The sequence below is a fragment of the Anolis carolinensis genome, chromosome 6, assembly GCF_035594765.1.
Source record: "Anolis carolinensis isolate JA03-04 chromosome 6, rAnoCar3.1.pri, whole genome shotgun sequence".
NCBI lineage: Eukaryota > Metazoa > Chordata > Lepidosauria > Squamata > Dactyloidae > Anolis > Anolis carolinensis.
In genome coordinates, this window is record NC_085846.1 from 110,990,336 (window position 1) to 111,043,022 (window position 52,687).

The following is a 52,687-nucleotide window of genomic DNA, read 5'->3' on the forward strand; positions in this document are numbered from 1 at the left end:
ACAACAAAACTAAACACCCCACACTCTCTGCTACATAGATACTCAAATTCCTTTGAATAGACAACTGATGATCATCGTAAACTAAACATAAATTGTTCATATTGTAACCCTTTATGTGGAGAAACTTTTAATCATGTTATCTCTTCTAAAAAGTCAAATAAGGGTGCTCTTTCCTATTTAGGAAACTGAACATATCTGTGTTGTTGAAGGCTTTCATGGCCTGAATCACTTGGGTTGCTGTGAATTTTCCGGGCTGTATGGTCATGTTCCAGAAGCATTCTCCTGACGTTTTGCTCACAACTATGGCAGGCATCCTCAGAGGTTGTGAAGTATTGGAAACTAGGCAAGTGAGGTTTATTATATAACTGTGGAAAGTTCAGGGTGGGAGAAAGAACTCCTGTCTATTGCAGGCAAGTGTGAAACAGCCAGGCTTTGAAGCTGCAAGGTTATGTTAGTGTTATTTTGGTGTAAGTGTGAAATGTTGAATCAAGTGTTTTGCTGTTGGAGTTTTGCAACTGTGTGTTCTGGCATGCTTTCCAGCAGCACGCGGGTTAATGGCAAGCCAGCTTGATTGATAGCCTGCCTGGCCAATAGGTCAAACCTTCTGGTCTCAGAAGTGCGGACAGGACATTCGTCATTCTGCTATGGAATGTGGGAGTTGCCGGCAGAAGTTGTTGGCAGACGCTTGGCAAAGCTAGGGAAAGCATGAGTCCTATGAGTGATGGACTTTGTAATTGTATATAGATGTATATAATAAAGCCTTTGAACCACTGGGATCAGCTGAATTACGACTGTGATGTCGGTTTGTCGCTGCTGCTTTAGCTGGAAGCTTAAGCAGTCTGACTGGAGAGAAGAAGGTGAGAGGACTAGACTCACCAATGAATCAGGGTGTTGCGGAGGTTAATCGAGGAACCCCGACCCCTGCCACGCGCATTCACAGGTTATTCAATGCTAATCAAGCTGGCCAATTGAAATATTCACACTTGCCTCCAACAGACAGGAATTCTTTCTCTCACCCTGGACATTCCACAGATATATAAACCTCACTTGCCTAGTTTCCAACACCTCACAACCTCTAAGGGTGCCTGCCATAAATGTGGGCGAAACGTCAGGAGAGAATGCTTCTGGAACGTGGGCAGACAGCCTGGAAAACTCACAGCAACACTAACCAGGGTTGCTTCCTGTCTAGTTCTTCCAACTTCAGTTTGTCCTACATTACATTTGTACATTATTCCACATTGCATTGGGAATATGAGTGTAACCTTCTGGGATTTGCCATCATTTGTTTTTGACAATCCATCTTCAACAAATTCCTGCATACCATACCACTATCTTCTGCATTTGTCATTTTTCCAGATTTGATTTCTATGTAGTGTTAAAAGGTTTTGCAAAAAAATTAAACTACATTTCCTGCCAGTCCAGCACCATTGTGTCTCCAGAGGACTCCTGTGTTATTAAATTAAAAGCGTCCTTGCCTGTTAATAATTAAGGACTATACATTAGAGCAGGTCTGGGCCAATTTGTTCCCTCCAGGTGTTTTGGACTTCAACTCCCACCATTCCTGACAGCCTCAGGCCCCTTCCTTTTGCCCCTCAGCCGCTTAAGCGGCTGAGGGGCAAAAGGAAGGGACCTGAGGCTGTCGGGAATGGTGGGAGTTGAAGTCCAAAACACCTGGAGGGGCCATGTTGGTTTGCTCTAGAGGATTGACAATTCAGAGTGGCACTAAACTGCACTAATTATGCAATATAGATGCACCCTCAATGTTTACATGGATATGTATGGAAAAATGCTTCAAGGGTGCATTTCCTTTTAGGCCAGTGCATTTCAAGCTTTCTCTTACAGAGGACAGGCGTTTTTGCCCTGTATGTCCAATACTGCATCTACACAGCAGACTTAAAGCGGTTCGACACCGCTTTAACAACGCCTAGCGTTCCACAGCTCGAGCCCAGAACATTTTGCCCCTGCCCACCACGTGCACGTTCGCCTCGTTCCTTCCGCAATAGAGGTCCCGCCCTCGCCCCATTCCCCACCAATCACAGAGGCGCGTCCTCTGTAACCACGCCTTAACATTTCGAGTTTTAGCCAATAGGGAACGAACTCAGGAACAATCGAATGCCAATCAAAGCTGGCCAACCAGCGCTCGCGGTTTTGGTGACGTAACAGCAGGGCGGGAGCGAAGAACAATCCAATACCAGCGTTCGTTTTTTCTTCAAAAGACAAACATCGGAGCTGGCCAACCAGCGCTCGCGTTTGTGGTGACGTAACAGTAGGGCGGGGATTAAGGGACGTAACAGCAGGGCGGGAGCGAAGAACAATCCAATACCAGCGTTCCTTTTTTCTTCAAAAGACAAACGTCGGAGCCAACCAACCAGCACTCACGCGTGTGGTGACATAACGGAAAGGCGGGAGCGGCGAAATGGTTTGAGCCAATTGGTGGAGACGAATCGATAGCGAGTGAGCCTCTCTTCGTGTTTGTGTTTTTCAAAGACACCGGGGCTGTCCAATCGGCGCTTGCGTTTCCTGTGACGTATAAGAAGGGCGGGGCCACCTTCGGAGAGTAGATGGAATGACGCAGCGAAATATCCCTCCCGCTTTTTTTTCCTAGGTGGGCGTAAAAAAATAAACCACGCCCGCTCTCGTGACGTGACCGCGGGAAAGCGAGGCCCGCGCGCGCGCCCGCCCGCAGCCCGAGGTCACGTGAGCCGAGCGGCGGCCGTTGCGTCGCCTCAGCCAGTCAGTCGGGGAGTGAGAGAGCGAGGGATCGGCACGTTGCGCGCCTTTCTCCTCCTTTTCTTCCGCTTCTGGGTCGGCGTGGTTGAAGGCCAGGCCGCGGCGGGAGAATCCCTCGGAAGGCTCTCTTTTCCCCCGCTTCTTCGCTGCTGCCGTCGAGGCCGGAGCCCTTGATGTGGTTCGGGGCCCAGCGGGGAGAAGATGCCGCCGTCCAAGTCCCGTAAGATCGCCATCCTGGGCTACAGGAGCGTCGGTGAGGCCGCCCCCGCGATTCAGAGAACACTACGATTACTATTTGGGGGAACTCGTGTCCATCTAAAACAGGCCTGGGCCAACTTGGGCCCTCCAGGTGTTTTGGACTCCCAACTCCCACAATCCCTAACAGCCGGTAGGCTGTTAGGGATTGTGGGAGTTGGAGTCCAAAACACCTGGAGGGCCCAAGTTGACCCAGGCCTGATATACAGCATATATTTCTCACCAATTTATATCCGGAGTAACCTATGCGAATAATAATTTATAATTTCAGTATAATTATTATTATATATGCACCTACAATAATTTGCAAGTTATTATTATTATTATTATTATTATACACAATTAGATTAGTATACAGCAAGCAAGATCACACGTCAGACACTTCCCAAGTGTCTAGGACTATTAGTACTATATTATTGATGCACCTATAAGAATTTATAATTTATTTGAATGTTATTATTATGAGTATTATTATCTATGCAACTGTGTAAGAATATACAGTTTATTTGATTACTATTATTATTATAAGAGAGGGTCAGTTATATACAGGGCACCCCCTCAGTGGATGCAACCTTATGATCCTGTAGTAATAATCACCATCATAATTACTATTTGGGGAGATACATGTCCTGCTCATGTACAGCATGTTTCACCAATATATAACCATTTATATTCTTGGAATCAATTTCTTAGTATTCTTATTAGGGAAAACACATGTTTTGGTCTTGAGGGTGTTTCGACATTTATATCCAGTGTAACCTACCCCATCTATACACTTAAAGCAATTTATAATTTATTTGAGTTATTATTATTATTGCAAAGGGGTTCAAAGGTTGTGTACCTTATGATCCTGTAGTAGTAACAAAATAATTACTATTTGGGGAGATATGTCTCTTGCTGTGTGGGGGAATTCATGTCCATATACAGCAGGCATGGGCCAACTTGGACTTCAACTGCCACAATTCCTAACAACCGGTTGGAGTCCAAAACACCTGGAGGGCAGACCCAAGGTGGCCCAGGCCTGATATACAGCATGTCTTTCTCACCTATTTGTATTCTTGGAATCATTTTTTCTTATGTCTTGAGGGCATTCCGACATTTATATCCAGAGTAACTTATGCACCTATATCAATGTATAACTTATTTGAAGAATAATAATAATTATTATTATTAGGGAAGACAGGTGTCTTGTTTTCAGAAGGGCCGTTGTTTGTAGCTCTGGGAAAAATTGTAATAATAACACAGTCCAATCCCAAAAAAATCTATTTTTTTAGGCCTGTCCCTGGGGTTATTTGGGGTTTCAGATCCAGAAAATTGCATGGATACCAAAATCTATATATGCTCAAATCTCATTGTCTAAAATGTCCTGGTAAAATGGTGTGTCCCTTATATAAAATCAAGACACGAGTGATTGAATCAGTAGACATAGAGAACCGAATGTGCTCCATTAAAGACATCAGTAGTAGAGACAGGGTGCAAACTGACAAAAGAAAAGGGGGGAGGCTTGCCCCAACCCTACATCTTCAGTTCAGACTTCAATTTTTTGTGCAGGGATGTCTGTATGAATGCCTGATATAATACTGTATTTTAAGATGGAATGTGTGGTTCTTATTTATTATAATTTAATTTATTCCTCGATGTAATTATATTTACTCAAATTTCGAATAATCAGTGTGGCTACTATTCCCTGTCAAAGGGTGTGTACTTTTGTGGGGGAAGAGAGGGGCATCTTGCACATGTTTCTAGATTCTTTGCAGCTCTTCAGGCTGATTTTTGCAAGAGATATGGGATTGAGTTGAGGATTTTTTTGTTCGTGCGTTTGCATTTCCCGCCGTCTCGGTGCCAATCTTGGCGTGAATATAAATCCGATTTAAAACTGGCTGCCTTTTGCTCGCCAGAGCATCGCTCTTACTACAGATGGAAGCTTATTTCTGTGGGAATCTATTCCACGTCCTTTCCCTCTCTGCCAGCAGCCTCTCCAGCAGCCTCTACTAGGATAGACAGACGTCTGTAATTGCCTCTGTGTTTTATGTGGAATGTGGAAGATGATCTGTTCTCGGTGACTTGCTACATTTAGAAAACCAGCTTCTTGTGCAATATTTTGCCATTGTTTAGTTTCTGCAATCACAGATTTGTGTTAAGTGGTCTGAAATAATGCATGCACTACTTGTAAATTATGCAACACCCTTGTTAAGGGCTAAAGGCATGTTAAGTAATATTATTGTGTTTTGCTTCCTCAAATTACACTGGCACTCCTTTTTCTAAAAAAGTCTGAATGGTTAACATCAAAATGAAGTAATTTCCCAGTTGAATTTACCTTCTTTGAATTGGGATTTGAGCTTTCACTTGATAATAAATAGGTGAAAGGTGGCTTTAAGATAATGCTGTTGAAGCATCCTGTTACATCATCTCGATAGTATGACAAATATCTAAATATAGTTAGTAAAAGCCTTTGCTCTTGTGTGCTGAAGGTACTATTTGAATTGGAACAACTATTATACATTTGTGAGGAACTGAAGTTCTATTGAAGAATACAGAAACAACAGTGATATGTTACTGAAGCCATCTTTCCTGAACTTGTCCCATGGGGAAGACAGACAGTACATTCCATTGCCTGTGCTAAATTTAGTCCTGAGTTCAGATCTCATTTAGACCTCACTGCTACATTTCAGCTCTATTTTGTCCATCCTCTTCCAACAATAGTTCTGAAATACTGTGAGAAATGCTAATGTGTGTAATATTCTGTGATCCATTGATAGTTTCACTGTGAGATGGGAAAACCCTACAAATGAACCCCTTCAAAAACTTCATATCCTCTCCTTCCTTCCCCTCCCCATTTAATTCTAGATTATGTTGTGAATCTTCCACATCTGCTGGAGATCATGTGGATTTGCTGCTAGGCTGGATATCTTTCCATACATCAACTTAAATTATCTCCTTTCATTGGAATGAAGAATCAGGTCCATTAAGCTGCTGCTTTACCTGTCATTTTATTTCACCTCTTCTCTTAAACATAGTCTATAGATCAGTTTTCACAAAAAGACTGTTTTTGGTATGTGAAACTAATCCAGCCCCCCCCCTCAACCCCCCCCCCCCCAAAAGCACAATTACTATATCTTCAAAGCATTGACTTCATAAAACATCTTAGGTTAGATAATCTCAAGATCTGTTAAAAGATAATACAAGGAGTTTGCCATTGCATATTCGGATTTTTTTTTTTGGTTGTATATAAGGAAACTAAATGAACAAAATCCTAGGCTGTAAAGTAGAAGATAATGATTTTGTCAGTAAAATGAAACTTCATTGTGACAGGGAATTGTTCATGTGTCTGGAAGATGTTCATTGTTCATTCTCTTTTAGCTCTCTTGAAATCAGGTTTAATCATGAGATGAAAGTTCTCTTATTCTGCTTTCTTGAACATTGAATATTGTCTGTTTTCTCACTGGGTGGGGTGACAAGATCTAGTTTCCCTTAGTGTAACGGCAGAACAGTAAACATAGAGTAAAAGGTGTGTGTTCTTTTATTGGTTACTGTAGAAATTTGTGCCTTGGCCGAGCAAGTAAAAAAACTCACATCTTAACATGCATTTACTTGTATTATTTTCCAGGGATAGTATCATAAATGTGATCATAAAGTTATCGCCAGCAGGTCACACATGTTTTCATTGCTTTTATTTGTAGGTAAACTCGAGCTGAGAGGCCCTCTTCTAAATCCTCAGCTAACTTAGCAACAGTGAGAATAATGGACAACTACTTAATACCAATAAAAAATAGACACCTCTGCTTTCAAAATATTTTGGTGGCATGTCAGAGCAGGTATTTTAAGATAAGACAACATGGAACCATTAAGTTTTTCTAGGGGTGGTAAATGATTTCTAGGGATGCATTGTGGTTTGTGAGGGCCACGTCTACAAGTTGACATATGGCAACCACATATATTTCATTGTGTCTCTTAGACAAGGAATACTACCAGTTTCTTTTAAAAAAGCAACAACCATTAATACCTGGTATCCAGTGGCAGTTTTTAATCCAAATACTTTGATCAGGCACCTTTAGGCTATATATAGGCTCTTTTGTAGATGTCTAAACAATGTTTAAATAGCATTTCTTTATACATAGTGTGCAAAATATAATTGTCAAGCAGTTGTACTTGGCTATACTTCCCACTGGGTATAATATTTACTTTATAGTGAAATTTTATTTGCAACCATAGATATGTTTATCAAAGATAGTTTTACCACGATGTTTGACAACTACTTTTTTGCTGGAGACATGTAGGGAATGTCTGCAAAGCCAATTTGTTGCAGGTGCCTGACCTGATAATTTGAACTTAAAGTGGAATTGAAATGATGTGCTCCTTGATTTCTCTTTTGTTCTTAAGGGCTCAAAAACCTTTAAACATTTAAACCAGTGATTCTCAACCTGTGGGTCCCCAGGTGTTTTGGCCTTCAACTCCCAGAAATCCTAACAGCTGGTAAACTGACTGGGATTTCTGGGAGTTGTAGGCCAAAACACCTGGGGATCCACAGGTTGGGAACCACTGATTTAAACAAAGGACTTAAAAATTTTTTTTGTTCTGTGGTATGTAAGAGTGATGATAAGGAGCAAGGTGAACTGGATTTTAAAGTTTGGCTATGCATACAAACAAAGTGAATGGCAGTATATAAAATATAGTGTCTATTCTAAAATTAGGTCATTTTTATCTGAAATAAGAAGTCCCAAAGTTGAGATGCCACTAGTGTTGTCTTTCCCAATAGGTTTCCTTTTTTAGTTGGATTTATCATATAACTTGGAGAGAAGAGAGTGCAAAGGCATTTATCGGAAACATAGACATTAATTTCAAAGGTTTTCATTTCATTTTCTTATCTTGTGAAACTATATATCTTAGAATAAGTTTGATTTATCTTGGTGACTCAGAATGTTTGAAAAACATGGATGTTTGGTTTATAATTTTGTAATATTGAAACATAAAGGGAAAACTATATGAGGATATGAGTAGTCAGGCAGTGTTTTCATATCAGCCCAGTGAACAGGTATTCTGATTGACATTCAGTACTTCAAACATCTCTGAACTGTTGCAGAAAAAATGGCAATAGGTCTAGGGAATATTTTGTGTATTTAATTATTATCTCATAGGTGACATCTCTCTGCCATTGTAAAGTTATGTTTAATTGAGAAGCTTGACAGCATGTTCAAGTAGTTGCCAATTTCATTCAGTATGTACTTTGGAGAGGAAGAAATTGTGAATCAGTGCAATGGAATAATAGAACTGGTTGCCATAGCAATTCTTTTTCCCTTCCCTCTCAAGTTCTAGTGGAATGCAGAGGAAGTCCAGGTGAGGTAGTGAAGTGAATGAAATCTAAAACTGACATATTTCTCTTGTGCTGTGACATCAACAGATTCTTTTGGTTTCAAAACCCCTTTATAAAGTGTTCTTATTGTGAAGGAGGCACATCTTAAAACTATTTGCATGTCTGGATCATGTTCTAATTGTCATTTATCTCAAAGGTTAAGAAAACCTGAATGAAGAATCAAAATGCAGCATATTCATTCAAAATTTCACTAACTGGACAATCGCCAGTAGTCTGTCATTGAACACAAGAATTTGTACCTACCCATTCAGGTTTTATGAGCTAATAGGGCCAAGAGGATTTAGGGAATGGAGGTAGCTTTTTAATATGAAGTTCAGGCTAGATTGACTTCAAGGCAAACATCATAGAATACTTGAAGAACAGGTTTTCCAATCATTATAAATCATTGGACAGCATGAAAATAGCAGCCCTGCAAAAAAAGAAAAAGAAAATAATAATCCTGTAACATTTGTTTATTTAGCGATGGGACTTTTGCTTGAATGTGGATCTGAAAACAGTTTGCAGCTCCGAAAGAGGCAGGCCCCTGTTGCAATTCTCTTTAAAAATATAATAAGGATGTTTTTGTAAAGGGGTTAAAATGAGCTGGATGTTTCATACTGGCATTCTGAATTAGAATTGAGAGCGAGGGGGGGGAGGGGGGAGAGGTGCTCCATGGAGGAAGGATCCATATCTTCAAATATGGATCCTTCAAGTATATCCTCATATCTTCAAATATAGAAATTAAATTGTGATTTAATAATAATAATAATAATACTGAAGCTTTATTTCTATCTTGCCCTGAGTCCCCATTGGTATAGGGCAGAATAGAAACAAAGTTTTTTTTATTAATATTCTTATTAAATCTCAGTTGAATTTCTAAGCTTTGGCATTTTTGATAATCATGAGATATAATCATTAGGGTTTTTAAAGTCTGGTTTATGCTAGTTTAGTCTTGAATGCTATGACTGAATAGGAATTATTTTTATTGTGTTAATTTTGTGAATACACTCAGAAGCATTAGACACATGGAGTGGGGGTGTCCTAAGTGTGTAGAGTAGATTTTACTAACCTGAGTAGATTCTGGAAACAAAATCACCAGATCTTTCAATAAGACAATTGAATTAGCTGTTCAGCTAAAAACAGTACTTTGCCTTTGGGAAGGGGTTACATTGAGTTCATTTGCTGCTAGTGTCCAGATCTTGCTGTTAAACAGAATGGCTGCTCCTGAATAGTAGTCTGAAATGTCATCTGTAATTAAAGCTTCAGTTTATGCTTGCCTGTCTAGTGGCAATTTTTTACTGCAGTGAGCTTGTTAGTGGCAGCAGTAAACACTAGAGGCAGTGTGCTTTCCTGTAATATCGAGCCATAGGAAGGGTTGTTTAAGGACACTGTGCTAGAATTAACTCCTCAGTTGCCTGCTTTAAACTTCTTAGTTTTTCTGCTCCTACTTTCAACAGGGCTCGCCCTTTCGGTTGGACTATAAAAATGTATATAGAATGTCGCATTTAAATAATAAATCGTTTCTCTTTATGTAAAGATCCTGACATAATTTGTAACTGTCAAATTCAACTTAGCCCTGACCTTCCAGGTTGATGTAAATAGGGTAATGTGCATTAGATCTCTTTGTAAGATTGTCTTGCAGTCATTTGTATTGTGTGTCTTTATACTTAAGAGTAAAATGAAATGAATCACTTATTCAGCACTACCTTGGATATTGTGAGCCAGATGTCTGCCTCTAATCTCTCTAGTTTAATTTATGTATTTCGTTACATAATCTCGTTTTCAAAGTAATAACCGTGATTGTTGTAACATAAAAGGAAAAGGGGGGGAGGAGAAAAAAAAAGAATCTCTGTATTCTTAGCTGACCAATATATTGCAACTTGTTCAACATGCAATTTGTGCTGCATCTCATGTGGGAATGAAAATGATGGCCATCTTTGTCCTTACATTCTGCTAGTATGTAGCAGAGCTTAATGAGCAAAGAGACTCCACTTTCCTTAGTTTAAGATTTAAAAGGAACATTAAATGGATTATTAAGGTGTTTGGATTGATATCATGACCCCAAGGGAGATGTGCTGGCCTCTTTTCCAGAAACTGCAATTTTTACAAAGATTGTTCATTAATGAAATTGTTTATTTTCTTCAGTATAAAAGGCTTCAGGCTTCCAAAAAATTCAGGCTCAGGTTTTTATAGACATATGAAGAGAGTATTTATATGTACTCATATTAATTAATTATTTCATTGTATTTATATTCTGCTTTCTCCTGAGTACCCAACACAGCTCACAACATTAATCAAAGTAAATTGTAGCTAAAACTCAATTATAATAATACAGAGACATTTAAAAAAACTTGAGAGCAACTACAAAGAACCCGTCTCTAGATTACCTTGCTGTTTGAACAGTTGAAAGAGGGCTCTCATTCATCCTAAAAGTTGAGATGAAACAGAGAAGATAAAACAGCCTTTGTGGCGAGATCCTTCAAAATAGATGGACTGATCACATTCAGACAGCTTTAACTGAAGCCTAAAATAATTTACTTATAGACGTTTACAGTTCCTATTACAGTGTTCCCTCACTACTTTGCGGTTCGCTTTTCGTGGACTCGCTGTTTCACAATTTTTAAATAAACACTAAAATAAAATTATAAATCATAAAAATTATGATTTACAGTGGTGGAGGTCTCAGTCGAGTGCGGGCGGTGGGGTGGAGAAGGAGCCCAAACGGTAACGGGAGGAGGCGGCAGCACCATGTTCCCCTGCCTCTTTCTTGCCTTCCTCTCTCCCACCCTCTCTCCCTCTTGTATTTACAACCACCATTCTCTGCCTTTCTTCCACGTGCAAAGGATGTGTACAAAGAAGGCCCTTCCCCCTTTTTAGAGGAGTTTGTGGCATACTGTATAGAAACACTGGCAATCTCTTTGAACATGCTTAGAACAACTTTTGCAATTGCAGTCAGCATACTTGGTTCATATTGTCTCCATATTTGAATCAACAAGAGGTTGAAAAATTCTACTGTGTGCTTTTGTCAAAAATTTATTTTGTCAAAACCTGTGCCTAGAACTGCTTGAGCAACCAGAGATAGCCTTAATGAAAGGCCAGAAGACTTGCACTCTGGTCTGATTACTGTTTACCTCGAACATAGCAATTTTCTCTTTATTCAAGATTTGAAGCTGGTTTACAGCATAGTCTCTTAAGAGAGCTTTACAGTATTCTTTTTGTATCTAGGTGTTAGAACAGAGTTTATCTGTTCATTTATTTCTTCCAAGATGGAATTCAAGCTTATTTAGCATACATTCAAATCAGTAACAAAGAAACAGTAAAGGGACATGGGAAACCAAATATTAACTCTGTATGACACAGAAACATTTCCTAACACTAGAAGTCTATGTTGAATTCTCTTTAGCCAGTTAGTGAAGTGTTTCTACAGAGCTGAATTCTTTCTTGCATTTTCAGCAATTATTGTCACCTGGGTAGATTAAACATAAGAAAAGGTTTTTAAAAGTGAGCTTTTGACCTTTATTTTGGCTATCCCCTTTGCAGCCCCCTTTTACTGTTGTGCTGTTGTTTCATTATTGTAAGAATCTCATGCAGCATCCCTCTCAGAAGAACAGAAAAGAAATCTAAGACATTGGGTCTGTGGAGTGATGATAAAAGATGAGTGTATTCTCCTTAATTTGGTGGTGGATTATAACTGACAGAAAGAGGTTTGCTAGAGGCAAAACTGTCTCAAGATATAAAGCTCTATGGAGTTATGGATAATCTTGTTACCTTGTCCAGTGTAGTGGCTTTCAGAGTAGAGTAATAATAGAAATATGTAAAAGAGTTGTAAAGAATTGTGCACTTAAATTAGGGAGAGTCACAGTGAGGATAAAAGGAAAATGCAAGAATACATCATTTGTCAGGAGACTGTGATGTTGAATAGTCGCTGATCAGATTACAGTATTAGTATTGTGATACATGTATCCCAAACTTGGAGTAATCAATGTATACAGTATTGTCTGTTTTTTCACTGTCAATATTCTATAAGAATTCAGCACTGAAGAGTATTTTACTACTAGCACAAGGGACAGTAACCGAATGGTATACGTTCCAATCTGCTGTTTCTCTCTCTGTGCCCTTCCACACTGCCCTTTATCCCAGGATCTGATCCCAGATTATCTGCTTTAAACTGGAATATATGAGTCCCCACTGCAAGATAGCCTAGGATCAGATTCTGGGATATAGTGGCAATGTTGGAAGGGCCCTCTACTGTCATTCCTTTGTAGGTACCTAATCTACTGCTTTAAACCTGGAAGTCAGTTTTATGCTACTGTGGATAGCTTTTTGTAAATCTTTAACAAGTGAAAAGAGAATACAAAGATTTTAAAGGTGTTTAGAATTAATTTCTGAAATTCACTACAGAGTAGAGTGGTCCACAACATTTTTTTTGGGGGGGGGATTCAATAATCTTTTGGAGAGATATTTAATGGAACGGGTTTGCTTAAGATCATGGAGGACTTAAGCAAAAAGTCCACTAAGTGTAATATTGGGATAGTTTCTATTTTGAAACATATTCTGAAACAATTTTTTCTAGTTTAGAAATATACCATATGTATGTCAGCAAAAGAAGACTGGTACCCAAATGACTGGCATTTCCTCCCCCCCCCCTTTTTTTTTTTTTTTCCTTCATGTCTGTTTTTTCCTGCTGCAAAGGAGAAGAATGGCTTGGGGAGAAATGAGAGGCCATAAAAAAATTAGACATCTAAGGAAGACTAAAACAGAAAAACAGCCACAGGGTACATTTCTTCCCCTGTTCTGCTGCCACAGCAGCCTACATAAATATGTTTCAGACTGAAAGCTATTCAGCCCTCAAAGCTATTCCATGTAGAAATATGCCATGTATTTGACCTTCTCATACTATTTGTTGATAAAACCTCTGTATTGAATCTGAGTTTATGCTTTCTGACTAATTTTAAATGGTATAGATTTCATGCCTTCTAATCTCTATGTTAACAATACATAACCCATTCCTCTTGCTCCAAATACCATGAGTGCATTCCCCAGTATATCTTGACCATGGCTACTTTCATGCCAATTTCACATAGATGACTTGTTTCCTTTCTGCTGCTGACAGCAAGGAAAGGGCAATCTGTATCAAGATTGGTGGGATGAGGAATAGAGAACGTTTTTTTCACTTCTTCCCAAGAAATCCTGGTACATATTGCTCTTTGCAGGCTGATGTGGGATGGAGAAGCAGCTCTCCACTCACAGCAAGGAAGGAAGAACACTGGAAAATGTGTGTTCACACATGCTTGTCTGCAGCTCAGGTTCTGTATCAGATTATTCCCTCTGCAGCGAGCCCTGTGCTAAATCCGTGAGTAGCTGAATCAGACTACAGGCAGATCTGCTTAGTTTATCAGGAATGCAAGTTCCTAGAATTTTAGAATTATAGTGTTGGCAGTGATCCTAACAGTCATTTAGTCTAGCCTTTGGAGTAGTGAATGTTGTGCACAGCTGGAGTGTGCTTGACAAACAGTCACCCAAGCTCTGTTTTAAAAATTCAACAGAGGAGAATTACACACTTTGCAAAGTTGCTTCCTTCACTGTTGAACAACTCCTTCTATTGTTTTGTTGAAATTAGCTCCCACCTTTTAGTTCCAGGGAGTTGAGCAGTAAATTCCAATCCAGGCTGATTCTTGATTCCCACGATTTTGAAATGCTGAAATGATGTTCAGAGTAAATTGACCACGAACACCCTTGGATTGTTGCAAATGTTCCAATGCACAGGTAGGCATGTTCTTGAGCTGCTTCTCTGATCAGTTCTTACTTCATAGCCAGTGGTTAAGGATGATGCCAACTGCAATCCAACAACATATAGAGGATAACCAGTTACCCAGTTTGCAAGAATAAATTGTATATGAACCTACATAGCTTTAGAGTTGTGACTTTTTTGTTTTGCAGATGGCAGCTTAACATGAAATGCCAGTGATCTGAGCACAGGCAGAACATGTCAAACTCTGAAGATGCAGTGTTCTTTTATTGTTCCCACTCAAAACTGAAAATAGTCAGGAACTATTGTGCTGTTATTCTGTTTGCCTCCAATGTTGCAGTATATTCCTGTGCCATTTGGTCAGCCCTGAACTATAGCTGAGCATGTTGCTTGCCTGCCCACACTTGGTTGCCAAAGGGCCTGGAAGCATGCACATTGTGTAACCCACGTCATCTTGAATGATACTCTCTTTCTTCCCTCATTCTAATCCGGTTTTCTATTTGTCAAGTAAGTAATTTAACTTGGGTTATTCAGATTATAAATATTGATTCCCTTTTCCAGTCTAGTTCTCTGTGAGGTCCATATTCTTTATCTGGTGTGATTAGCACATTTTATTCACAGATATTCGCTGACCTTGCAGCACCTACAATACAGTTGTAAACACTGGATTCTGCCTCTGACCATACTTCACACACAATCTGGATTTGCGCCAAAATAGTTTAATTTAAAATGTATATTAATGCTATCAAATCTTTTGAATGAAAAATGGATTCAATCAATTGAGGAAAGGCAGTTTCTGGAGAAAGGTTTTTATAATTGTTCCAACATGAAAATTGTGAGGTCCATCAAATGGGGCATGCAAAATTCTGCCAAAGTGGTGTCAGAAATTAGTAATGTCTTTTGAGTGTATGTGGATACTTTGAAGTAGCAGTTGCAGAAATACAGGGAGAAAGTGACAGGTAATAGCAGAAGAGGAGTTGTCTTTCTGTACCAGAACAAAAGGCTTGACCTAACAGAATTAATCTCTACCCGCTAGTGGGGACAAAAGTGTTCTGGGGCACACAAGGGTTTCCCTTTCAAATTATCTTTGCTTTGCTACTTCACATTAAAGTAGTAGTTGCAGTGATACTATATCTAGACAGTGTATCTGAGAGAGTGTATTCTGTGCTTTATTATTTTTCCACCTGTTGGCTGGTATATATATTTTTTATTAAGGAATAGAATGTCAATAAATGTAGTGTGTAGAACTTGAACAGAATACAGCACTGAATTTCTGCTGCCAGAATAGGGGAATCACCCTTTTGTTGCAGTTTGCTGTGTACCCCATAACTTGCTCAGAACGACTAGGGAACCTTCCAAAGCTCTTATTTGGGGAAGATGTCTGAAACGTGTGAAGAGAGCAAGAATGAATAAAACATTAGATTTAGGTTATTGTCTGACACAACTTGTGTATTCCCTGAGCAAACAGTTTCATATTGATTAATCATCATGGAAAAGGTAATAGGGAGTGGAAGTGTTATAATGGCATATTGGTTGTTATCTTCATTTCAGTTTAATCTTTCTTTCAGATTAACTGAAATATAAAATGCAGCTGCAGAGTGTGCACACTGGAGCCTAAAAAGGGTAAACCTGTGCCCAAACACAGTTTATGATCTTGCTTTAGAATTATGTTGCCTACTGTTGGCATACATATCAGGCAGGTGCTAGCAATGGTTTCATGAGGAGAGAATCACTGTTCACAGGAAAAAATGTATACAGTAGCTGTATCTTAAGAGTTTACGCTCGTCTAGATATCTAAAATAGTGATAGGCAGCTTATGTTTTGCCAAGCTCTAGTGTCAAAAGTTTCACCTTGTAGTAGAATAAGTTTATAATTACCTGGGTTATAGGAAAAAATTATGGTGTTTGGAAGCCCTAGTTTTCACAGACTCATAACACCTGATTACAAAAAGTTAAAACCCAGTGTTTTCACTGTCATTACATTTCAAAATAGCTCTCAGGAGTAAGTTGTCAAGCTATTTCTCAGTGGGAACTATAAAAATGGCACATGAGGTTTATTTGAGGTTATTGCCAGCTCTTCATATTAGAATGTGATATTTTTGTGCTCTCAGTCAAGCTGTAGTTGGAACAACATAAAAAGACCATACACATAAACAAAATTTCAATATAAAAAGATATTCACTTGGTATAGAAATCATTCTGACTTCAAGGAGCAGGGTGTCTATATATCCGAAGAATTTGTACCATTCCACTTAGTTCCTTTTAAGTAATTTGCTGGTTTTTCTTTCAGGTATTGAATGGTGCAGTGGTTCACTAGGAGAAAGGCCTTTCATGTAGAAAGTTCAACCCTTGATACCTTCAAACAGGACTTAAAGAGACTCCCCAAGAAGGGGAGTCTCTTTAAGCTGATTATAGCTGATTATAGATAAAAGATCTCACCCACATTCTCCCACACTGCAGTGAGATTTTTGCAGTGAGAGTCTCTGTTGGTGATAGTGAAGGATATTTGAAAGCCTAATTGTGCTGTAGAGATGTTTTAGGGAGGGGGAGGGCATGTTTACATGTCTGAATGTAGACTGAACAATCATATCCATGGGGCAAGTGCCAGAAATGGGGTGCTCTGTCCATCTGCTATAGCACAGTGCACCAGCTTGACATTTTTGATCACAATCAATTTCGCCCTTGGGTCCAAAAAAATTATTTCCAGGAAAGTCACAGCCAATGTTTATAGTACTAAGCTAGATGGATCAATAGTCTGACTGGATATAAACCCTCTTCCCGTATTCTGATTGGGCCTTTTCACTTAACATTTGTTGAAGTCATTTTAATGAGAGTAGTGTCCTGCTATCCACAGGAGGTCTGATTTGGAACATCCTTTGCCTGAGGAGCAAGTTATATGTGTATGTCTTTCTCTACAATTTAATAGAAGAGGTAAGAGTAATCTTCTCCTCAGTTTAGTTAGGAGTTTAAGGATTTGTAAGCTGTAGTATAGGTCTAGCTAGAAAAAGGAAAAGATAAATTTAAGTAAAATTTTAAACTTTGCATTCGAGCTTAAGATGTATTATACGTTTTTTTCATATTTGTGTAAAGTGAAGGAAATCACTAAGACAATCCAGTATAATAAGACTCCTGTGGAGACCATGAAACTCATATCAGTAGTTTTGTTTAATTATGCCTTGGAAGAAATTGATTTCTAGGAATTTATAGGTTCTTCAGATGATTCTATTCTGTGTTTCCCCCAGAAGTTACCATAGAGTCATCCTGAAGAACCTAACAAATTTCTAGAAAATACATATCTTAGAATTTCTAGATCCTCCGGGGTAACCTTATAGTATGCCAGGACTGGAAATCAGGTAATTTAATAGTGTTTGGTTGTATCTGTGGATTCAGGTAATTATGGTTTAGCTGGGATGTATCCCTTGTGGATATGTAGGTCTTGCTATATCTACATATTCTTGTATGGTGTAGGTATCATTATTTTTTTCTGATAAAGGTTATAGCACTTCAGTGTTAAGAGAAAGCCATACTTTTCCTTCCAGCTGTAGCTTGCATTGTAATGATCTGAGAGATGAGTGAGTAATACAAGAAATGCTGTTTGAATGTGCCTGTGATGTTCGAAGATGAGCAAGTGATGCGTTCTGTATACATCAACTCTTAGCTTGTCAAACGTGTTTCATGTTTGAAAAAAATGGTACACTCTTTTATGAGAGACTTCCTAGCATTTTTTTTTTTAAAAATCTTCTACGAAGACATCTGTCTCTCCATATTTTGACAGGAAGCTTTCAGATTGTACAATTAGTGTTTTAGTCTTTAAATGCAGAATTTTCACTAGGCATGTATTAACACAAACATTACCTATTAAGGTTTACTTTACTGTGTTTTTTCTACAGGGAAATCATCTTTGACTATTCAGTTTGTGGAAGGCCAATTTGTTGATTCATATGATCCTACCATAGAGAACAGTAAGTAACTAAAGTATTTCCACAGGCATGAAAAAAGAGCTCTTTCCTAATAACTTGCCTGTCTCATTTTTTAAAATTACATTGTTCCTCCAAAACAAGTGGGGCAGTGTAACTTCCAGGTTGGTCCCAACTTTTGGAAGTTACTCTAGTCTGTAGATGGATATTTAAAAAGAGAGCACTTTCCAAAATGTATTTGTTCCAAAATTGAGAATAACATTCTGTTGCTGCTGTCATACCAATCTCTGTCTCCCCATGCTTAGTTAACAGTGAATCCATTCAGTCTTGCATAGAGTGACTAGGACTATAAACTAGGTAGTTCCTAGATATATAAATGAGAGTAAGCTTGGAACTCTCTCTTAATATGCACTTAATATAGCTGACTTTGCAGCATTTTGAATAATTTCTTACTGCTTCCCGGAAAACAGTAAAGGTGTGGCTGTGAAATCATTGTTGTTGCAGTCAATGATTAAAGGCAAGGGAAGGAATCTTGCAGCCTTCCAAATGTTTTGGGCTGCAACTCCCAGCATTTTTAATCCTTGGCTATACTGGCCTAGGGCAGCAAGAATATATAGCTTGGTAGTATTGAAAGGTTTGAATTCATGGAAAGCGAGTGAGCTCCCTCTGTCAGCTCCAGCTCTCCATGCGGGGACATGAGAGAAGCCTCCCGAAGGATGGTAAAATATCAAACACCCAGGCGTCCGCTGGGCAACGTCCTTGCAGACAGCTCGTTCTCTCAAATCAGAAGCAGCTTGCATTTTCTCAAGTCGCTCCTGACATGAAAAAAAAAATTGGAAGGTTCATGTTTTCCACCACCCTTGCATAACTAGATGTCCTCCAGATACATAGAGTAACAGTATCATCTCCAGGGGAAAAAAGCAATGGTCATGTTGGCTTTTTATTATAGCGATTGTAGTAACCCACTCCTGAGTAGTACACGTTTGGGTAAGGCTGGTCTTGGAGCTATTTTAAAAGCATTCCAAAGATGTCACTGAAATGGAACCACTTGCAAGCATAAAAATAGTGCTTTGACCTGTTCTTTATGCATGTTAGTTCTTAAAATCACATTGGATCTAAGACTCTGTTAGGTTTAAAACTACATCTGAAAAAGTGCATTTAATTGATATACATTGTTCCCTCACTGCTTCACGGTTCACTTTTTGCTTTCTCGCTGTTTTGCGGGTTTTTAATAAACACTAAAATAATAGTATAAATCATAAAATAATATTAAAAATCCCTTATAAATCCCTCTTTCTACTTCCTGCCTAAGGAGAAGCCTAAGGAAGGGAGAGAAAAGGAGGCTGAAGCAGCTTTGTTTTCGCCTCACAAGGCAGCGGCAGGAGGCGAGGAGGGGACAGAGACGCTACTTGCAAATACACAAATATAGAGACCCTACTTCGCAGATTTTCACTTTTTGCGGGTGGTCCTGAAATGTAACACCCGCGATAAGTGAGGGAACACTGTATAAAGCTCATTGTGATTATGTACATGAGCTAACCTCAGTCTTCCTTAAAAAATAGACACTCAAAATAAATAAAATAAAATACCTGATCAGGAAGTATGTTATTTTAAAAGGATTTTAATATTTGCTATGACTATATTCATTGTAAAACAGCTTATTTTTACATGGTATGAAACAAATTAAATGCATTCAGTGGGCAGGGACTTTTTAAAAACTAAAATGCCCTTTTCTCATTTGTCTAGCATTCACAAAGCTGATTACAGTAAATGGACAAGAATATCATCTTCAAGTAGTTGATACAGCTGGGCAGGTATGTGATCTTTACAGCCTTGCTAGTCTTTCCAGTGCTAATACCTTTTAATTGATATGGTTGTACAGAAGACTTAGAGGAGGAAGCAGCAGGGTTTGAGACTTTGAGACTTTTTCAAGTGGAAATAAGTCTTAATTTGCCCTTTACAGCAGGCGTAGAATCCATCCAGACCCTGGAGGTTCATACCACCCAGTTTTTAAGATGCTCCAGGAGGTCTCAATATATTGCTCTTGCCATTTTGGGCAACCAGAAAAATACTGTGTTACTCATATTTACCTTTGGATGTTGGTTATTTTGCATTTTGGGGCCTTCCCCACTCCATAAAAGCATTTGTATTTTTGTAATTTTCCCCCAGCTCCTTGAAGGACTTGGGAGGTCATGGAGCCTCATTTGTCGTCTCAGTCGTTCAGTCGTTTTCGACTCTTCGTGACCTCATGGACCAGTCCACGCCAGAGCTCCCTGTCGGCCTCATTAGATCACCCAAAGATCTCATGCTTGGGCTGTATGTTTCCCACCCCACTATACTGTCTGGTTGCAGTTTGTGTGACATTTCTAGAGAAACAAGTAATTAATATGTTGTATTTCTTGTTAATTGCCCTAAGCATTGTGTAAGCATCATAAGCACAGAATGTAATTTTCTTCATAATAATAAAATCAACATAAAAATCATAACAAAGAGAAAAATAACAAAATCAAAATACTAGTTGAGCCCCCTTATCTGAACACCTGAAACCCTCCAGAATCCAAAACTTTTTGTTGTCAGCCAGTTTTGGATTTTTTTTTTTAAACCAGAGTATGAGGTGGGATTTCTTCAAATCTGGGGGCAGAAAGAAAAATTATGTTCTATGTGTCATTTGTGGTCCATCTTACCAGGTACTGTTGTACCTGGATTATATGCCTCTAGAAGTTGTTAGTGATAAGTTACCTTTTAAACAAAAATCTTTTTTAAAAATTACATAGCACCATTGAACATGAGTAGATGATCTAATTCATTGTTTATAGAAGCAGAAATATAGTACTATAGAAATAGTCTATTTTGTTGCGCCATATAAAACTTATAGGTAACTTTCAAGGGCACTGCATTTGAATTAAGGTTAATAGTTCTCAGTTTTCAATGTTAGCCCTCCATTATAACTGCTAATTGTAAACTGAAGAGTGAATGAGCATGCCATGCCAATATAATGTCAGTTTTCCCAGATAATGTCTTGTATTTTCAGCTGGGTCGTTTGCTGCTGTTTTAGAATTTCATATAGGAATTGTAATCCTTCAGCTATGCAAGGAATTCACAAGAACGCAAGACAGAGCCATGAAAGGATGTTGGTACATGTACATTCATGCATGGCATTTTAATAATGCAAGGATTAAACATGCTTAATCTTAACCCGGTTCTTCAAGCTTATCCATAAGCTTCTTTGGGCACAAAACATTAACATGCACCTTTTTATCTCCCAACAGGATGAATATTCAATATTTCCTCAGACTTACTCTATAGACATTAATGGCTACATTCTTGTTTACTCAGTCACATCAATAAAAAGGTATGCCTGACTTCTTCTTTTGGCTCTTCAGACTTTTCCCCTCAGATGTTGTTGGACTGCAGTTCCCACCAGCTGTAAAGATCTGGTGCTGAGGCATGATGAAACTTGAAGTTTTTATCATCCATATGCTTTGCATTCTTTCTCTAAAGCAATAGAAAATTTTAAAGCACAAACACTTTATATACTTTTTGCTTAAGGTTTAGCTATACACAAGAACTATATTGAGTTACTCATTTCTATGAGTCTCTGTATTGTTTTGTGGCATTTAGGGAGCCACAGGGCATTACTGCATATACTCCTGTATATATGTAAAAATCAACTTCAAAAACCTGGGTCAGTTTATCCATGGGTCATGGGTACTGTATCTTAGCTATTATCCTAAGAAGGAAACATCCCTTTCTCTGAGAAGAGTGGTGAAAGTTGTATAATAATAATTGCTAAAAAAAAATTATGTTTCTGCAGAGCTGTAGTATAACATGCTGTGCCTTGAGTAGAGGCTGTTATTATTGTCATTTTCAGTTGCAGTCAGTGGTGCCAGGCAGTATTGCTGTGCCATGTTGTGCACTGATGCAGACCAGTCAGATGCTTGAAAGTTAGAGCATCTGACATTGCCTTAGTTAATCTGCTGCTGTCGCACAGACATTGTGTATTCTGTGGGTATCCTTTATTTTTAAGTAGAGAAGATTTATCTAATCAAACACATATAGGCCCAATATAATTCAGGGTCAGAAAAAAGGAATTTGTTTTTTCTGTCATTTTCCATACTTATATTAATGTGTAAAAGTGAAAAGTGAATTAATGTGTAAATGTAAAAAGTGAAGCTGGACAGTTTGCTTCAGACCTGAATAGTCTACTAATTTGCTCTTAGCCTTTCCTGCCTCCTGAAAGAGAAACCTTGGCACCATCTCAAAGCAATTAAGTGATTGAGAATCTAAGGCATATTACTGTGGATAGGAGATTGCTAATGGGATCGAGAGACTTTCACCTTTAGCCCAATCACTTAGGAAGTCATCTGTGGCATTACTGACCTACAAGTGTCCAGAGACCTGTGTAAAGTGAGAGGGCAGCTTTGATCGATTTGCAGCATGCGTTTAGGGCTTGGACAGATCTCCTTACTAGTGGGCAGTGTTTGTGAACACATCCTACCAGCCAGCAGAGGGCAAGAATCTTAATAGGCTACGTAACCTTGGCTCTTGTGTTAATATTAAGGCATTCTCCTGAGCTGGAAATTTCCTTTGCTTGAGCTCCATTTTATTCACTGGGACACAATTATCACTTTCTCATATGTGTGTGCTCTTGGCTGCAGGGTGGCAGGAAAATAATTTGCTTTGTTATAAAAGGATTTAAAAATAGACTTCTTGTGTAGCAAGATGGCTAAGCGTGTTTATGGTCTTTATAAAAATATTGATGTCATATTTTTAAAAGTTTCCAAACTGGTATGCTGAAAACTTTGAACTTGTGTTTAGAAGTCTTGAGTGCAGAAAACTGCTTCCCACCTTTTTTAAAGACCCCACATACTGGGAGTCTCAAGAGTTGTGTTTTCGGGTTGCAAAAATTAGCATGCTTAGATTCCCTCGCCAAATAAGGATGTTTCCGATCTTCACCAACTTCACATTTAAGCTGTGAAAGTTGTGTCCTGTCCCATCCAACATTGAATCATAAGCTATCCATGGAATGGGGCAAATTTAGCTCATAAACCACTTTTGCCAGTATGAACCTTGCCACTGCTATCTGACTCAACCTTGTCCTGCTACTCATTTGTCACCCTGATACTTGCTGCATCCCTTATGTAGTTTCCCTGTTCTGCTTAGGGTGTAAGTTGCTAGCCCTAAAATAGGGACGGGTAGTGTTTGGTCCTTATATTATTAGGCTTCAGCTTTTCCTCCTCTGTCAGCTTAGGCTATGCTGGCTAATACACTCCAGATTCTCTAGGAATTGTGGGAATAGTTCTAATACATCAGAAGGTGTCAGATTGGAGAATGCTGTTCTACCTTGCTTTTGCCTCTGCTTTTGCAAACCTGACATAGCACACAAAAAGGAAATGAGGAAATGCAGCTTCTCCCCTGTTGCACTTATGTCCTGCCTGCCTTCTAGCTTAGGGCAAAGGCAATGAGAAGCTTTAGGAATCCCCGAGAACTTGTTGTCCAAAGGATAGAGAGAAACACTGTTTAGTCACATCCATTTATGTTGAGGTGGAAGGCAAATAAAAGAGCAACGGCTGGTGATTTCAGATATACACTACAAACTAGGTGGGTTGGGAGGAGCTGAGGCCATGAAAAGTTGAGTTGTTAGTTCTTTCTATTGTTTCAACTTTGCAATAATTGTTTGATAATTTTTAAAGATGATTGGGAGTGGGAGTTTAAAACATCGGTGTTATCAAATGCAGGAATTGCAGTGCATGTACATAGGAAATATGTTAATTTGTCAGATTTGTGCATAGGAAAAGTAAAGTATGTTCAGGCCTCTTTTTGTTAATTGTTTTTAGATCGCGCCATGATCAGTTGGAATTCTGATATTTCAGTTATGGATTGTTTTCCTTTTCAGTGCCTATCACGCCATCACAATGATGAGTTTCTAGTTTTCTCTTTTTCTGTTTACTCCTCTAAAATGAACTCCTGACCCAATTGACTGGCAATAATCTGGTTTTCAATCCTTCATGTTCAAGGTCACATGTCTGCATAAACTCTAGTGCGGTTGTGCAACTCATTGTCATGTTGATGGATATTGAGCAAGGGAATTTCCCACTGAATTATGTAACTAGTCTACATGGAAAGTCCTCTTTACCCTGACTTTGCCATTTAAATGTTTAGCCATCACATGCTTTAAAGCTCAACACTGTAATTCCTTTATTATTTATTCACACCTCTTTGTTACTAAAAAAGGAAATCCAGGCTTCAGTTTTTCATTTTCAGTTCATTATGTTAAGAAGGAAATATTTATTTTCTAACTTGAATATATAAATGTACATGAAATTATTGTGCTAAAAACTACTGGAAAGAAAATGATAATGCCACCTACAATTTCACTTCCTCACACCCGCTCCTATATTTTACTTATGGGGGAAGTAATTATATGAGTTTTGGAAAAGCTCCCATCTCCACACCACTAACACACTTAAAATGAAGGAGCCAAGGTCACAAAAGAAATACAAACAAAGGCAGATGCAAGATAGAAATATATTGATATTCAAATAGGTTCATAAAGTCACATGCAGATATAGTTACTGTAGTAGATCTAGTACTTTAATCCTGATTTGGATGGAGCAGAGTGGGCTATATGTTGAATAATTAATACTGCATTGCTTTGAATAATCCCTCAAAAACCGTACAATTTAATTCAATAGAAGTCAAAGCAGTTTTATTCTTTAGAGAAAATAAATATTTTAAAAATGTTTCCATATTGAGTCATATCTCACTGCAACTTTAACAAATGTTTTAATGTATTGGAATGGCCTCTGTTTCAGGCTGGAAAAAAATTACTGAAATATTCTAAAATTATTTAAATACTATTACAAACAAAATAATCCTTGATATATTTTCTGCCCTGTTTTTAGATAGTCCACTTTTGAGCCTTTCCTCTTCCTTCAATCGCTTGCATTCTTCCACTCTCAGTCTTTAACTTACTTTAAATTCTTCTTCACCTCCATCATTTATTTTATTTTCCACAGGTTCCTCCTTTCTTAGGTCTTCCTTACTCTTAGGTTCTCATTTTCACATCTTTGTGTCCAAACAGCTTGTTTTGTCTGGTCTATCTTCTGTATACATTCTCTGGTCTGCCATGTGTCTCTACTCTCATGTAATTTCACCTCTGTCCTTCCACAGTTCCAGGTTTTTTGTATTTTCTGTAGTGAACCCATTTTTCTTTGTGGTGTCTCTTTATTTTGTTCACAGAGGCCGCCTTTTCCTGCATGTGCACCATGAGGCAGCACTCATGGTCCTCTTTCTCCTCCGTCCTTCTATTCCTTAATGACTGTCATGCTTATCAGTACAACCGCCATATATCTCTTAGGTAAAAACTCAAGGATGGTACCAGAGTCAGTGAGGAGCAAATGAAAACGCTACTATCACCCTCACACTATTGTCCTTAGAATTACACTTTCATAGGGAGCAATGGTTCTGACTTATATCCCTTCCCCCAAGCATGTAATTAACACAATTACTGTTAGTACAGATCTTTGGTTTTTATACCATAGAAACTTCCCTGAGGGTTCAGTAGAGTGAAAGTTGCATCTGGCATTGATCTTTACAGAATTACTTGTGGGCTGGGTAGAAATGTTAGGGCGGTGCAACATTGGAGAGTGTGTATGATGTCATCCTTTTATTTTGCAGTTTTGAAGTGATTAAAGTTATCCATGGCAAGTTATTGGATATGGTGGGAAAAGTCCAGTAAGTAGTAAGACTCTCATTTCATTCCATATTTCATTATGGTATCATATTACTCCTCATACAGTAATTTCTGCTCTGAGAGTGACGTGTGGTGTTTTTTCTCTTCCACAGGATCCCCATTATGTTGGTTGGAAATAAAAAAGACCTGCATATGGAACGGTATGTAATTTTCTTCTCAGGAATATTATGATTCTATTTCAAGCCTGTTAAAAGCTAAAATGTACATAGGCAGTGGATGATCAAGTCATAAAATGTTCCTGCCAGCGACTGCCTTTTCCTGCGATGCATTACCTCAGATAGATGCGTACTTCAGAAGTTTCCTGCTCCTGTTTGCCTACACTTGTAAATTCTAAGTTTGGAACACGGGCAAGTCGCTGTCCTACTTAATTGCAGACAAGTATGACAGAGCCAAGAATGTACTATATTTAGCACATTTGTGTCCTGCCCTTCTTCCAAGGTTCCCAGGCAGTCTGTCTGGGTTATCCCAGTTCATCCTTGCAGCCTCCCAGTAGAATGAATTAGGTTGCTGGATTCACCTAGTGAGCTCCATGGGAGAAACAGACATTCTTTATTGCCCTGATGCCTTAGGGAATCAGTGTACTATGCCTGTGTGCCCATGCACTCTTAATTTTGCATCAGAAGAGAAGGGTGCTTCCCCCTGTAATCTCATAGCTGTAACCATGGGCATTGAAGATATTTGCAAGTATTGAGTTCATCCCAGGATAACAGCCAAAAATATTTAACTGTTTTAAATTTAAACCTCACTACAGAAATTTAATCATCTATAACTAAGTTGATTTAAATTTGAATAAGGCTTCCAGCTGACTCGTTTTCCTACTTCCTTGCAGTTGGAGTTCTGAGTTCAGAGGGGAGACTTTTTATTATAGATTTCTAAAATGACTGGGTTTGTGGATTAGAGATTGAATTTCCTAGTGCAAGGATGGACTTTTTCCTCGAACCTTGAAGGCGATGCCCACTGTTTTCTTGTCCCATGGAATCTAATATAAAGAAGAAACCAAGTCAAGAGAATTCCATTTTTTCACAGTATTCTCAATGGCCAGGGTGTTATCAAATTCCATACCTCCTGAACAATATCTGGTGCATTCTTTTGTGTGAATGTTGCAAATTTTATTTTTGAGATTAGTAATTTTTAATTATGCTTTTTCTTTTTTATCTGTGACTTTCTTTTGTTATATATGTCTGTGTTGGGATTTTGTTAGTGTATGCAAATACAGGCTGTTGTTGTTAATATAAAGAAGAACTATTTCCAACTGTTCTCTTACTTGGATTATTTGTATACTATAGCAATATACTTTCATCATTCCGTATTTTACTTAACACATTTCTAAATTGCTTATTGTCTCCAAGGGATTACAGCATTCATATATTTTAGCCTAGAATGAAATTTTGAATTGTGGTATTCGACAAAAGATTCAAAGTTACCTTTTCTGCAGTATTCTTTTTTAAAATTAATTCCAATCACTGTACATTTCTGGATGACTGGGTGTGCAAGGCTTCCATTCTGTGAATGAGCATGGCCTTTACACAGTTGCTATTCCAAGTCGCCCTGCCCAAAATAACGCACAGCAGAGTGCTTGTTAGGCTGTTGTAATGCATAACTGGAGACATTGCCCAAGTACTTGGTGCCAAACAGATGTGGCCATCACTACGGCTTTAATGTCACTGTGCACTTTGAATGAGCTTTCATTTTCAGTGCTTGCCTTCTAACAATACACTTAGCTCACACTTTTTGAAAAACTAGATAGTGGCTGATTATGTCTTTAATAAATATGAGTAGAATTGTCTCCATAAAATATTGGCTATTTCAAAAGGCTGAAAACATATGTATTGACAATACTGCCTGATTAATCTTCCAGCAGTCGCATGCTGTATCTTTAAAACAAGTAAGCATTCTCATTTTAAAGTTTGCTTGATCACTCTTCCCATCCTTCACTCAGGGTGATCAGCTACGAAGAAGGGAAAGCTTTAGCAGAATCCTGGAATGCAGCTTTCTTGGAATCCTCCGCTAAAGAAAACCAGGTAACAAATTTCACCAGATTGGCAACAGGAATTGCAATTGAAGTATGTGCTTCTAAGATAGCCTTTCCCAAACTCCTCCTTCCAAAACATGTTCTGATGATGAAGTTTGTGGTCTAACACATCTAGAAGGCATCTAAGCGGGCATGAAAATAAGAAAGGAGTTTCCTACAATCTGCTTAAGACTCATTTGTGGTAAAGCCATTGCTTGGGTGTTCACATCTCATTGAATGATGACTATGATGTGTCACCAAATGATGAAAGCTTCAGACAACATTAATGCCCATGTCACAACTACAGTCATTTGATTACAGCTACTTAAAACTGCAGGTGAGATCAGTAGGAAGAGAGGGACAGGATGGGAAGCTAGATAAATTTGTACCTTTCCCCATAGACCAGTGCTGTGCTAGTTTACTTTTAAGTTGCAGTGCTAGAGTGGACTTGCCAGCATAAATTAAGAACGGTTTCATTTTCTAGCATGAAAACATCAGTTAAGAATAATATTTAGAACCCTTGACTTTAAAGCCACCAGCATATGGAATTGTATAGCTGGAAGAGACTACAGTACAAGGAACAACCAGTTGAGGCCTCTTCAACCCGCGGCCCTCTGGTTGTTTTGGACTTCAGCTCCCAGAATTCCTGACCATTGAACAGGCTTCAGGGAGTTGGAGACACAATCACCTGGAGGGCTGCAGGTTGAAGAGGCCTGATCTAGTCCAACCCCATGCCATTCAGACTATACAGATAAAACACTCCTGAGAGATTGTCATCCAGCCTCTGTTTAAAGACCTCCAAAGAAGGAGAGTCCATCACCTTCTGAGGCATCCAGTTGGCTGTTGAACATTATGTATAGTAAAGACATTCTTCCTGCTGTTCAATGCAAATCTTTTTAATCCATTGGTTTGTGTTCTAGACTCTGGAGCTGCAGAAAATAAGCTCAGTCCATATATAATCCTTATTAAGATGAAAACAAGAGTTTCCTGTCTTCAAAATAATCCCCCCCCCCCCGAATCTATGCCAATCAGCTACATAGATATTTGTGCTTAGAAAACTGTATTGTCATAATGAGACACTGTGGACATCTAACATTAAATGGGACATTATTCAGTTAATTGTCATATCACCACTTAACTGTACAGCGTCCTCTATAAAGATGCTCAAGGGAACATTTGAGTCCAGTGTAACAGATTTCAAAGTGGGGTTTATTCATAATTGCACCTTATTGGAAAATAACTCTTGCTGAGCAGAACAAATAAAGAAGCAAATATTGGAGTCTCCATTGTGCCAGCCTGAAAATGTTGAGATGCTATTCCACATGAATGATCTAGGTCATTCTGTCTCATTACTGTAGATAATGCTAGTGTATTTCCCATACTAGTGTTCCTTTTGTGGTCACAAATCTTTAAGAGGTTCTATATGTGAATTTTAAAAACAAATGACAAAAAATTGTCTTCATTAACAGGATCTATTTTAACACCTAAAACTAAATTTCTGTGATAGAGTGTTGGGATTCCGTAATATGATATACCAAAGATTTCACAACTCTTCCATTTTTTATATTAGACAGAATTCAACCTACCCCAATTCATTGAATAATCATTGCACTCTATTTTTTCAGTTCAAAAATTGTTGCTGTTGTTTTAGCCTTCTATCATGTAATTGTCGCCTAGGTAATTTTGTTCCGCATATTTAAAAAATCAAGGAGTTTGCATTGCTAAAAATAAATTGTAAAAAATATGGGGTTCTCATTGAAAGAAGTGATTTAAAAAGGTGTGGTGGTCCCATTGAAAAAAAGTGATTTAAAAGCCATACATGTTCTGTTTTCTACATTTACAGTGTTTCCCTTTTGTTGTTACTATATTGAATGTTTAAAGTACTGTGATACAGGATTTAAAAAGAAAGTTTCACATAATTGTTGCACCTCATATTTTGGCCAAAAACACCAGCATAAAATCAGAATACAGTATTTTTAAAAGGCCTGATGTATTTTCCCCACAATATATTTTATTGCATTTGCATTAAATAGTGTATATAACGAAGCTGCCATTACTGGTGCTGAAGTAAGTCAAATATATTTCTGTATGTAAATTCAGTGAGTTTGGAAGTATAGTTGCAATGTGACAGACCTTGAGTAAGTTCTACACTCTCAGCCTCCAGGAAAGGCTGTGGCACACCCCTCTGAACAGATCTTCCAAGAATATCCCATGATGATTTTGCTTTTGGCTAGCCGTACATCGAAAAACTACTTGAAAGTGTACAACACACATGCAAACACCTGCAAAACAATTATCTAGCTTTTTAATTTTCAGGTCTGGAATTCACTTCAGATTACTATGCCTCAGCCTATTGTAATCTACAGCTTACATACCTGTCATTTTTATGTTTAATTATATGAACTTGCCTGCCAAGATATTCCTGAAATGTCTAATCTGTCCCATTCCAGCATCCTGGGCAAGCTGCAACAGTTCCACCCAGTTGAACACCAATTAGAGTGAACTTAATCACTAAAACAAATTGCACTTTCCACCAAGAGACCCATGCTAGTCTGCTGCAGACTGGAGAAAAACCAGGAAACAAACTAGGGCCCAGCAAGATCCAATCTCCCCATCTCCAAAATGACACTCTACCACTATGCTACTTTGCCTTCTTACAAATCCACGCAATCCAGAACAATTATTGGAACGGCATTGAGAGTTAAATAAGTCAATACCCATGATCCATTAAATGAAAGTATCACGAGTCTAATCATTTCTTATAGAGAACACATCATCAGGCTCTGGGCAGAATCCGTGAATTGTAAAGAGGGTACTTTTTGCTGCTGCGCATTCACCAGCAAATACTTCTTTGGGTTTCAAGGTTTTGAAAATGGAGGCACTACTTAGATTCGATGACACATTAGATACATGTAAATACCATATGTTAGATATCATGGAGTAGAGGGAGAACTTCACTATTCTCTCGACCTGAGTTAAGCTTCTTGTTCAGCACTGAAAGCTGGATCAGAAATGTATTGTGAACCAAAAGGTAGGGTTAATTGCCTTTTTAAAGAACTTGTAATGACGATTGTTACTAAGACTTCAGTTGCTGAACTAGATATAATAACCTACTGTTTACCCTCCATGTTGCTGCTCTAAACTAATGAGAGCTACTCTACGCATTCTTTAAGGCACTTAATGGCCCCTCTCTCCATCTCTTACAGACTGCGGTTGATGTTTTCAGGAGGATAATTTTGGAGGCGGAAAAAATTGATGGGGCATCTTCACAAGGGAAGTCTTCGTGCTCGGTGATGTGATTGCACAGCGGAGGCTGAACACTGGGAATACGCTGTTCTACCTAAAGAAGCAAACTGCCTGTTCCCTTCACAGCGAAACTACGCTTTTTCTTCTTTTGTTAACCTGAACAATATACAGTCAGTTGGAGACTTTTCCCCTTCAGATTATGTTAAACTCTGACTCCTGTGCAAAAAAAGAGAGAAAAAAATGGCTTCACTTCCATTTTCAAATTTTAAGCAATCATATTTTCAATTTATATATTGTATTTCTTAATATTATGACCAATAATTTTACTGGCATTAATTTTTCAGTGTAGTTGGGTTAGAATAATCATCCAGATGATACATATTGTTACACTACTATTAATAGGCTTGAATATCAGTGTTTCTTTGTGTTAAATGTATACTTGTAAATAAAATAGCTGCAAATCTTTGCATGCCCTCTGCTTAGCTGGGATCCTTTTAAGATTGCAACTCACATCACATTAGCAGCATTTTCCAGCAGTTTCCTAAAGCACTGTAATCCAGTGTGTTACTCCTGAACTGTATGGTGGCAGGCTTCAACAGAGCAGTCTTCAAATGTAATTATATGACAAGGCCATAGTCTTTGAATGTAATGGATTTGGGGCATATTTCCCAGTTTGAGAACAAGAATTTTAAAAAATATGAGCAGTATATTATCCCACCATGCTTCTTGGCTGCCGGCTCAGAATTGGAACAATAGCAATCACTTTTAAAATGTGAATCTTGGATACCAGGTTTTTCCACCATGGGTTCTGGAAGGCTCTGTTAAATGAGCACATGTTCAGCAGGTTCTGCCAAATAGCAATGTTTCACTTTGGCCCTCAAGGGCATCCCTGTGTCCATCATTCATGGGAAAACCTTTGCTGATTGTTCAGTCTCATAAGAAGAATAGCCACTGGGTGCGTTATAGCAGCTATGTATGGAATGGTTTCAATCTGCGTCAGTAGAGGAACTGCCTGCGTCAATGAAATCACAGATATGCAAGGTATCTTGAACTCATTTTTCCTGTCAGTTTCATCCAAATTGGTGGCCTCTCAACTCAAACATGTTTTTACCTACAAATGTCCATAATATGATATATCAATTAACATTTTAAAGTTCCATGGCATTACTTTTACTTCAGAGTGTGAGAATGGCAAGGTTGGTAGGTAACTAACTGCCTTAGCTAGTTGTTGCCACCGTCCTCAAAGAGTGAGAATATTTGAATCAGATGGCTGTTATTAATCCCCAAAGGAATCTTATAACACATTTTACATATAAGACTTTTTATGACACTAACTACAATCGCTTTAGTGGATATGTACCAAGTTAAGCACTTTTTATGTGGCAGCTCTCTTCAGTAGTGTAACTATGTCCATTTGCAGTCCGTAGTCCCACAATCATATTTCCGTGCATCTTTGTAACCTCACCTTCCTGCACTACATTTCTCTATTTTAATGCAGTTATGCAATTTCATCATCATGGGAAAAGGCAAGTGTGTGTGTATGTGTATTAAGGCAAACAAGCTAGGAATAATGAGAGGAGAGAGGAGTAGAGTCCCTTAATGTCACATTACTGCTGGCACCGAAGCCGAATGGACTTACCGCATTAAGGTATGTGATGGAAATGTAGCAGGGGAGTTATTGATGTATTTTATTTGTCATTTGCTAGGGATGGGAAAACCATGTGGGGGAAGTAAATCAATAGCAGGATGCACACAGCATCATATGATAAAGACTGTCACAAAAAGTGATGGTCTAGCTGTGATCCTGACTTTGCTTGCCTTGTTTGATAAAGTCTTAACTCAGAGGAAGATGTCTGAAGCATAAATTTGTGTAGACCTAGACTACTTCTGCAGATGCATTCTCAAAGGTGTTGCAGGAGTCCTTTGTATGCTGATACAGACATACAACTACATCTTTGAATATGAATCCCCCAAAAATATTTAAGTCCTGTAAACAAACCTTTTAGCACTGTCAGTGGCTCTGATTAAAATGAAAAATACGTTGATGCCTTATGTTTTAGGGTGTGCCAATTTAATAATGCAAGTAAAGATTGCATCTTCATGTCTAGTGTTACAAAAATGTACTGCTACAGTTGGTAGATTTTCTTTTCATCAGAAGGTGCCAGTGTTTATAGCATCAAATTGCTACTTTCTTTTTTTTGCATGCAGTGCAAGTCTCCTACATACCTGGTGAAAAAATCGTTGAACGTTCAGGCTACATTGAAATAAAACGGAGCTCTTTACTTCCTAACAGTAGTTCAATTCTGCTCTGAAAACAACTTGGAAGTTACTTGTACATGACATTGAATGTCAGTATTGTATAAATTATCCACTCTTGATTTCAGATTTAACCTTACAGTAAACCTTGACTCTTAGCCTAGTTAGCAAAAAGTTGTGTAAATTAAATGAGATTATTGATATTGATAGAGCTGGAGAAAATGTAGGGTAATATAAAATTAATGTAGCATCCACATGCTTAATTGATTATTAATTTTGAAAGGATGGGCTTTGTTTTTTTTACAAATTTGCTTTCAGGAGAACAGTTTGACTACAGTAATACAACATTACCCCTGACCTATAGACTTTATGGCTACAGCTCCAAAACATAATTCGTCCCAGAAGTAATGATGGGCCTCTTTAGATCCTCCAGTGCAATTCTGATATTTTTCCAGGCCAAGTATGACATAGAATAACACTGGAGGGCCTAGAGAGACCTCCAGTGCTTGGTGGCATCTCTTGGAAGTCCTTGGTGGCATCACTAGGTTTTCCGAGTGCTATTCTATGGTATATTTGTGGCCCAAGTTTAGTAGAGGTACAGTTTTCACTATTATTCGCGATTTCAGGTATCCAAGGAACTGTGTGTGCGCTGGAATATATCCTCAGTGGATACAAGGACCATACTGTATTTGATTTTGTCTCTTTCAAAGGGTGTATTTGACAGTTTGCAGCATGTGGCAGGTTACTAATATGGTCCAGCAACCCATATGAAATTGACTACCTTGCTAAAATGCAGGAAACATAGTTTTGCTACCTATCATCAGGACTTTGGACTCTGGCTTCCCTTTATTTCTTTGCTGCTAATTTTGCATAATGTCGTATGTGAAGGTTTATATAGTACTTTAATTCCCACACCACACAGCACTGGGTTAGCAAGTTTGGGACTGCTAAGAAAGATGGTAGAATTCAGACAGTTTCCAGTGCCACTGCACCCCATATTTCTGCATGCAATAAACCACTGCAAGATCCCTGTAATGGAAACACTGAGACATGGAGCTGGTATGTTTTCACATGGACCTAATCCTAACTCCTGGTGCAGGCTGACTTGACTCCCTCTAAAACTCGGAGCCTCTTGGCCCAGTTTCTCCTGTGTAGCGAAGGAGTTGTTAGCGTTCGCTCCTTCCTCGGAGGTAACAGGAAGATTTAATTAGCTGTGTCTCTGGAGTGCGTTGAGCGCATAAAATGTTCCTGCTAATAAATTATGTGCTGATATAAAAATAGCACTTGCTGAGCTGGTTTGCTCTCACTCCATATCTATTGGTTATAGAGGAATTAACCCTGTAATGCAGCAGAACATATTTCATGCTCTAGATGGGGCAAAAGGGGGTTGTAACCAAGCGGTATGGAAACTATTTTGACCTTGGTGTAAATCATATCAGGGCAGCAATTGTATGCTGTGTTACAGAAAAGGACTACCTTCTGGTGAAGCAGGTTGGAATATAAAATTCATTTCTTAGAATATACCCCTTGGGTACTTTGCTGGGCCATGGCAATTAGTTCTTTGCGGAGGAAAATATAAATCCCTGCAGAACTACAAAGGAGATTGTCATTGCAGAGTCTTGTGGAGGCCTCTGTTGTTGAAGATCAGATTTGTGTTATTTGTCTTTAACGGTGGCTGAGTTTAGAGAAAGAATGACACCCCTCCTTAACCATGAGTGGTATGTTCCTGAATTTACAGTGGAAACCGGAAACTATGGAGAATACAAACCCCATTAAATTGAACATCTACCAGATGTTACCATAGTGTTGCTTTGGAGGACATTGAAAATTCTTGGGTATCTATCTTACAGAGATGACGTGTGGCAGAAGCATAGCACAGAATTGTCTAGAGCAGTGTTTCAAACTCAGCTTCTCCAGGTGTTTTGAACTTCAGCTCCCAGAAATTCCAGCCAGCTTACCAGCTGTTAGGAATTGTGGGAGCTGAAATCCAAAACATCTGGAGGAACACAGTTGAAGAAACATTGGTCTAGAAAACCTAGAAAAATCCAAGAGGACATTTTGTCAGATGCAAGTAGAGGAAACAGTGAATATGGGCACAGGGATCATAGTTTAGCCCCACAGAATTATTATTATTATTATTATTATTAGTAGTAGTAGTAGTAGTAGTAGTAGTAGTTGATACACAGCAAGATTAGTACACAGCAAACAAGATAACTATGCTGGCTGTTGTATTGGATCACACGTTGGACACTTCCCAAGTGTCTAGGACTGTGTGATGTATCAGCAAATAATGCATGTAGATCCAAGTAAGGTGGGTGGCCTTTTGCAGCTGACAGGTGATAATTTTGTCAGTGCCGATTGTGTTTAAGTGCCAGCCAAGTTCTTTAGGCACTGCACCTAGTGTGCCAATCACCACTGGGACCATCTTTACTGACTTGTGCCAGGGTCTCTGCAGTTCGATCTTTAAATCCTTGTGTTGTGTCAGCTTTTCCAGTTGCTTCTTGTCAATCCTGCTGTCACCTGGGATTGCAACATCAACAATCCATATCTCATTTTTTCCCCATGATTGTGAGGTAGGAATTGATTTGGAAATCCCAGAGTAGCTTGACATGTTCATGTTCAGTAACTTTTTCAGGCTTGTGATCCCACCAGTTCTTTGTCACAGAACAGAACAGACTGCGGGAACTATCGTGGTATCTCCCTTCTAACCTCCGCTGGGAAAATCCTCACAAGAATCCTTGCAAACCGCCTTCTCCCTGTCTCAGAAGACACCCTCCCAGAATCCCAGAATGGCTTCCGTCCCTCCAGAGGAACAGTGGACATGATCTTCACTGATCGACAGCTCCAAGAAAAATGCAGGGAACAAAACCAACCTCTGTACATGGCATTCATTGACCTTGCAAAGGCATTCGACACAGTGAATCACAGCGCTCTCTGGACCATCTTTAAATCTTTTTTCCTGTCCACCAACATTCCATTTTCCGTTCTTGAATTGGGAGTATAGTAACTGCTTTGGGAGGTGGTGGTTGGGCATTCGGACCACGTGGCATTCAGTCCAGCGGAGTTTATGGTGTAGGAGCATTGCTTCAATGCTGGTGGTCTTTGCTTCTTCCAGCACACTGACATTTCTCTCCTACCTGAGGTAGGGAATGTTGCACAATGGATGGACAAAAATGTTGCATTGCTTCTCTACATCTCTGGCCAATATTCTCCACTTCTGGGTCAAGCAATTGTTTCTCAACAAAGGAAGGCAAATATGATTTAATAGGCATCCTTGAAATCTTGTGGGAGGAATATCATGATTGGAATGTAGTAACAAAACTTTGATCAAACAGGTGAGGAGGAGAAGGAGCATTCCATGTCAGGAATGTGCGCACTTGGGAGATTTATAATGTAAAGCATACAAAATAGATTAAGATCATTTGGGTAAAAAATTAAGAAGGAAACAACAATGATATGGTGGGAGTTTCCTAAAGACCCCCACAAGGCAAACTGAAAACTGAGATGCCTTCCTGGAACTAATGACCCAACATTCAAAAAGGAGATAAAATAGTAATGGGAAATCAACCAAATGTTTATTGGAAGCCAAACATGGCCAAGAATGTAATGTCCAACAAATTCTCCTCTTGCTTCACAGTTTAATTGCCTAGAAGTTGGAAGACAACAAGGGGATCAACTATTTTGAATGTGATCCTAAAAAACATGATCTGGTCAATGAAGAGGAAATAGTGGAATTCTTTGGAATTTCTTATACAGAGCAAAGGGTACACCAAATGTAGTCACAGATACAGTTTAGATTTTAAGAAAGCTAATAAGTTGCTTAGGGAAATATGGGGATTTCTTAAAGGCAAGATATTGAAGTACACGTTCTAAACAATTCCAATGTAGAGGGAAAGTGTGATGTCAGAAAAAACCAAGGAGGACGTACAAACACTTTTGCATGAACTGAAATTTAAAAGCTGTTAAAACATGCACTAGTCAGTACTATTATGGAGCTTTGTAACTATTTGATCTACTGAATACAATAGGTGATCATCAGTGGTTGACTCTGGAATAGAAGGCTTTGTCTTGAGCCTGGTGGTATGCAACATCTTCACAAATAACTTGAAAAATGGAACTGAAAGTATGCTTATCAGTTTTTCTGATGACACCAAATTAGGAGAGGACAGGGTTGGAAATCAAAATTATTGGGAAAATGATCTAGAGGGGTTTTAGTAGATCCCAAGCTATACATGATTCAGCAGTGCAATGTGTTAGCCAAACAGGACAATATAAATCCAGACTGAATCAATAGGAATATAGTGTCTAAGTCAAGGGAAATAATAACAATAACCTATTCTGCTTTGGTAAGATTTCACATGGAATAATATGCCCAACTCTGGACACCACCATTCAGAAAGGATATTGACAAACAAGAATATGTCCAGAGGAGAACAACCAAAATTGTAGAAGGTCTGGAAGACAATCCCTATGAGGAGTGTCTTAGGAGCTGGGTATGTTTAGCTTGGAGTAGAGATGATTGAGAGGTGATAAGATAGCCATATTTAAATATGTGAAAGGATGTTGTGTAGCAGATGGAGTTTTTTCCGTTGCTCCAGAGAACACAAACAAATACATCAAAAAAATTGAAGAAAAGAGACCCTACCTAAACATTTGGAAGAACTTCAGAAACAGAATAGACTGCCTCAGAGGCTTGTGGACTCTCCTTCTCTGGAGGTTTTTATACAGAAATTGGATGGCTGTCTCTAAAGCATGCTTTCGTTGTGTACTATTCATGCGTGGCAAGGGACTGAACGAAACGGTCCTTGCGGTCCCTTCCAAAGTTATAACTGTATTGTGCTTTAAAATTCACAGAAGGGAAATCTACCAAAGACTAATAATCTCGGTGACTATGAGTGATGTCCAAAAGCCTTTGGCTGGCCATTGGCAGAACCAAATGCCCAATGAATGAAGCTGATCTAGCAGGGCTGCTATGTTCAAAAGGGAGGCACAGCGACAGCCAAAGTTGAGAAGCCTTAACTGTTTGTACATCACATACCTATTTTCTGGAAAACAAAGGATAATGGAGATAATTTCATGTATTTGAACCTTGGTTTAGCATAAGAATAGATCTCAAGCCAGGAAAATATCTAGCTGATATGATGCTCTGTGCTGCTTGGGGAGTCATGTAGCATAGGTGCAATTAATATACTGAGATTTTGATCAACTGTATATCCAGTATTTTATTGGTCTTCTAGTACTTGGATGCTTGAAAACCCAGGTATTCCCTATGTGAAGAATTTCAGACAACCCTTACAGAAGTCTTTAGGGGAAGGATGATAGATTGGCGATAGTACTGTCTTGTGCACGTATAGGTCCAAGCCACTGAATTCATTGATGACAGGGCTATGAATGTTTTCTGGCTGTTTCAAAGACATCTTCTGAAAACATTGACTATGGCCTCCAGGAGAACCTCCAGTGGAAATGCACCTTGTATATTAAAAAGAAATGAACAGACATAGAAGAGTTGGCCACCTTTCCACTGTTGCCTATTCTAAATGAACATCTCTAAAGGCAACTGTCAATGTACGGAGCTCATGCTTCAAATCCCCGTCAAGTGATGCTTTTGTCCATATTAAATCAAAACCAAAACCCTCGTATCAGCAGAGGCCGGGGCATGTGGTTCTTGCCAGCTAAGCATGAATCGTTGCTGGTGTGTATTGTTTGGCAGCCCCTAGGACCCCAAACGGGTCTCCCTGTCGCCGAGATATATATATACATACATACTGTATATACAGCTTTCATCAGTTCTGCAAATCCCATTGGGGAGTCGGCTTCAATTTGAGCATCGGGCAGATCATCAAAAAAAGTCATGTCTCAGTATTCAGGAAAAGTAAGTAACTTTATTATTATTATTTACAAAAAAAAGAACTCTCAAACTTTGCTTAGATTTTAAATGTTTTTTAAAGGAAACACTGTGAGATGGAAAATAAAAGCTTAATGTGCCAGCGGGAGATGGGATGGCTTGACGGAGTAAGGCTTTAGAAACCCTGTAGACTTATGTTGTCTTGAGGGTGGAGTCACCATACAGACAGGGTGGTCTGAAGTAAGGGGACATTCCCTTAACTGGTGACCTAAAGAGAAGAATGAAGGGTGAATGGAAACATGGAATATACCCTAATTAGTCCAAACATAAAATTTGAAACTTGGTGTTTACAAAAGGCCAAGAGGGAGTTTGCATTATGCACCACACACAGTGCTGTAAACTGGAGCTGAGCTGTAATTTATGCTCAAAGACACTAATCCAGTTTCCTTTTTGGTCTCCCTCTCTCTGTCTCTCATTGGATGCAAAATTAAATCCAGCTGGCAGTAAATGCCATGTGCTTGGAATCCCAATGGGTACTGGGACTGGCATTTTATAGTATCTTTCATTCATGGCATATCTTCCTTGCAGATTGTTTTCTATGAGGGCAAATGCTTCACAGGCAGAAAGTTGGAGGTCTCTGGGCCCTGTGATAACTTCCAGGAACGGGGCTTCACTAACCGCGTCAACGCCATCTACGTACAAACCGGAGCTTGGGTCTGCTTCAGTCATTCGGATTTCCGAGGCCAGCAGTACATCCTGGAGCGTGGAGAATACCCCAGCTTCTATCGTTGGAACGGGCACAATGACCGGATGGGATCGTGCAAGCCAATTGGAATGGTTAGTGCACCTTTTCCACCCGTTGTTGCGTGAGACCCATTTTCTGATGCTTTCTCCTTCTGTTTCATGGAGGAAGGGAGATCCTTTATCAGGATTTTAAGGCATACACACATGCACCCAATATCCCCAATTTCAGATCTTCACTTCTGGGCATGCACTCTCAAATCTTCCCCAGATTCTGCAATGTGAGTGAACATAACAGAGACATTTCGCTCATAATTTTGGGAGGCACTGAGCAATGAACATGTTCAGTTCATGGATGAATAAATGGAGTCCCCTCGGGGAGAAGGGCGGGGTAGAAATATCAGAAATAAATAAATAAATAAATGAGTGTAACTATTTAGCATGGTTGTGTTTACTCTCAGCTAGAGAAGAGCCATTCAACCAATTGGATTTACTTACACGTTGACTCCCCATCCAACAGTTAAGTAAATTAGTTTGGACTAACCATCGGGATTCCAGTCATGCAGCTGCACACTCTTGGATGACACATTATTCATCTATGTCAGGGAACCAGCGTCCAGACTGATTGATGAGTCAGGTCTCACCTTAGCTCATCCATCAGACTACTCAGCAACTGCAAAGTGGCACCAACAAAAAACAACAACTCAGTCAATCTTATCTGCTGATCCCAGTGGTTCTAAAGACTTTATTTTACAAGAATATTTACAATGCTAACAACCAAAGCTGTCTGGACACATCTTGCCTTGGCAAAAACAGATCATGAAGTTTTCTCCGTGTCTCTCTGAGTCTGTTATCAGTACACCGAAGCACATCTTCACATTCCACAGTCTATGACATATCTTCCTGTCACGTAGCACACAAACAGAAGTCTTGGTCCTTTGCCATTCTAGCCATCAATCAGGGCTCACTGCAATTAACCTCATGACTGCTGGAATGCTTGCCGGAACAAATCCACACACTTGCACAGCCACAATGGATTAAACATTTCACTACATATCAACAAAAACCATAACAATCTATGCCATTCATTTTCCACTTTCTTAATTTAAATTATAGAAACAGACACTACGCATTCCCCATGGAACTGTAAGCAGCCATGTTTGCAGATACACAATTGGTTGCATAATGTTGCCATTGAGGTGAAAGGCTGGTGTAAGGCAATTGCCATGTAACTATAAACACAGGTTTAGATCACGCAACACGGTGTAGGATCTAGGCCCTTAACACTAATGCGCCTGCAAAGGAATAAAACGTGCAGGATACAACACGTTACTGTATGTCTTTCTTTGCATCCATCTTCCATCTAACCATTTTTCTTGTTAATATGTATGGCCAGATCGAGCCAAAGTTACTGTACAATAAGCACAAGCTGTTCCTTTGTGCTGTTAAGTACGTAAGTACAGTAGAGTCTCACTTATCCAAGCTAAATGGGCCGGCAGAAGCTTGGATAAGCGAATATCTTGGATAATAAAGAGGGATTAAGAAAAAGCCTATTAAACCTCAAATGAGGTTATGATTTTACAAGTTAAGCACCAAAACATCATGTTTTACAACAAATTTGACAGAAAAAGTAGTTCAATACGCAGTAATGTTATGTTGTAATTACTGTATTTATGAATTTAGCACCAAAATATCACGATATATTGAAAACATTGACTACAAAAATGGCTTGGATTATCCAGAGGCTTGGATAAGTGAGGCTTGGATTAGTGAGACTCCACTGTAATAGTCAAACACCAATTGTCTATTCAAACAGACTCCCACTGAGCTCAATAATATGTTATTTCCTGTAAGTACGCATGGCACTGCAGATATATATATGGGTAATGAAATTTCGGCCTAGGACAAAACAACAAAACTACACATCCCAGAAACACTAAACTTGGCAGCACAACCCTTCATCCATGCCTCTACGTTCATACAACAAAAAGAAAAGAAAAATAAAGTCCTAATTAAAGGGAGAGGAATAATTGTTTTTATCCAATTGCTGCCAGTTAGAAGGCTAAGCTCCACCCACTTGGTCTCCTAGCAACCCACTCAGCCCAGGGGACAGGCAGAGTTAGGCCTCACTTAGGCCTCTTCCACATTGCCTATAAAATACAGATTATCTGATTTTAACTGGATTATATGGCAGTTCCACACAGCTATATGACCCACTGAACTTAATGTCAGGGGAAAACCTTTACCCTTTACCTTAACTACCACCAATTCCTCAATACTTTATTTCCCATACCACCATACTTCATCACAGCAACGCATGGCCGGGCACAGCTAGTATATATATACACACACACACACACACACACACACACACACACACGTAAAAGTATGTATGTACATAAAAGTGAAAATATGTTTGTATGTATGTTCCACAAAGGCTCTTAGGTAGCTTGATGGATCTGGACCAACCTTGGTACACATACCCTTCATTATCCAATTTAAAATAGTGGCAGATCTTGAACTGGAAATCTACCCCTTTCAGGAGCACGGCCCCCCAAATTAGCCTTGCATAGCATTACACAGATGCGACCACAAGAGGGCACTGCATAGACAGGAAGGTTAACTCAGAGGGAGAGATGACAAGTGACAGAGAGCAAGAGCATCAGAATGGAGATTCTCAGAGAGTCTGATTGCCAGAGCATTGCTATGGAGACACTATGAAGCATGCCTTCTCAAGGCTGGAGAAGGGAGAAAGCAGGTAGGTGGCTGCCTTTCCAACCTGAATGCCTTGCTTTAGTGGGGGCAGAGGCTGGCATTAGAACATGCAGATTCAGGCAATGCCAGGTATATATGCAAGTTTACCAATATTTCCTGCTTTGAGTAATGTGTTTTTCCTTCCAAGTAAAGGTAAAAAGCAATTCATATTGTGCTAAAAGGTTGGGTTTCGGAAAGAGCTTGGGAACATTAGGGGGTTTTTTTCAGGGGTGGGAGCTATGGCTCCTAGCATTGCCACTGTCATTATTTTTGTGTGTGTCAGGAGCAACTTGAGAAACTGCAAGTCGCTTCTGGTGTAAGAGAACTGAAGATGAAGTATATATGGTTAATTTGGGGAACTGTAATTCACAAATAGGCTGCATTCCTGATTTAGGGAACCCAGGATCTTCCAGATCTTAGACTACAACACTGGCCATGTTTTGTGTCTCAAGTCTCTTTAAAACTGACAGTAGAGTAAAAAAAGTCTCAGTCTGTGCCTTCGTCACAAATAGAAACAGACCCTTTTGGTTGTGATGCCCAAGTTTTGGACCACCGTCATTACAGACTTTTCTGGCTCCAAGTGTGTAGCAACAGCACAGGGAAAGAATCGAGAGCATTGTCCTCAAATAAGAAGTCTTCTCCCCAATGAAATTGTCCTTTACTCCCCAAATTTTATGCTCTTCCTCCTCTCTCTGTGTATAGAAGTCTAGTTCTTTTTGACTCCCATTTCAAGCTTACGCAAGATCTCACAGCTGCAAATATTTTGTAACCTTTTTGATACCTTAAACCAAGTCATTTCCTGCATTATTCCATTTATAAACCTATTAGATATCATTGAATTAAGGATTTTTTTTAAAAAATTAAGAAAATAATACCTGTCTGTGAATTCCGTGCAGAACAAAAGTTGTCTGGGGGTGGGATTCCTAAAGGACATTACCTCAATTCACCCCCAAAAACTTGCATAGCTGGGCTGCGGAAACCAAAGCGGCGAAGGGGGAGAGGTTTATTTTCCCTCCGTCTATTGCCACTTCACAGCATTTATCCTGTGTAAATAATCAGCCTTGACTGGAAATTTAAAGAAAAATTCATTTGGGGGGGGGGGGGGGTTGAGGCAAACAGTCTCAAGATCTGTGTATCTTGGAATATCTTCTTAATATTTCTGTCCCGGACGGGATTCTCATTTCGTTTCTCTATGCATACATGTCTGGATCATTTGTAGATGTCAAAGGTGATGCTGCAGTCTTTTGACCTGAGCATGATCAATTCACATTCCTAAAACATTTTTCCTTGGTGTCTTGGTTTTTAGACTTGTTCCTGGGGTTATTTGGGGAGCCGATTCAGAAAACTGTATTAGATAGCATTGCACCAACACCAGTTTCCTAGATATGCTTATGATTTGGGTGAGCAGATGGTGCCTAGTAGCTGGCATATGTTCTGTATCTCAAAAACAAAAGGTGATAGGGGAAAGCAGGGGCCCTTTTTGAAATCAGCTTGCCAAATATACCATATATACTTGAAGATAAGCCGAGTTTTTCAGCCGTCTTTATGAGCTGGAGCCCGGAGGCCGTTGCTTGCAATATATGATATATTTATCTCTCATCTTACTCTCCCTTATCAATGTTTTCTTTTCCAAAGCCTCCCTCACTCTTAACCAAGGGAATGTTTTGAAAAGGGAAAGAAGCCCTTGCAAGTCAGGAAGAAGAATATATATATATATATAAACATTTTTCCCTGAAATATTTGTTAATCTCTGCTACAGATATATAGGGATTCCCCCCTGCAAGCCTTTGCAATCCCTATGTACCATTATATTTGTATCTATCTATATACATTAATTTTATGAATTTCCCCCTCATATGTTTGCAATTCTTTGCAAATCCTATATACATATAGATAGCCAGAGATTTCCATGTACCTGTATATCTGTATTTATGTGTATACATTAATTGTATATATGCATTTTCATCTCACATATTTGCAAGTCTTTGCAAATCCTATATAGATATAATTATATATATAGAGAGAGATGTCTAGATAGATATATATGAACATAGGGCTTGCAAATATTGCAGGGATTTCATTTGGATCTATTTTTATTTTTATTGACCCATAGTTGCTGTATTTCCCACCCTCGGCTTATACTCAAGTCAATAAGTTTCCCCAGTTTTTTGTGGTAAAATTAGGTGCCTCAGCTTATATTAGGGTCGGCTTATACTCAAGTATATACGGTACCCAGAAACAGGGCTAACATTTCAGGCACCAAACTGTGGTCACTGGTACCTTAAAGGGTATGTGGATGTGCAAGAAAGAAGATGGTGAACTAAATGGTAAATGGAAAATACTTTCCCTATATTTTGTACAGGATACAGTGCTCTTTTTCAAACTATTTTTGCCGTGAAAACTAAATCTTGCTTCATCCTTATCAGCAGCATGGGGAGCATTACCGAATAAAAATCTATGAAGGGACATATTTCAGTGGCCGCAGCCAGGAATTCACTGAAGACTGCTCTTTCTTGAGTAAGCAAGGCTGGTCCAAGGACTGGATCAATGCCATCAAAGTCTATGGGGATGGAGCGTAAGTAATATTGCAACATATGTCCAGGTTACACCGTTTCCCTACCTCTCTGGACATGTTTAGCCTGCAAAAGAGAAGGCTGAGAGGAGACATGATGAGGGCCGTGTATAAATATGTGAGGGGATGTCATAGGGAGGAGGGAGCAAGCTTGTTTTCTGCTGCCCTGGAGACTAGGAAACTACAACTACAGGAAAAGAGATTTCACCTGAACATTAGGAAGAACTTCTTCACTGTGAGAGCTGTTCGGCAGTGGAACTCTCTGCTGCAGAGTGTGGTGGAGGCTCCTTCTTTGAAGGCTTTTAAGCAGAGGCTGGATGGCTATCTGTTGGGGGTGCTTTGAATGCGATTTTCCTGCTTCTTGGCAGAATGAGGTTGGACTGGATGGCCCATGAGGTCTCTTCAAACTTTTCCATGGGGCAGAAGATCTATAGGGGTGAATTAGCACATAGGTAAATCCAGTTGACCCAATGGCACTCCAGTAGGGTTTTACGCCCATGTGAAATGGTTACATGTGTGCGGCTCTGCTGACACAACCACAAACTGAATACATCAATTGCACAATGAGAGTACAATCATAGGTAAAGGTAAAGGTTTCCCCTGACATTAAGTCCAGTCGTGACTGATTCTGGGGGTTGGAGCTCATCTCCATTTCTAAGCCGAAGAGCCAGTGTTGTCCGTAGACACCTCCAAGGTCATGTGGCTGGCATGACTGCATGGAGCGCCGTTACCTTCCCACCGGAGCGGTACCTATTGATCTACTCACATTTGCATATTTTCGAACTGCTAGGTTGGCAGGAGCTGGGGCTAACAGTGGGCGCTCATTCTGCTCCCAGGATTTGAACCTGGGACCTTTTGGTCCGCAAGTTCAGCAGCTCAGCACTTTAACACACTGTGCCACCATAGATCATACATCATAGATGTAAAGAAAATGTACACATGTTCATGATGCTATGAGATCTCCAGCTAATCAATCCCAGCCAAGGAGTATCCAATTATTGTAATAAAACTAAAGATATTCCAAACACCTGCAACTAAGTGCTTTTCACGTAAAACTCTCAAACATCCCCTTTAAATAATGTCTTTGTTATTACGGATATCCATATTGTGTCTGAAAGACCATATTCTCTTATTTGTGGATTGTGCAGTTCCTGCTACTTTAGATTACAGTATTCACTTGGAAGTAACCTTGGTAAATAGTTACCTTTTGCAGTAACAAACTGGAATGGCATTACCTTTTTTTTTTACCTTTATTAGCTGTAACTCACTATTTTCCTACGAAACGGTAACTGGGTGTTTGTTATTCAGTTTGGGGTTCATGTACTGACTTGGTCTGGAACAGCGAGAGGAAATTCACGTCTCGTGCGGCAACGAGAAAGACTTATTTGTAATTTATTTCCCATTTTTCCTGTATGTTTAAGGTGAAATACCTGAAGTGCCTTCTTGTGGGAAATAGAAGGTATTTTATTTATTATTAATTACAGTATTTATACCCGGCCCTTCTCACCTTGAAGGGAACTCAAAGCGGCCTTACGATAGGCAGCAATTCGATGCCACATAAAACAGACAGATAATAACATGACCAAAAAATAAAATAGTCATACACATTAAAAACAGGAAGATTAAAACACATAAACATTAAAACCAATTTCTAAAGCCACATAATCCGAAATCATAGTCAGAAGCAGTTCCAGTCAAATTGTATATATTCCATCTAAATATTGCACTGCATTACTGCCAAAAGCTTGGTCCCACAACGTTTTTAGTTTCTTTTTGAAGGTCAAGAGGAGCACGTTGCAGTAGTTTATTCAAGATGTAACAAGAGTGTGGACCACCGTGGCCAAGTCTGGCTTCTCTGTTTAATCGTAAGACAACCCTATGCTGACCATTTAATGTAGTTCAAAGTTAGCAACAAGTAACTCAGCAACTTATTTTTCCAGACTGTAATAACCGGAACATGGACGAGATCACCAGAGCACTGAATAAAATAATTAATTCCTTTTCAAAAGTAACTTCCCAAGCTTTGGGTTGGGATTACTGTATATTACTATGCAGCCAGAAATAAAGGTGCCAAAGCAAATATTTGGTTCCAATGCCCCTGATCTGGATGTACTAGGCTTGGAACACTATTCTCACCCTCAGATGCAGCCAGACAAAATATAATAACGTCTAAAAATAAAGACTAGAAGCAGGAACCACAGCTTCAGAGCACAACCCATGCCAGTCTTTCTTGGGCTGCCTTTGGATTGCCAAGACTCCTCGCTGATAACCAGCGTGTTGCAATCTTGCAGGTAATATTTCAACAGCATCGAGTTGCTTAATATATGAATAATATGCATTTATTCCTTTATTGTAGGCTCAGCTTGGTTTCACTCAGCTTGATCTCACTCTCTTTTTTCAATGCCTGTTTTGCTTTTTAGCTAGCTTTTTTTTCATAGATAAGGCAAATTACATTCATTTGAAATTCTTTTCTTCTCTTTCCTTGGCATGCTTTCAGAGCTGTCCATGTTTGTAGCTGGGAGGCGGGGTAAGGAGATATGAAGGCATTATTATTATTATTATTATTATTATTATATTAATTTTTATCTCTTGACCAAGACACAAAGCAGCGTTGGCCACCCAAATACGAATTCTGCTCTTCCAAATGTAATTTTCCTTCTTTCTGCAAATTTCAAAGCATTTCAGACACTGAAAGTTATTCTCACCAGGAGTTTTCACATTTGCTATGTTTACGTTGGAGCCCCTAGTGGTGCAGCAGGTTAAACCGCTGAGCTGCTGAACTTGCTGACCGAAAGGTCGGCGGTTCGAATCCGGGGAGCAGGGTGAGCTCCCGCTTTTAGTCCCAGCTTCTGCCAACCTAGCAGTTTGAAAACATGCAAATGCGAGTAGATAAATAGGTACTGCTCTGGCGGGAAGGTAACAGCACTCCATGCAGTCATGCTGGCCACATGACCTTGGAGGTGTCTACAGACAACGCCGGCTCTTTGGCTTAGAACCCAGAATGGGATACAACTAGACTTAATGTCAGGGGAAAACCCTTACCTTTACTACCAATGTTTACATTCCCTTGGTCATTTTGCCTGCCTCTTTTCTTTGGATGCTTATATTATGCTTCTGAATGTTCACTGGATTTTCAAGTTGTTACAATGCTAGAAATTTGGAGGTTGAAAGAGACTTGCAGGGCACAGAAATTCTCATTTGCGGGGCAAAGTCCTCATTTTACCCTCCTCCATACTGTCACCCCGATCTGCTTTGAAAAAGTCCCAAATTCACACCTTTGCTTCTTTTCAAATCCCCAAATTCTCGCAATTCCCTAGAGATCCTGCTCATGATATGGCAATAAAAGGATTGCCGTGTTGTCATCCAGTTCAAGATGTCTACTGTTAATGTTGCTCATCCAAAACAAAGGTCAGCATGAGGCATGAAAGGATCACTTTAATGAGGGTTTATTTTTTTATGGTGAGCATGATTAACTCAGATTATATCCTTCCTGCAAGGCTGCATTCTTGCTTTGTGATCCTTTTCCAACAGTCTCTCTCCCACCCACTTCATACCCGCCTCTGAAACATTTTCCCTATATAAAAAAAAACCCTAACCACCAACTAAGTAGCAGGACGGCATTGTCATCGTCTCTGACCAAAAAATGAGTATTTTCCAAGGGAAGAAGGAGTGTGCCTCCTTCTCTGTGTGTACAAATCCTCGCCCTCTTTCAAGGAATGGAATTGCTCTGTGATTATGTCCTAATTTGTTGTTGTCTTGTGGCTTTGTTGTCCCATGCGCTGCTCTCAAACAAATAAACACACCAGAGAAGCATGTCTGAAAGAGACGGAGGAGAGGCCGAAGGGGTGCTTCTGTGCCGGAGCCAGGGAGCGCTTGGCTTGTGCAAGGCGCAGCTGGAGTTCTGGTTTACACATCATGCTTCCATGCCAAGAGAGCATCTCTAAGGAGGGCGAAATAGCAGAAATGTGTAGGCACTCTCTGGCGGAAAGGTCAAGCATGCCTGTTGAATGCGGGCCTCTCGGGGACAGGAGCTTTCTCCTGAAGAGTTGGCTAAAAGCCCTACAAAATCCTAGGCTCACAGGGACCTGGTGCATTACACCGATGGAGTGCTATTGATTCCTCTTTAACGGCTCTGGTTCCACCGATGAAATCCCTGGATTTGCAGTTTATGGAGGGGAGCCAGCATGCCGTAATGATTTGAGCATTGCACACTGGCCAAGATTTTAATTCAAAAATGCAATGTTTAGAACCCCTAACAATGATCCCCCCCAACTTCCCAGATGTCCCCAGAGTCTCCAGTTCTCCTATTGCTTGATTTTGCACCCCAAACCCTGCCAAAAGCACCCCAAACAGATGGGGGAGTGAGAGCTGGTATTTCATAGTGGTTTTAGTGTCCAACTATTTTATTTATTTATTGTTCAAACTTATATGCCGCCACTCCCCAGGGCTCAGGGCGGCTTACAAAAACAGGCTAAAATCTAACAATTTAAAAACATCTTAAAAACATCTTTAAAAACATATTTAAAACACTCCCCTAGGGCTCGGGGCGGCTTACAAGAACAGGCTAAAATCTAACAATTTAAAAACATCTTTAAAACATCTTTAAAACACTCCCCTAGGGCTCGGGACGGCTTACAAGAACAGGCTAAAATCTAACAATTTAAAAACATCTTTAAAACATCTTTAAAACACTCCCCTAGGGCTCGGGACGGCTTACAAGAACAGGCTAAAATCTAACAATTTAAAAACATTTTTAAAAACATCTTAAAAACACTCCCCCAGGGCTCAAAGCAGCTTACAAGAACAGGCTAAAATCTAACAATTTAAAAACTATGATTGGAGACAAGGATTTAAATGGCTGATCAGCCATGGAAACCCACTGGGTGACCCTGGATATGCCACCTGCTCTCTGACCCAATCTAATGACATCCAAATCATCAATTTGCATATCATATCCTATCCAGTTTGTCATCAATCCACTCCTTTGGGCTTCACACAAATCTGCCATTTGACAAAATATACAATTTTGTACTTTTCTTTCCCATTTCTGGCCAAATAGAATCATAGGATCATAGATGACCTCATGGGCCATCCAGTCCAACCCCCTGCCAAGAAGCAGGAAATCACATTCAAAGCACCCCAGACAGATGGCTATCCAGCCTCTGCTTAAAAGCCTCCAAAAAAGGAGACTCCACCACACTCTGGGCAGAGAGTTCCACTGCTGAACAGCTCTCACAGTGAGGGAGTTCTTCCTAATGTTCAGTTGGAATCTCCTTTCCTGTAGTTTGAAGCCATTGATCCATGTCCTAGTCTCCAGAGCAGCAGAAAAAAAAGCTTGCTCCCTCCTTCCTATGGCCCTCACATCTTTATACATGGCCCTCAGCATGTCTCCTCTCAGACTTCTCTTCTACAGGCTAAACATGCCCAGCTCTTTAAGCCACTCCTCATAGGCCTTGTTCTCCAGACCCTTAATCGTTTTAGTTGCCCTCCTCTGGACACATTCCAGTTTAGAGTCAACATCTCCTTTCAATTGTGGTGCCCAGAATTGGACACAGCGTGATTCCAGGTGTGGTCTGACCAAAGCAGAAGGGAGGGGGAGCAGGACTTCCCTGGATCTAGACGCTATACTTCTATTTATGCAGGCCAAAATCTCATTGGCTTTTTTAGCCGCCACATCACATTGTTGGCTCGTGTTTAACTTGTTGTCCACAAGGACTACAAGGTCTTTTTCACACGTACTCCTGTCGAGCCAGGCATCCTCCATTCTGTATCTTTGCTCCTAAGTGGAGTATCTTGCATTTGTTCCTGTTGAACTTCATTAGCCTCATCATTGGCTCATCCCATCAAATGCGAGGTATGCCCAAGGGCCACTTGTGGTGTCTTGGTATCTAGTTCATTAGTCGACATGGCAGTTGGTTGTCTTTAGTTCGTGCTGTATGCCCTACCCATTTGCATATCGGTAAGCAGAAATGAGTAGCAGAATGCTTCTTGTAGTTGGCAAAATGTGGGTGGAAAGAAGTTCTAAATGTAGCATGGACTGTTTCGCCTCCCTTTCTCTCTCCGTAGTGAGTTTGAGGACCAATGTTTTGATCCTGAAACTCTCACAGACTGCCAAAAATGACAACAAGCAAGAAAAGAAGTCAACTTCAGTTTTTCCTAGAATCATAGAATTGGAAGTGGCTTCACAAGCCATCGAGTGCAAAGGAACCTCACAAACTTAGCAAAAGGCAATTTGTTCTGTTGCTGCAACTGTTGTTCTTGGAGGCTCCAAGGCAAGCCAATTTACCTCTTTTGGGGATCAGAAAGAGGTCTGTTTAGGGAAAATAGTGAGATTGAGAGCCACAAAACAGCCTAGAAGACACATCTGATCTAAGCACCATACTTTCCCCACTCCTGCCCTTGAGCCATGGTCCCTATATTTGGGTCGCCCGATGTTTGGCTAAAATGGTGCTGTATCCAATTTTAAATATTGCTTGCAGTATTTTGAAAATATAATCCACTTCACTTCTATTTCAGGTGGGTGTTATATGAGGAACCCAATTACCGTGGCCAGATGTATGTTGTTGAAAGGGGGGACTACCGTAGTTGCAACGAGTGGCAGGCTCCCAGCGCCACCATCCAGTCCATCAGAAGAGTCATCAACTATTTTTAACCCACCGCCTGGTGAAAAACTATAGTCCTGAACCTTCCTAAGCTCACCTTGGAAATAAAGATTTTAAATCCTGTGTGTTTGGATTGTTTGTTTGTCTTCTGTTTTATTAACCAAGCTAATCCAGACCAAACCTGGAGTCTTTCAGAACATAGAGATATTGCTTCTTTTGGATTATAATCCCTAGGACCTCATGCCAACATGACCAATGATCAAGGATTTCAGCTTTTCCTCATAAATGATGACCAAAGCTTAGTTTGGTTGTAATCCTTAACATAGTAAAGGTAAAGGTTTTCCCTGACATTAAGTCTAGTTGTGTCCGATTCTGGAGATTGGTGCTCATCTCCATTTCTAAGCCAAAGAGCCAACATTGTCCGTAGACACCTCCAAAGTCATGTGGCCGGCATGACTTCATGGAGCACTGTTACCTTCCTGCTGAAGCAGTACCTATTGATCTACTCACATTTGGATGTTTTCGAACTGCTAGGTTGGCAGAAAATGGGACTAACAGCAGGAGCTCACCCTACTCCCCGGACTTTAACCACCAATATATTCTATATAATATTAATAATGTTGCAATGTAATATATTAGATATTATATATACTACAACATACTATAGTACAGTATATTATATAATACCAATACAGATAGTGTATTATATATATAGTGGTGTAATAATATAGTACAATATAATAATATATAATAATTGCATAGTATACATTGCATATAATATTACTAATAATGTTGCAGTATAGAGGTATAGTACAATATAGCAATATAATAATACAGTAGAATCTCACTTATCCAACATTTGCTTATCCAAAATTCTGGATTATCCAATGCATTTTTGTAGTCA

At 39.5% G+C, this 52,687-nt stretch overlaps 2 protein-coding genes across 5 annotated transcripts; both read left to right on the forward strand.

Moving 5' to 3' along the window:
- Positions 1-2,623: 2,623 nt before the first annotated feature.
- rheb (Ras homolog, mTORC1 binding) lies at positions 2,624-31,478 on the forward strand. Of its 2 annotated transcripts, XM_062957519.1 has the most exons (8): positions 2,637-2,983; positions 17,974-18,045; positions 19,747-19,814; positions 21,270-21,352; positions 25,681-25,737; positions 25,849-25,896; positions 27,696-27,777; positions 30,974-31,478. In XM_062957519.1, exons 1-8 carry the CDS (start codon positions 2,932-2,934, stop codon positions 31,064-31,066), a joined length of 555 nt encoding a protein of 184 aa, XP_062813589.1. In that variant the 5' UTR covers positions 2,637-2,931; the 3' UTR covers positions 31,067-31,478. The 2 variants fall into 2 exon arrangements, with proteins under 2 accessions (XP_062813590.1, XP_062813589.1); XM_062957520.1 differs by lacking the exon at positions 25,681-25,737 and having other exon boundaries at positions 2,624-2,983.
- Positions 31,479-31,619: 141 nt separating this feature from the next.
- On the forward strand, positions 31,620-51,906 carry crygn (crystallin gamma N). Of its 3 annotated transcripts, none has more exons than XM_062957517.1 (4): positions 31,620-39,141; positions 39,703-39,951; positions 45,036-45,184; positions 51,698-51,906. In XM_062957517.1, exons 1-4 carry the CDS (start codon positions 39,121-39,123, stop codon positions 51,831-51,833), a joined length of 555 nt encoding a protein of 184 aa, XP_062813587.1. In that variant the 5' UTR covers positions 31,620-39,120; the 3' UTR covers positions 51,834-51,906. The 3 variants fall into 3 exon arrangements, with proteins under 3 accessions (XP_062813587.1, XP_062813588.1, XP_008110474.1); XM_062957518.1 differs by having other exon boundaries at positions 45,039-45,184; XM_008112267.3 differs by having other exon boundaries at positions 31,620-39,951; positions 45,039-45,184.
- The last annotated feature ends 781 nt before the right edge of the window (positions 51,907-52,687 follow it).

What these genes read in the sequence shown, in the direction of transcription:
- rheb (XM_062957519.1), top strand. Translation starts at nt 2,932, where the DNA reads ATGCCGCCGTCCAAGTCCCGTAAGATCGCCATCCTGGGCTACAGGAGC. An exon ending in AAAGACCTGCATATGGAACG is followed by an intron (nt 25,897 to 27,695) that starts GTATGTAATTTT and finishes TCCTTCACTCAG; the next exon opens with GGTGATCAGCTACGAAGAAG. An exon ending in CCTCCGCTAAAGAAAACCAG is followed by an intron (nt 27,778 to 30,973) that starts GTAACAAATTTC and finishes CATCTCTTACAG; the next exon opens with ACTGCGGTTGATGTTTTCAG.
- crygn (XM_008112267.3), top strand. Translation starts at nt 39,622, where the DNA reads ATGCCATGTGCTTGGAATCCCAATGGGTACTGGGACTGGCATTTTATA. An exon ending in CGTGCAAGCCAATTGGAATG is followed by an intron (nt 39,952 to 45,038) that starts GTTAGTGCACCT and finishes CCTTATCAGCAG; the next exon opens with CATGGGGAGCATTACCGAAT. An exon ending in AAAGTCTATGGGGATGGAGC is followed by an intron (nt 45,185 to 51,697) that starts GTAAGTAATATT and finishes CTTCTATTTCAG; the next exon opens with GTGGGTGTTATATGAGGAAC.